The sequence below is a fragment of the Cajanus cajan genome, chromosome 1 (assembly GCF_000230855.2).
Source record: "Cajanus cajan strain Asha chromosome 1, NIPB_CcT2T_4, whole genome shotgun sequence".
In the NCBI taxonomy this organism is placed as follows: domain Eukaryota; kingdom Viridiplantae; phylum Streptophyta; class Magnoliopsida; order Fabales; family Fabaceae; genus Cajanus; species Cajanus cajan.
The window spans coordinates 10,288,120-10,359,263 of NC_138517.1; the positions used below are offsets into that span (position 1 = coordinate 10,288,120).

General features: G+C 36.7%; 6 protein-coding genes across 10 annotated transcripts in view; 2 read left to right on the plus strand and 4 right to left on the minus strand.

Annotated features, from left to right (window-relative positions):
• The window catches only part of LOC109812099 (uncharacterized), an 8,518-nt gene extending 2,317 nt beyond the window's left edge, over positions 1-6,201 (plus strand). For all 3 annotated transcript variants that reach the window (XM_020375970.3, XM_020375971.3, XM_020375972.3), the window contains 6 exons: positions 485-1,841; positions 3,140-3,419; positions 3,867-3,974; positions 4,071-4,349; positions 4,975-5,118; positions 5,469-6,201. In XM_020375970.3, coding sequence (XP_020231559.1) covers positions 485-1,841; positions 3,140-3,419; positions 3,867-3,974; positions 4,071-4,349; positions 4,975-5,118; positions 5,469-5,657 — 2,357 coding nt within the window. In that variant the 3' untranslated portion in view covers positions 5,658-6,201. The remainder of the gene's footprint in view (positions 1-484; positions 1,842-3,139; positions 3,420-3,866; positions 3,975-4,070; positions 4,350-4,974; positions 5,119-5,468) is intronic.
• A 4,007-nt stretch (positions 6,202-10,208) lies between these two features.
• Positions 10,209-19,907, plus strand: LOC109812101 (uncharacterized). 2 transcript variants are annotated; one of them, XM_020375975.3, is made up of 10 exons: positions 10,212-10,819; positions 11,590-12,367; positions 12,902-13,526; positions 13,685-13,856; positions 14,457-14,808; positions 15,851-15,961; positions 16,788-17,139; positions 18,029-18,254; positions 18,918-19,139; positions 19,433-19,907. In XM_020375975.3, the coding sequence occupies exons 1-10, from the start codon at positions 10,281-10,283 to the stop codon at positions 19,575-19,577; spliced, it is 3,522 nt and encodes a 1,173-aa protein (XP_020231564.1). In that variant the 5' UTR covers positions 10,212-10,280; the 3' UTR covers positions 19,578-19,907. The 2 variants fall into 2 exon arrangements, with proteins under 2 accessions (XP_029129968.1, XP_020231564.1); XM_029274135.2 differs by lacking the exons at positions 18,029-18,254; positions 18,918-19,139; positions 19,433-19,907 and adding an exon at positions 17,785-18,022 and having other exon boundaries at positions 10,209-10,819.
• A 459-nt stretch (positions 19,908-20,366) lies between these two features.
• Positions 20,367-25,579, minus strand: LOC114916732 (uncharacterized protein At1g24485). Of its 2 annotated transcripts, XM_029274149.2 has the most exons (8): positions 23,829-25,579; positions 22,388-22,860; positions 21,663-21,795; positions 21,506-21,574; positions 21,200-21,271; positions 21,033-21,101; positions 20,818-20,879; positions 20,367-20,706 (listed from the first exon to the last, which is right to left on the minus strand). In XM_029274149.2, exons 1-8 carry the CDS (start codon positions 24,416-24,418, stop codon positions 20,558-20,560), a joined length of 1,617 nt encoding a protein of 538 aa, XP_029129982.1. In that variant the 5' UTR covers positions 24,419-25,579; the 3' UTR covers positions 20,367-20,557. The 2 variants fall into 2 exon arrangements, with proteins under 2 accessions (XP_029129982.1, XP_029129981.1); XM_029274148.2 differs by having other exon boundaries at positions 20,367-20,879.
• A 12,138-nt stretch (positions 25,580-37,717) lies between these two features.
• Positions 37,718-46,571, minus strand: LOC145958230 (uncharacterized). Its single transcript, XM_083074947.1, has 5 exons — positions 45,752-46,571; positions 43,264-43,927; positions 42,435-42,540; positions 39,391-41,060; positions 37,718-37,989 (listed from the first exon to the last, which is right to left on the minus strand). Exons 2-4 carry the CDS (start codon positions 43,924-43,926, stop codon positions 40,258-40,260), a joined length of 1,572 nt encoding a protein of 523 aa, XP_082931073.1. The 5' UTR covers position 43,927; positions 45,752-46,571; the 3' UTR covers positions 37,718-37,989; positions 39,391-40,257.
• Positions 46,572-50,306: 3,735 nt separating this feature from the next.
• Positions 50,307-52,141, minus strand: LOC145958242 (uncharacterized). The gene is made up of 4 exons (XM_083074986.1): positions 51,921-52,141; positions 51,490-51,851; positions 50,915-51,415; positions 50,307-50,752 (listed from the first exon to the last, which is right to left on the minus strand). Exons 1-4 carry the CDS (start codon positions 52,139-52,141, stop codon positions 50,307-50,309), a joined length of 1,530 nt encoding a protein of 509 aa, XP_082931112.1.
• Positions 52,142-69,083: 16,942 nt separating this feature from the next.
• LOC109812121 (methylecgonone reductase) lies at positions 69,084-70,870 on the minus strand. The gene is made up of 4 exons (XM_020375999.3): positions 70,498-70,870; positions 70,170-70,419; positions 69,775-69,954; positions 69,084-69,492 (listed from the first exon to the last, which is right to left on the minus strand). Exons 1-4 carry the CDS (start codon positions 70,812-70,814, stop codon positions 69,268-69,270), a joined length of 972 nt encoding a protein of 323 aa, XP_020231588.2. The 5' UTR covers positions 70,815-70,870; the 3' UTR covers positions 69,084-69,267.
• Positions 70,871-71,144: the final 274 nt, after the last annotated feature.

Here is a 71,144-nt window from a genome sequence, read left to right on the forward strand (position 1 = left end):
TAGTCCATGCCAGTTTGCCTGAAGCTAAGAAGAATAAAGTTTTTGTTTGGGGTGGCTATGATCATTGTCTTGAATCTGTTGACTTGACTTCAATTGATGATTCATCCAATTCATGCAATAAATTCTTTCTCGTAAATTTTAGTTCTCTTGAATGTTAATGTAATTTGAACTCTAATTTCAATGATATTTTGTTTATGAAAAGAATTAGTTGCCGTAGTGTCAAGATTCTATTTTGTTCTTGTTAGTTAACACCCAAGATATTGGATCATATCTCAAAGTGATTTAAATATTTGATTCTAATATTCTAGCATATTTTATCTTCTGAATCTTTTTTTTATACCTTATCTGTTTCAGATAGGAAGAATTTCCCTCTTTGCTAGTTGACCATGATATTAATGCTTTTGCTTGGACCATTTTCCCACTAAAACTAACATCAGCAATTTGTGCATATTCAAAATCTCTGACCTTTTCATTTATGTTTCAGGTGCGAGGAAGGCTATGGGGGGCAGTTGGCTGTCTGTAAGTCAAGGGATTGCAGAGGATACATGCGATCTTGTATCAGGCTTTGCAACAGTTGGGGATGGGTTGAGTGAATCTGTTGATTATCCAAATGAATATTGGGACTCTGATGAATATGAGGACGATGAAGATGTTGGGTACATGAGACAACCTATTGAGGATGAGGCCTGGTTTTTGGCACATGAAATTGATTACCCTAGTGACAATGAAAAGGGAACAGCGCATGGAAGTGTTCCAGATCCTCAGGAAAGGGGTCCAGCCAAAGATGAGGAGGATGATCAATCTTTTGCTGAGGAGGATTCTTACTTCTCTGGTGAGCAATATATCATATCAAAAAATGTTGAGCCGGTCACTGCTTCTGGTGATCCTATCGGTCTAACGATTACTGAAATGTATGGAAGAACTAATGGTAATGATGGAATGGCCCAATATGATAGACAAATGATGGATGTCGAAGAACTGAATCTGATGCATATGGAACCTGTCAGGCAGGGCTTTGCCACTCACAAAAATGATCTCTCCATGCTGGGAGATGGGAAGGTTCTGAATCATGTTGCGAGGTCACGAATTGAGGACATGGAAGATGATCAACATGGTTCTGTTAGATCAATTGGGGTGGGGATCAACAGTGATGCTGCTGATATTGGTAGTGAAGTGCATGGAAGTTTGGTTGGTGGTAGTAGTGAGGGGGATTTAGATTATTTCCGTGATCATGATACTTTGCACAGTGGCTCCAAACACTCCTCTCATCATGATTTGGATAAGAGCTCTATTAACAAATCATTCAAAAATAATAAGAAAAATGACAAGACCGAATCAAATAAATATATCATTGACGGTGATAAAGATGGATGCTCACAGGTAAAATCACATACTGATGGGAACTTCTCATTTCCCCAATCTCTTAGAGATGGTCACATGATTCAGGCTGGCTCTAGTAAGGCCCTATGGTCAAGTAATTGTAATGTCGATGAAGCAGATGACTGTATTAATGCATTTGTGGAATCTGATGACATGCTTTCTTCTTGGAGGCGAAAGAGTAGTGATTCTTCGCCTGTTAAAAGTTCTAGGGATGAGAATAATGCTATTGTGTTAAGATCTAGAAACTCTTCTCCAACTACAGTCTCGAATTATGGGTATACTGATGGAGAGCATGTCAAGCTAGAAAAGGAGGAAAAAGTTAGCATTGTTAGGGAAGATGATCTAGGTGCATCACTAGATGATGAAGAGGCAGCTGCTGTGCAAGAGCAAGTAAGGCAGATAAAGGCTCAGGAGGAGGAATTTGAAACCTTCAATCTAAAGATTGTGCACAGGAAAAACAGGCATGTCTTAAATATATTGTGTTTTTTGTTTTTTGTTCATTTGCAAAATAGTTGAGGAAATTACTCAAATTAGTATTATAGGTTATAGAAGAAATTTAGAACTATTAAGAATGCAGTATCAGCTTTGTGCTTCCATTACATTTTTAATTTTATGTTGACAACTATTCACTCTATTTCTCATCATTTGTGATATTCCTAGTATATTACTTTATATTTTTTAACCTCTGCCCCTTTATAGAGGAACCTTTTGAGAAATTTGATTGGTTCTTTCTTCTTATAAGGCCCCTTCTTACTTGTATCTTACTCTCTTGCATTAATTATCTTTTCCTTACCAAAATACCCTTAATTACTTTACATTTTATTTAGTCAATAAACAATAAATGTCTTAAATTAACAAGGTAAACTTTTTCTGTCTTGTGAGGATTAGGGAAGATGACTGGGCAGATGAAATTGCTTTTATCTCTTTTGTGTGGATTGAGGAAGATGACTAGCCAGATGAAATTAATAAGATAAAATGTTTCTCTCTTCTGCTTGTGCTTGTCCAATAATTTTAAGGGTAAAATAAATTAACCAACCTCCTTAATTCTTGTGAATTAGTTAAAAGAGTCTTATATAGGGGACAAAGGTAGTAATTATTAATCTTTGGGTTGCATATCTGTCATTATTTTTAATCATTAGACACTTGGACATTCATAATAGCAAACATATACATCATTTTGTGAACCTTTTGGTCCTGTAAACAATGGAAAATAAGATGACATTACCATGATAACGGGTCTATTTCCTTTTTGAAATCTCCCATCATTTTGTGAAAATTTGAAACCGAGTATATTTATGATTTGTGATGAATAAAATGCATTATTAGAAATGATTTGAACATCTGCCTGTTCTTTTGTGTGTAGTCATGAAATTAGCACTGTCAAAATGTCTATGTATAATAATGCCTGCTTCTTAGTTGATAATAATATTGCTGATCATGTGATTCCATATTAGTTGATTATTGTGTTAATTCTTATATTCTTTCATTTAAAAAATGAAGCTACCATAATTTAGAAAGCTTAACATACATGTCTTTGTTGTAATGATTCTATCAAGGATATTGTTGAAATGGTGAGATTCTTTCCCTGCTTCACAGTTGAGTTATATGCTGATATGTACAGAGCTTTATAATATTTAAGTATTCCACAATGAGATTATCATTGTTGGTACTGTTATGATGCAAAGTTGTTATTCTTGTCATTGTTCCGTGTTCTCTTTTGGCCTTGACATACCATCTGAACTCATGTTTTCTTGCTCAGAACTGGTTTTGAGGAGGACAAGAATTTCCATGTTGTATTAAATTCTGTAATAGCTGGGCGCTATCATGTCACTGAGTATCTGGGATCTGCTGCATTTAGCAAAGCCATACAAGCTCATGACCTGCACACAGGCATGGATGTTTGTGTTAAAATTATAAAGAACAACAAGGACTTTTTTGACCAAAGCCTTGATGAGATCAAGCTTCTTAAGTATGTCAATAAGCATGATCCTGGAGACAAGTACCACCTTCTAAGGTTGTATGATTACTTCTACTACAGAGTAAGTGATTTTGGATGTGCTTATACTGTTCTATTTATTACTATCATATTTTTCTTTCAATCAATAGTTGATTTAAGCATATTTGTATACTTTTGGGTGCTTGCTTACTTATGTTATATTTTCCTCCTTTTACTACTATCAAGAGTCTGCATAATCTATTGTTAGATATAGTTTATTTTTGGATACTAATGGTATTCATTTATCAATTTTCCCATATTTTTTTGTGCTATACAATGATACCACATTTGTTGATTTGTGTTATTTTTAACTTGATGTTTGTAGCCCTGGCAGGTTTCATTGCATTCCAGGATACATTATAAAGTATACCTATTTGCACTGGCATCATATTTTAAAACTTGAGAGGCTAACCTTTTAAACTAGAGTCAAAGTGGTGTTGAGAAATATCTGTTAAATAGTGATCTGACTTTACTATCCCTTGTACTGCAGGAACATTTGTTAATAGTATGTGAACTACTTAAAGCCAACTTATATGAGTTTCATAAATTTAATCGAGAATCAGGGGGGGAAGTGTATTTCACAATGCCAAGATTGCAGGTTTGTGGTGTGCTCTTTATACTGCGATCTTTAGTTTTCATCCTTTCTGCTATTGTACTACTGTGATTATAAACTCTTCTTAATTTATGTGTGCAGTCAATCACCATTCAATGTTTGGAAGCACTTCAGTTTCTGCATAGCCTTGGACTGATACATTGTGACTTGAAGCCAGAGAATATATTGGTTAAAAGCTATAGCAGATGTGAGGTGAAGGTCATTGATCTTGGAAGTAGTTGTTTTGAGACGGATCACCTTTGCTCGTATGTTCAGTCCAGGTCTTATCGTGCTCCTGAGGTTATTTTGGGGCTTTCATATGACAAGAAGATTGATATCTGGTCACTTGGATGCATCTTGGCAGAACTTTGTACTGGCAATGTAAGATCAATAGATGGTTATATTAATTTCAAAATGGAATAAAGTTTTTCAAACTGTAGCATGTAAATATTTATACCAGATTTCCTTTGGGAAGAGCATAAATAAGGTCTAACATGTTTTGTACTAGATTTGTTTGAAGTTAGGTTTTGCCTGAAATCAACCACATAGTATGTGCTTGGTTCAGCTTTTGGAGAAATAATCGCCTTTTTTTTGTTAGCTTAAGAAAAAGTGTTTGTTTTCCCAAAAGAATACTTCCCACGCAAGTGCTTAAATCAATGACTATATCTCCCTGATGATGGATCTCTAGAACTTGATATCAACTTGGATTTTCTCTATAGTATTATTGTTAAATAAACTTGATGAAGAGTCTCTTTGGATACAAGTTAGAAGTATTTTTTAGAACTTTTCTACTGAAAATAAAAAAATATTTCCAGTAGTGAAACTCACAAAATCGCTTTTAATTCAAACAGGCTCAAAGTATCTTTTAGGTGTGAAAAATGATTTGATATATCGTGTACACAAGTACATTGACTTTCTCTTCTACTGAAACACTTTATTTTCTTCTTTGTTAAATACACGCACAATTCTCTCTTTCCTTTGTGACAGTTATCCATGCATGATACAGGTCCTCTTCCATAATGATTCACCTGCAACATTACTTGCTCGGGTGATTGGGATCATTGGCCCAGTTGATCAAAGTTTACTAGCTAAAGGACGAGATACATATAAGTACTTCACAAAAAATCATATGCTGTATGAACGGAATCAGGTGAGAATTTTGTTTCTATTTTTCTTGGTCTTTGAAACAGACTACTGACAAGTGACAAGCAATCTGAAGTCTTGAATTCTTGATGTTTAATGGGATGTACCTTCTCATTTTCTTGTCTTTAAAACTAGAGAGAGATTCCTATAGTCTCTAATATAGTATTTTCATTCTCTATATATACATATCATATATTTTAGAGAACTATAGTATATAGAGGTTGACAAATTGACTTGTTGAACTTAAACCACACAATATTTAAGTTCTTGCTTTTCTATAATGAAATTGCTGCTATTACCTCTGCATTTTGCCTTCTTGAAATAATTTGAAGGCACTATTTTATTAATAATATACAGGAAAGCAACCGGTTAGAATATCTGATTCCGAAAAAGACATCCTTGAGGCATAGGTTACCAATGGGGGACCAAGGTTTCATCGATTTTGTTGCTCATTTGCTTGAGGTTAACCCGAAGAAGCGGCCTTCTGCATCCGAGGCCCTGAAGCACCCATGGTTATCATACCCTTATGAACCAATATCATCTTGAAGTATTTGGAGGTTTTCTCTCTTGGCGATAGTGTCAAAATTACCCTAAGCCGGGTAAGGCTGAGTCGTTGAAAGGGAAAGGCAGCACCATACATACATGCTTGCCACTTTTCATTATCTGTTTTAGAGATGATATGGAAAGAGATGTGCACTTTCACATTCTTGCATGCTGATGATTGATTGATGCATTGAAATGGTTTTGTGGTGTAATACTTGTCTTTCCCATCGATGATGTAATTTAGCATGTAAGATGTAATGTTATGCTGTCGATTTCTTTGCTTTGTTTTGGTATGTTGAAAGGGAAATCCTTGAAATATTGGTTGTACATGATGTGGGATAATTCATTAGTCTTTAGTAGTATTTTTGTGTCATAGCAACTTATCAGCTTTTGCATGGGGTTTGATATGATACCAATGTTGTTGGAAGCACCAGTTAAAAAAGCAAAGCTTTTGTGGGAATTGAGATGCAAATTTTCATTTCCCTGGGGTTTGGGTGCCTTTGGGCAACAAGAATTTCTGAATTTGCTGTTTTTGTGCTTTGTTTCTTCTGTTATTTTCTATGTAAATATTCTTTTTTCTATTTAATGTTACATGTCTATTTAATTATAAAAAGTAAATATAAGTGGTGTCTAATTGTGGGATTGATTTAAGAACTCAATTAAAAAGTTGGGATGCTAGGATTTAAATGACCTTTCAATGTTTCACATTTAATGTGTTCGGTACTGCATTGATGAAGTCCCACGTGGGTCAAAGTAAATGCTTCCAATAGTAGCTTCAAGTCCTCTTTTAAAATTTGACGTGATTTCAATTGTGTACATGCGCTTTCAAAGCAAAACCATACACATTAATCGTTTGAGAATCATTTAATAAAAAAAGTAATTAGCACTCTTTCATACTGATTCTAATCTTGTGCATGCGAGAGTTTGTTATGGAATAAAAAATGAAGAAGGAAGAGGGCGAAGAAAATTAAAAGTGCAGCACTTTTTTATTTCTTTGCAAAAACAGCAAGCAAGTAATTAGTGATGAGCAATGGCATGAAAAACAGCACTCTTTCATAACTAATCAATTTTTTTTTGTTGTTCTTCACAAACGATTGTTTTTATTTGTTTATTTAATCGATTAAATCAATTTTTTTAATGTAAAAATACTTTTATTTTTCTTTTGTATTTTTTTTCTTCCTAATTTTTTCATAAATTAAACACTTATTATCATCCTCTTTCCTTCTTCTCTATTTCTTTCTTTATTATTTCTTATTTATTTATTTATTTTTACTCTACTAAACATGTCCTTGGGAAAATTTTTGATACACGACAAATTTTTTCATGTTTAGAATCATAATTCATGAAAATTATAAATCCTGAAAATCATGAATTCTAAGAATCATGAAAATGAAAATTTATTTGGTTAATTATAAATATTTTTAAATCTATTTTAAAATGTTATTTGGGAATTATGGATCTTTATTGCATTAAATAAGCAAATAAAAGTATCATAACATTTTTATTGAATTAAAGCTTTTTTTTTTCTTCTAGAAAAGTCAGTTTTCCACCTTTGCATGGAATCATTTCATGGAAAACCTATACAAAGTTTATTCCTTAGCAACAATATTTCTTAAGAATGTTAATTTTTAAATAATAAACTTAACATAGAAAATTAAGGTTTTCAACATTAAATTTTCTGAAAAGTAAAACTTTTTCATATAACAAACGGATTCTTAATTTCAAGTATTTTTTTTACGCTTGAACAAGTTAACAATAATGTGTTTTTCTTATAAAAGTTTTTCTATATAATTCAAAACATAAAAAAATTATTGGTGGCACCAGTTATTTTTCTTTAATTATGATCGTCGAATATTTTATAATTATATCTAATGGTTGAAAGTGGTGATTAATCAATATACTATTTATTCTAGTACTTCATGTTAGAATTTTCGAAAAGGTTAGAGGATAATTTAATCTTTTTAATTAGTAAAACAAGATGAATTCTTAGGTGGATCACCTTCACATATGGTCTACTATGTACCACAAATATTAACCTTTGAATTAAAATAAGATTTAAATCATTATAGTTCACCTTCTAAACTAAAATACTACCGTCACTTCCACTTTTAGCAATCTTTCGTTGTTATGGTTCCTTTTAACTCTACTCTATCACCTCCTCCGTTGAATAAGTCCATTTTTGATAGTGTGAAGAAGATGATGGTCATGGCCATGCCTTAGTCGAAGAAGATAACGAAGCAACACAAGTGGACATTACAATCATCGTCATGACTGGTCTTTTGACATGATTACTCCCACAAATGTGGAGGTTGCCACCATAATTGCGCGGTCAAAGAGCAAGGTGACTTTATTGGCAAGTCCTACTTCGATGGTTTGCAAAAAAAGGCATCCACTATGTCATAACTGGATCCAATTTTGGGTTCTAATTGTTACATAAGATAGCATTGACAACTGCAAAGTTCTGATGGAGGCATTTGTCTATGTTGCGGGTTAGATGCAAGGGAAACAAAGTAGAGTTCAAGGTGGTTTCCATAATAGTGAAGCATGGTGGACTTTTGGATTGTGGTGGGTTTGGCTTTGGAGCAAGGGCAACAATAAGATTTCAATCATTCAGTCAGTTGATTTGGGGATGGGCAAAAACAACTTAACTCAATTATGGTGAACTGCACTTAATTGAATTGTGGTGAATTCCACTAAATTGAATTATAAAAATTGAATAGCCCTCATAAAAATTTGAACTGAATTATTCTTATAAAAAACTAAACCTAAATTAAACTATTTAAAAATTTAACTGAATTGAACTATAAAAATGAATTGTTTTTTATAAAAGAATAAAAATCAGAGGTGCCAACAATGATTTAACTAGATGATCTCAATTAGATGACCTGATAGTTTGGACTTGAGAAAAAATGGTTGGAAAAAAGTTGGGCAAATTTGGTTAAGTCTAGTAGACCAATTGAATTAGATCAAACCACTAATTTCATGACAAAAAATTAATTGAGTCTTTTTAGTTCAATATTTTTTCTTATTTCCTCCTGTCAATATACATAAAAGATTAAACTATATTTTTAGTCTTCCTGTAATATGTAATTCGCAATTTTGATTTTCAATTTTTAATTTTGTATTTTATAATTTTAGTTTTTCATTCTTATAAAATTCATAATTTTGTTCCTTTCATTGAATTTTCATCTATTGATTGTTAAAATGTTAACATTTATCATGATGTGACATTAAATAAGTGAGATGTCAATTGATTTTTAAAAAACTTATGCTTAATTTCACTTTTAATTCCATTTTTATCTCATAAAAGTGATAAAATGAGATAAAGAAAAAAACTAAAATTGCAATTTAGCTTAAATATTACTATTAGATATTCATTGTCATATCATTTGTCTAACATTAGGTTATAATTTTAATGATCAACAAAGAAAAATTTAAGTGAGATATCAACATTATGAATTTTATAAAATTGAGAGACTAAAATTTTATAATTAAATATTGGGGACCAAAATTAGTATATAAATACACTTTAGTCTAAATGAAAATAATATAAAATAGACCAATTTGACTTGGCTTGACCAACCAATAATTTAAAATATTTCAAATCAACGCACCTATCACAATTTAGTTAAAAATATTAAAATAATCCCGTTCAATTTGAATTGTAGTTCAATTCAAACTTTTGAAGTGCAGTTTAATTCATCTCGTTACAAAATAATCTAGTTCAATTTGTCTAAACCAATTTCTAATTCAATTTATTAATTCAGACAAACTTTTCTTTTTCAAATTTAGTGTAATTTTTATATGTTCAATTCAATTCAATTTATTTTGTCCATTACTAATGTTGATGTGTATGTCTTGGTGGGAGAGATAGAGGTAGTATTTACAACAAATAACAAGGTACACCTTAAACCTAAGGATGACAACATGATGAGGCGTGGGCGGGTAAGAGTTTCTTTATATCCCTCCTAATTCTGTTTCTTATATCTTATACTTATTCTCGTTCCCATACTTTACAGGTATGAAATTTGTGTTTTCATCCTCGTAGTCGTTGAGTTCAGATATACTTCTAATTGTCTTATACTCATCCAAAAAATAATTAGATATTTTTTACCAAAAAATATAAAAATAAAAATTTTAATATAAAATAGTAATTACAAAATTATATTATTTAAAATTTATTTGACATAAATTAAAATTATAATAAAGAATTACATAAATTTTAAGTAATTTTTTTAAAAATTAAATATTTACAAATTTAAAATAGACATAAGTATAAATATGGATATAAGACAAATATGTATATATTTATCTTCGTTTCTATATCTAATTTAATAAATTAAATATTACTTATACTCGTATTCAATCAAATTAGATATTTTTTTTTTATCAAAGTGAAGACAAATTTCAATATTACTCATAATTATAAATTTACTTAACATCTCTCCTTAAAATCATCTAGGATTATAGTACATGGAAGGGTCCATCCTAAAACAAAGTTGAAATGTCTCATTTCAAGTCGGACCCGGCCCAATTATAGCCCATGCCAGTTCAACACTCCACTACTACGTACTTTCCCGTTTTCAGATAATTTCCTCGTATCTCTTGCCCTTTCAAATTTTCAAAATGGAGGAAAAACAGCCGTCGCCGACGGAAGACTCGGCGGCACCTCCGCCGTCGTCCGCCGAAGCAAAACCTTCTCTATTTCCTCTTTTCCCGCTCACAGCCTCCTCCGCTCTCCAAACCACCACCACTTCTTCGGCTCCTCCGTGGCTCTCTAACACTAGCTTCACCGCTGACATCTCCATCATAAACGACGCCGTCGCCTCCCAGCTCAGTCGCGAAGCGGAGCAGTTGCCGCCTCAAAGCGACGACGAAGGCGAGGACGAGAATCGCGCTCAGGAGAAGCCACTCCCTTCCTCGTACGAGATTCTGGAATCTTCCGAATCGGACGGAGGGGGAAGGGAGAGGAAGAAGGAGAGGCGGAGGAAGAAGAGGAAGAAGCGGAAGCGCGATTCGTCGGCGGAGAGAGGTGGACTCGACGGTTTCGGTTCGAGGAAGTCGCGTGTTCGAGCTTGGGCGGATTCGGAGGCCAACGTTTCCAAGGGTTATTACTTCGATTCGCACGGCGATCGCGATAATCTGGCGTTCGGATGCATCTACAGGTATTTTGGATGGAATACTTCGAAATTGCATTGAATTTAATGATTGTTCAGTTCAATTTGCGAGTGATTTCACGAGGATTGTGAACGACTAATGTTTGTGTCAGTGGGTGTGTTGATAATGGTGGAGCTTGTGTGGTGGAAACCTTGGTTCTGTTAGGACTATTGATGATTTTATTGGAATTTGGGATCCAAATGAAGTGTTATGTGCTTGAATGTATAAGGATTTACTGATTACAGGGACAGATGGTTTGGGGTTTAGGGTTTAGGACTTGGAACCATGATTCAATGAGTATTTGGTTTTGTTTACTGTAGAGATAGGCTGGTTTTATAATATGTTGCTGATGTATTGGTTATTGTTGGACACCATTGGCTTCTTAGTTCTTGCTTGATATGTATTCATTTATATGTTTTTGTGAAGAATTGATGTTTTCATTGTATTTAGGCAGTTAGGCACTATCTCAATGGGGTCTAACGAATGAGGGAGTTTGGGTAGAGGCTTTGAGTTAATGTATCCTGAAAATTAAATTAAATTACTTGTTGGAGTAGAGAAAAAATGAGGCAGGCAATCAATTTCATCGTTGTTCTCTTAGATTTCAGAAATTTAATGATTAAAGTGATGCGGTACAATGTGGAACTTTTAGTTTCTTCTTCATAGGCTGTTCCTTCTTGGCTCCCTTTACAAAATGATTATGGGTTTCCTTTTTGTTTTTGTTTTTGCTTTTTTTTTTTTCATTAGTAATGAATGGCAATTCTTTATAAATATTATGCAGAATGGATATTGCCCGTTACAAACCTTACAATCCCTTGAAACTGTCTGGGCTACATGTTCGAGGTTTGTATTGGTGGAATCGGAATGGTACGCTCTGGGAAAGAGATGGTGATGTTGATGCATTGGATGCTAAAATTAAGTCTGCTGGTCGTTACTGGTCTGGAAAGTATATGGCTTTGGAAAGACATAAGAGCTTTAAACGTATTCGACTTGTTGATTCAAAATTGCCTCCTGTCACTATGGAAGATGAGTTTATACCTTTATCTGAATCAGATGCTGGTGCATCTCATGGAGCTGTTGACAATGATTCTGGCCCTAAAACTTCAGGGTCACTTGAAGAATCTTGGGAAGATGAAATGTTAAATAAAACTAGGGAGTTCAACAAACTGACAAGGGAACACCCCCATGATGAAAAAGTTTGGTTAGCTTTTGCAGAGTTCCAAGATAAGGTTGCACGGATGCAACGACAGAAAGGTGCTCGCTTGCAGACTCTTGAAAAGAAGATTAGCATTCTGGAGAAGGCAGTTGAGCTTAATCCAGACAATGAAGAGATATTGCTTGGCCTTTTGAAAGCTTATCAAATGAGAGACAGCTCGGATGTGCTAATTGCAAGATGGGAGAAGATACTTTTGCAACACCCTGGAAGTTGTAAGTTATGGAGAGAGTTCTTGCTCATTGTTCAGAGAAATTTCTCCAGATTTAAGGTTTCAGAGGTTAGGAAGATGTATGCACATGCAATTGAAGCTCTCTCTGCTGCATGCAGCAAGCACTCTAGGCAGGTTCTCAAATTTTATGCTTTATCCTCTCTTTTATTCTGTCTGCAGAAGTGAATATTCTCCTTCTATCTTTAATGTATTGTCTGGTTTGCACATGTGATGTTATTTTCTATACAGGGAATATATGATCAGATCCCTTGTTTAGATGCATGATAATATAATTTGGAGAGAGAAAACTGAAGGAGAGATCCTGTTCATGGAGCAACCTCCTTTCTTTAACTTTTTTTCTTCTCTCTTAAAGAGGTTGGAAGGCAAGGGATTTAATTGGCTGATAATAAAATCTTATTTACCGTCATTTTTATCTATGCCTTGTATGAACAAACAGAGTTGAGCCATCCTTGTATTTTTGCTTGTATTTTGGAGGTGTATAAATAAGTTGCTTTATACACAGAGGTCATGAAGTTGATATTTGTTACAACTTAGCAACTTCACATTATTTGTGTGATTGTTTTCACTTATTAATTTCACCTTACATGTGAATACTTTGGAAGATCCCAAAATAGTTCTAAAGAAGGAATAAAAAAATGTTTTTAGCAGGTTCTTCAAGGTGCCGATCCTTCTTCGCCAGATCCTGTATTTGTTCAGCTAGAACTTGGTCTTGTGGATGTATTTCTTAGTCTTTGCAGATTTGAGTGGCAGGCTGGTTATAGAGAATTGGCCACCGCTTTATTTCAGGCTGAAATTGAGTTTAGTTTGTTTTGTCCTCCTTTGCTGCTCACCGAGCAAAGTAAGCACAGACTGTTTGAGCATTTTTGGAATAGTGATGGTGCTAGAGTTGGAGAAGAAGGTGCTCTTGGTTGGTCCACATGGTTGGAGAAAGAGGAGGAAACTAGGCAACAAGTTATGAATGAGGAGCTCTCATGTGAAAATGAAGGTGGTGGTTGGACTGGTTGGTCAGAACCATTGTCTAAAGATAATGAGGGTCTTGTCAATGTTGAAAATGAAGCCAACAATGATTTGCTTATGGGTGATGATCAAGATGAAGAGGAATATAAAGAAGTTGAGAAGGAAGTCAATACTGAAGATTTGCTGAAAATGATTGGACTTGATATCAATGCTGGGGATGGCGGTGAAGTTAATGACGTTTCAACTTGGATCAAATGGTCAGAAGAAGAGTCTTCTAGAGATTGTGATCAGTGGATGCCTGTTCGTAGGAAGTTAGGTAGGATTTTCTCTTCTTGCATTCATTTCTATACTTCTATCTTAATGTACGTGTGTGTGTAATAGGCTTCTCTTCTCTCTTGAATTTTGCTTTGAAATGCAATACAGTTTCATTGCAAACAAGCTGCTTATACTAGTGTGCTGATTAACAATGAACAGATACGGCCTCTCCAGCTAGTGAAGCAAACAAAACAGATGATGATGAGCAACTCTTGAGAGTTGTATTGTACGAAGATGTGAATGAATACCTGTTCTCCCTGAGCACATCAGAGGGTAGACTATCTTTGTTGTCCCAATTTGTTGACTTCTATGGTGGGAAGATGTCTCAATTGTGAGTTTTCTGATGTAGATACTCTTTTGTGCACTCTACTTGATCAGTACTAGTAGTTGCGAATTGGTTTTCAAAAGCTAGGAAGGATTAGTATGTACTCTAGTATTGTGACTAATTAGGAGTCTAATGTGCGATGCTGGTAAAGGTGTCTAAATAGTTGATTAAAGGCTTGTTTGGATAAGCTTTTCCATAGACACTCATAGGAGTAAAAAATACGAAGGAAAAAAATGAAATCATTTTCTCCATATGCTAAAATTTGCTATAAGTTAAAAATAAGCATTTCAAGAAGCTAATATGAGAGAGTTAGTATGCATCAGTTTATGCATAAGATAATTTAAACTTATAGAGAAACTTATTTCATTTTTCTTTTTATTTTCTTCTCCTATAATTTCTTATGGAGAAGTTTATCTAAATAAGTCCTAAAATGATTTCTTTACTTTTCATATCTGATGCATATGCACATAATGAATGATCATGTGTGTTGCTAGAGTCACAAAATGCTTTTAATGGCTGTATCCCTTGCTGGCTTATTGCTTATAATTTATACTTGTTCCTGTTATATGAATTGATGTCGTTTTTGTTTTCATCTTTCTATTGTAGATTTTGCTCGAACAGCCCAACTTGGGCAGACAATATTCTTAGTTTGGAGAGTATGCCAGATTTTATGTTAGAGAAGTTGAAATGCATTCATGAAGTTTTGACTAAAACACAGAATAATCCTACTGGTTTCAGTTTTCAATTCCTATCAGGAAGTTTCTCGAGGAATGCTGATATAATGAAATTTATACGGAATGCTGTCTTACTTTGTTTAACCATTTTTCCACGTAATTACATGTTGGAAGAAGCTGTTCTCATTTCTGAGGAGCTTTATGCTACAAAAATGAATTCTTCTAACTGTAAGGTTACACCATGTCGAGCTTTAGCAAAGTCTCTTCTAAAAAGTGATCGACAGGTATTCATTCTCCTTGCTCTTCTAGTTTTGATGACAATCGCACCATCACTATTAAAATACTGTATGATATGATATATCTAAATTGTTATTTTCATTTATTAGATTTATACCAGGGAACTGGAAGCACATAAAGTTTAGAAATGAAAACATAATGATTTGACCTTTCAATGTTTTGGTAACCCAAGATTTTTTTCTTGCAAGTGTTTAACTGAAATTTCTGAAATTTTAATCGGAGATAATCCTCCTCATAAAGCTTTCCAATATATGATTTACTTCTGAACTAATGATAAAATGTTATGAAGGTTCTCAAAGAGAGGGCCAAATGAAACAATTGTGGATTGTTGTAATGATGATTTTACTAGAGATAAGATGTTATAGTAGTTGCTGGATATAAATGAGAAATCCTTGTAGGACAAAAAGATAATTATAATCATATTGTAGACCATAGTTGTCAATCCCGGATAGCGGATTGGAGCGGCCGATTCCAAAAGTGGGATAGCAAGATTGCAGATAGTGCTGGGCTATTCACACTTGAAATGGCAAAAATACCTTTACTGAGGTATTTTTGAATTTTTTAAATTTGCAGATCCTCTCTGTTACACGAAATCTGCTGCCTACTCCGGCCACTCTTCAAAAACGCTCCGCTTTGAGGTCAACATAGCGGCACAAAGTCGCTTTGCTCCATCGTGCCGTGATAGTGACCGCTATGGCTGCTATTGACAACTATGTTGTAGACCACTCATAAGTATATGGAGAGCAAATATAGTGAAGTTATTGACAGGTTTTAAAAATTAGAAGTAAACAAGGTGCCAATGGGGACAACTTTTATGCATGAACATGAATGCAAAATATGTATCTAGAACTTGATGTAGCTTCATGCTATTCTTTTGCTTGTTAGGATATGATTGACCAATTTCCTTTGGAGTAATATTTACATATGATGCGATTATCTTATTGTTTATTTATTTATTTTTTTATGTCATGTGTACTTTATATTGGCTTCTCAGGTTATTTCTCACTTCTTGTTTTTTGGTTGTTGTAGGATGTATTGCTATGTGGTGTATATGCACGAAGAGAGGCTAATTATGGTAACATTGATCATGCAAGAAAAGTGTTTGACATGGCATTGTTATCTGTAGAAGGGCTTCCTGTGGTATGTACTGATTTACTGCTTCAATGTATCTTTATTTTCCAATTTAGTTTCTTTGCTACCACTCTTTTTGGCAAATTGAAACACATGCTACCCTGTGGTTGCGGAACACCTCGTATATTTAAGGAGGTTTCTTTGACACAACGCATGATTTGTGATATAATATTAGGCATTTTGCATGTATTTGGTTTTAGCTTTCAGAACATGATCTTTTTAATAGGATTTCTCTAACAAATTTGTTGAGGGATTGGGCAGCTTTGTTCCCCTTACCAACCAAACAAGCGGTCCCTTCCCCTCCTTTGAACAGTTTGAACTAAAAAATAAACAAGTGGGTACATTGACCAATTAAAGATATGGAGGATGCTAACCTCCACATAAAGGTGAGACAGTTAGCATGCTGTGCATATATGTTCAGGCACATTCATGTGTGCATAAAAGGTTGTAGCACTAGCATTCCTTTTATGTATTTAATGTGTTTCTGTAGTTGCCCCTAAGATTGTGTTAGTTTGTTTGATTTTAAACAAAAAAGTGATTGTATGATGTAGTTTTTTTAGAAGCAATTATTTTTAGCTTTTGAGAGAAGTAATATAACAACAATTTTTGTGATATATATATATATATATATATATATATATATTTGAAAAAATATTATACTTTTTTCAAATAAATGTTATAAATTATTATTTAACTTAAAAAAAAGCACAAGCACAAACTGATAGGCCCTTTGTTATTAAATTTGATAAATTTAATAGTTTTTTTTTGGTTGTCGGGATTCAGCCTGAGGTTTTATTCTTTTTCATAACTGTATGCTTTCACTTTAATGTAATAGGAACTACAGTCCAGTGCTCCTCTTCTATATTTCTGGTATGCTGAGGTGGAGATTGCAAATAACTCTTCTGATGATCGTGAATCTTCATCTCGTGCGATACATATATTATCATGCTTAGGAAGTGGTACAAAATACAACCCATTTAAAAGTCAAGCATCAAGTTTGCTACTGCTTAGAGCACATCAAGGATTTAAAGAAAAATTGAGAACAGTATGGTCATCTTGGGTCCGTGGTATAATAAATGACCAGTCTGTAGCTCTAATATGTTCTGCTGCATTGTTTGAGGAGCTAACCACCGGATGGGATGCAGGCATTGAAGTTTTGAATCAAGCTTTTACAATGGTGCTTCCAGGTAATGTCTCTTCGGTAATTGGTCTTTTAGAAAACATGAGACCTTTTAAGACAAGTGTGATTTTATAACCGGTGGAAACTGTAATTTTACTATTCAGACTTCCATAACTTCCAAGTCTTCATCATGGATATTCTATTATTTGCAAAGGTTAAGTAAGAATATTTCTCCCTTTTTATTTTTTATACCGGTAGGGTAGAACTTCATGGAACTTTTGAGTGAAGTAAAAGGCTAAATTCAGTATATTGAGTTTTATCACTTTATGAAGAGGTTAATAAATAGTATTCTATGTGTCGTTGATGAAATTTAATCTTTACTATTATGAATATGAAGTATAGATGGTTTGTAAACTTGTTTGATCTCATTAATTGTGATTTTGAATTGAAATTAAGTTAGCTTTCCCTCCATAGCAATGCTTGTTGTATGTTGTTGTACAGATGCATGCTTATTTCTCCTAAATGTCATATTATTTCAGTTTGACGTATAGACACATGGGATAGATATATAATATAAGCCTTTTGTATCTAAGATGGAAAGGAATTTAACGTGATTGCAATTGAAAGATGTTATATAAGAAATAAATTTCCACTGGCTTAGAAACATACTGGAACGAAGTACAATATCTTGTACTAAAATGCTCTGATTCAGGCATTTAGCGCATGTTTGAGAAAGCGGATGAAACAATGCAAACGGCATTTCCCACTTTCCAAAGAAAAAAATGTAGAAGCAAGGGGAGAGTTGCTTTAAGTTTAATGTGCATTTTTGGGGGTTCAACGCCAACCCAAACACACTGTTAGTGTCCTGTAGAAGCAGTTTGTCTTGCAACAAGTCTATGGCTGCATAACATTACTTTGGTACTTATGACGTCTATCTGAATGCTTGCAACCTGCAGAAAGGAGAAGTCAAGGTTATCAACTTGAGTTTTTGTTTAACTATTATATAAAGATGCTTCAAAGACATCAGAGACAATCAAGTCTGATGAAAGTTTGGGAATCCATCTTGCATGGCCTCCAGATATATCCCTTCAGTCCTGAACTTCTAAAAGATGTAGTGGAGGTCGGCTATTATTACACTACATCTAATAAGTTGAGGCGGATTCTAGATGACTGTTGTTACAAGTAAGTTCCTTATCCACATAGCTTCATGATTTTGTCAAAGGATGACATGGTTTTATAAGACTCAAATTTCAAGATAAAATAATCAAATAATGGAATTGTTTAAACATGAAAGGTTTTAAAATGGTTTCTGACCAGGGCCAACAACCACAAGGAAATTGTCATTTCTCTGGGAAGATGTAGACCATTAATAAAAATTTTGTAACTTTTATCTCTCAAGTGAATTTAAGTTTAAAGTCAATCTTGTGTTACTAGTGTAATGCATGTTTAAAAATTGTAAAAAATATTATATGGGAACTTGATGGGAAATATGAAGAGAAGCCGTATTTTTTTGTCATATTTGTTATGATCTCAAAGGAAGTTGAGCCCTTCTAAGGCATTATGCTTTCTCTTTCTACATAAAGTATTTCATGAAAATGAGAATTTTGGTTCGTTGATAATTTTTTCTTTTAGTTTTTTAACTTCAAAGCATTACCTTGATGTTACAAGTAAATGTTAAATTTTTTGAAGAGTGCAAGTGAAATGCTTAAAATTCTAAAAGGGTTTTTACATCAAGAAGAGGAATGAAATATCGTAGATTCATAAACAAAATTCTAAAATTGTTTTTGATCTACGCAAATTTTCTATAATTTATACTAAGCAATAATTTACCTCTTGTATTATCAGGAAACCATCTGTAGTTCTCTGGCTTTTTGTATTGTCATATGAAATGTTTAGAGGGGGTTCACACCACAGAATCCGTGGTTTGTTTGAAAAGGCATTGGGTAATGACAGGCTTTGCAGCTCAGTTGTACTGTGGCGATGCTACATCGAGTTTGAGATGGAAGTTGCACATGATCCTTCTGCAGCTCGACGTGTTTTCTTCAGGGCTATCCATGCCTGCCCCTGGTGAGAACTATGTTTTAGATGATTGAATGATATTTTCTCAGAGTTGAGGCTGAAAAAAATTACTTGGGTTTTTAGAGTAGTGTTGCGGACTTCAGGTTTATAGCCTAGAAGTCGCCAATAATCCCATGGATTTGGTGGGAGGGGCTTTCATTTATAGTTCTATTATCTGATGATAATTTGAATCTCTTTAAATTACTCATCTGATACTTTATTTTTTAATTTGCATATACATTTGTTCATATTGTTGTTATTAATAATAATAATAATAATAATAATTTTAATGTGCATACCAGGTCAAAAAGGCTATGGTTGGATGGCTTTCTCAAGCTGAATTCTGTCCTTACTGCAAAAGAACTATCTGATTTACAGGAAGTTATGCGTGATAAGGAGCTGAATCTGAGAACTGACATTTATGAGATCCTTTTGCAAGAATCATGACATTTGCTCTACCGGAGCTGCTGGAATCTGACTGTAGCAAGCTGTGTTTGTAGAGTGACTAATGCACTTCTCGTCTTTAATCTTATGAGATCTGGTGCAAGTTTTTGTGGGTCTCCAATATTATGTGAATTTGCTGTTTTTATTAGCGTTAAGTTTACATGCATGTTACAGGCTCATAGCTTGCGGAATTGATACAATTGTAGAAGTACTTGTAAATTTAGGGTGCCATCCTTGAGTATATCCGAACGTGCAATGTATATGTAATATATATTAGAATAAAAAGAAAAACGAAACAGCAGGAACCTCAAGTTGCTAACTGTGTTTGTTCAATTGATTGCCTGATTACTAAATCATTAACTTTTTTTTTGTTTGGGTGAAAACTACATCGTTGATATATGCTGTAGCAAACTCTAAAAAATTCAGTTTGCAGTTTGCTATTAAAAGCTTGATTGGTGCGCTATGTGATTGGTGCGCTATGTGATTGTTTAAATAATGATTTCCTTCTTGGAAATGTTAAATTTAATTATAAAAAATGACATAAAACTTAACAATAGTATGTAACTCGATCCTTGAATCTTCAAAGTTGATTAATTTGATTGGTCTCTATCATGGATAAAAAAAATGTAGTTAAAAGAAAATTTCATTAAAAGTGATCAGATAGGTTTTTTTAGATTATTTATTAGGAAAAATCCGTAGTATTAATAACATGATTATTTTAATAAAAATAATTGTATAACAAATGAAGTTATGTCAGATGCCCCTATTGTTCTATTAAGGTCGAATAGCAAGTAATGCAACTAAGCTTTCAAATTACACGTTAAGTTGTTGACACAGCGATAATTTGCGGCGCACTGATAAACTTGTAGCATTACATAGTGCTAATATAAAGAAGAAATCAGTCGGACACAAACATTTGGAAAAGACACGCAGTACAAGGCTTGCATGATATGTTTCATGCAGATTAAACAAAACTTTCCCATTCATACAAATTTAATGAAGAGCAGTGGGAGCAAAGTTTGCATAGCTACTATGAATGCTATATTTAGATCTTGAATCTTCAAACTTCCACCTAACGAAGGTTCATCCCCTGCATGAAGTTCTGAAGGTGATGGATTGTTTGGTTCATCGCCTGAAATAAGTTGAGGAGGTGGTGGTGGTGAAAGTAACTTAATTGGAGAATCTCTGTGACTGAGATCATCGCCTGAAATAAGTTGAGGTGGTGGTGGTGAAAGTAACTTACTTGGAGAATCATTGAGACTCTGAGGCTGACACTTCATTCCCGAGAGGCAATTATTTGTTGTACTAAAATTAGGAAATGAAAGTAAGAACATGTACACAAGTATGATAAGGAAGAAAAGTTGTTTGAAGACAATGGTTTTTGAAAAAAACAGAAAGAATTCACATTCTATTCTATTGTAGCAGCCATAAAAAAAAAGTAGAGAAAATTCCACTTACTCAAGTTCAATGTTTTTATTCTTTAGAGATGTGGGTATGGAACCATTGAACCTATTGTAAGACAAATTCCTGCAAAAAAAAAAAAAAAAGAGAAAAGTTTTCACTTTACAGTGTGTAGAGTTCAAAGCATGTGTTGAAACAACAATGTGTATGAGAATGAAACTTACAATGTCTTGAGATTAGGCAGGAGACCAAGGAAATCAGGAATGGGGCCTTCTATGGTATTGTTGTGCAAATCACTACAATTCATTAAAAAAAGTTTAATTTATCAAGTAATTAGAAAAATATGGACCTTGTTTAGATACAAGTTACAAGTATTTTGAGAATTTTTCTATTGAAAAAACCTTTTTATTTTCAACAGATAAACTCTTTTAAACTCTTCGTAACTTGTATTTAAACAAATTTGTTGTTTGATCATTTCAGAACAGAATAAGGAACAAATTAAGCATGTTTCTGAATTTCAAGTATCTCACATGGTTTCTAGTGCATTCATGGAACTGAAATCCGGAAGTGTGCCACGCAGTTCATAACCATTAAGATACCTATGTTTTTCAACCATATATATTAAAAAAAATTATCAGTCTGTGTATTATTTCCAAACATTATATGGAAGAAGTGATATCAACTTACAATGCAATTACTCGAGGTTTGACATCAGTGGTGCATTTTATCCAATCCCAGTTATACGGATATGGTAGGCAAGGGTCTCCACTCCACTCCACAAGCACTTCAAATGCCAACTTCAGTTGTAACAAACCTTCCACTAAATTGACAAAAGAAAACGCAAAGGCAAAATGTAAATTCTAAGCTAATAAAGTAAAAAATAGAACTCAAGGCATCTTTTAGAACTTCTATATACCTATCTATTACTTCATTAAAATAGTAAAACAATAATTTATTTATTTATTTATTTCAAAAGCTAGCTAATAACTTGTCATAAATGATGGTCTTGTGATTGAATAATGATATAATTAAAATTATTTTATTCTGTGAATGGATAACCTATTTTTTCTTTAAGAAAGAGTTTAATAGTCATGACAATCTAAGTTTTATATTGTCAGCTAGTCAAATATCATCTTTAGTATGAATTTTATTTATTAATTACAAAGGTCTACAACTTTTCATAAATAATGGTTTGTGATCGAATGAACATGTAAAATTATTTTACATTAGTGTATCACCTATTTCTCTTTAAAAAAGCTATGGACATTTTTTTAATCTCAACCATTTTGCTTTATATTTGTAGTTTTCATTTGTCACACTGGAAAAGCGTTAACATTTGATTTGCTTCCTACATGTATACATAACAAATATGTAGATACATCAAAATTTTGATAACAACATAACACACTTACCATCTCTGCTATCAGTTCCTGCAGTTAATGCATCACTCACTGTGTAAACTTCAAGAGCATTAAGTATAGGAGGAAGGGTGGAAGTGGCCGAAGCCTGCAGAATAAACGAAGTGTTTGCTGAAGCTGTCATGTTGGTGATGTACACTTCTTTGACACTTCCAAAAGGAGGAATTATGGGACTCAAGAAGGGCCTGTTGTCAATGTACATCTGAATGGATCTTTTGCCAACTGCACTTTCCATCACTTCTGAGAAGTATGCTGTGATGTAAATAGGAAGTTCCTTTGTGGAAAGCCTATTGATAAACTGCATGTATTCTCTAGTGCTTGAGGAAATAATCGCATTCTCAAGTGCAGCTTCTGGTGGATGATCTTCTGCTGTGCTTGTGGCAATGCCAGATGCCTCACTTTTCACTTTGGAAAGCCCTATACCATAAGCTGGAGTCCATATTCGATCAAAACGGTCATCTGGGTACCTAGCATATGTTATGGTTGAAGCAACAATGAAATTGTCAAGCACCATGTTATAGATGAATGGACATTCATGTATATCAACTAAGAGTGTTAGCAACACACACTTCTTAACATACTTATTTTTATTGTTTAAAATTTATTAAAATCTAAAAAATCAAGAGAGAAAGAGAGAGAACGTGTCATTAAATAGAACATGAAATCCATCAATTTTTATATTTTTTAATAAATTTTGATTTATTAAAGAGAATATTTAAAAGAGTATGTGTTACTAACATTTCTCATAATCTAATAATAAGCGTTTTTATTGCAAAAAACATAATATAAAAAACATAATATTGTATAATATACAATAGAATAAAGTGAAGTATGAAAATATTGATTAATTTTTAAATAATTTAATTTAAATGCAAATACAATGTAAATACTCTCATCTAATCATAATTACTTTATTAGATAAATTTGTTGCGTTTTATAATAATTATCTTCAAATTACAATTAAAATGATTTTTATCAATTGATAATGTAAAAATCTTAACGATGAAGTGCATAAAAATAAAATTTGTTTTAGAGTGTTGTATGAAAAGTTGATAACTTTTAGATTTAGTTTCTCTCGTAAGAAAAAACTTTTAATTCATTAATTAAGTAACTATATAGATAACATATGTATGTGATATTATGTTAAGAATTGACACCTCTATAATTTCTTACATATGCTCAAAACAAATGTTATTTATCAGATTTAAATGAATGTTAAATGACAAAAAAAAATAGTGACTTAATATTTTAAAGACATATAAATCAAAGAAAAATATTTTACAAAAATCAAAACTAAAATTTATTTATTTTACACAGATTAAAAATGATAATTTTAATTTTAAAGAGATAAAAAAAGAGTATTTGCAATGTCAAAATTAATATTTGCTCATTTTATTGGATATTGATCCAATTTTTTGAGTGAGGGTGTGTATACCTTATAGTTTGATTACCACCAAGAGCATATCTCCATTGCAAGATCAATGCATGATTGGGGTCAACATGAGCGTACATTGTGGGGTCCAAGCTACGCACTTCAAGGGATGATATGAAGGGAAACTGATTAGGCTTAGTTTGAGCAACACATATGCTGGTGAAGTTTCCCTTTGTCACATATATTGCTTCATGATCAACATAATAGTAACTTGAGGTGTTCACTGTGGCCCAGTAGTTTCCATCAAACTGAAGATCAAACAAGGGTGGGGAGAATTTGTCGTCATAATTGCCATAGTAAAAGCTTGCCCTAGTGAGAATTTTTTCTCCTTTTCCAACTCTGATGGAATAACAATTTTTGTTTCCACTTGGGAACACCCTGAGAGTGCTCAAAGGGTGAGAACCCAAATAGACTTGATGTGACTCTCCATGTTGAATGTAGTTATCGTCTCCAACCCATCTTATGTTGTTTACATCAGTGGAAGATTCAGAGGATCCACAATCAATGCTTACAAACACTGTGAGAGAAGGCTTTGAGAGTAATAGCACACAAAGTGCTACGGCTAAAAGGAAACTTATTGGAGGGTTTCTCATGGATGGTTGTGAAGAGGTTTGTGAAAAGGAGAAGTTGGTAACTAGCACCAAGCTAGCATGTTCTGATTATATATAATGATGCCATCATAGCTTCATTAGTGATGTATATGCATATAGTTGACCAGCCAGCAAAGTTTGTTAAGATAATTATTGGCTGTTCAAATGTTAATTGGGTTTGCATTTGAGTTGATGTATGCTGTGTCTTTGTATTTGACTTTGGATTTAGATATTATAGGTTGCCACTTAGCAGTGAACAATGTCTCTACGGACGCTTATTCTGATGATTTGATTTAATGGCCATAACACAAAGTATAAGACCGAAAGTAGTTTATCTTCAAAGAGAATATGTTCGTTGAAATCATGTTTATAAACACCTCAACAAGCAAACACTCCATTCACGCCCTCTATCTTCTTAAGGAAAGTTTCAGGTTCGAATTTCATGTATAAAAAAAAATTAAAAAGAGAATTTCACTAAAGATAATTAACAAAATTTCTCGATAGAAATTAATAACCAACAAAACTAGTATTACTTCGTATCAATAACATAGTTAAAATATATATCCTTGACAGAGATTAATTATCAACAAAATTAATAAATACTTCGTACTAGTAACATGAATTATTAAGTGAAATAAATTTATTTTAACTCTCTATGAAATAAATTTATTTTAACTCTCTGTGAAATAAATGACTTCCTCTTTATATATATATTGACTATGTTATTGATATAAAGTATTTATAATTTTATTGATAATTAATCTTTATCAAAGAATTTCATTAGCTATCTTTAATAAGGTTCTCTCTTTGTTTCCTTTTCTTATAAATTTCTCTTTTTTAGGATATTATCTATACCTAAAACTATTTGTCAATGTCATTTTCTTAAAAGTGAAGAGAAATGTTATTGTTATTCTCTTTATAATGATTTCTACTATTTTAAAAAATTATCGAATATATAATTTTTTTTTGACAACTCTTGCATCTCATTTAATAAGTCTTTTTAAATTTAGTGGTAGATTTTACCAAAATTTATAACTTCTAATATATTTTACTTAATAATAAAAAAGATATCAATAAAAGAGTGTTAGATAGTGTCCATCATATTCGAATTCCTTGAATTATTAGCATCAGCCATTGTCTTTCTCTCATTAAGTCACTCGCATTTTTTTTTCTACTTCTTTAAAGGAGTGAACTTTATTCTGAGATGAAATCCTCGTTGTTGTTGTCAATATCTTATGGGGGAAAACAAAAGTATTATTAAATGAACTAATGTTTCTCAGACTTGTGCAATTTATGCAATGCAGGGATATGCTACAAGCCTAAGCAAGGAAATAAATAATAATTTATTTTCATAATGCACGTCTTTCCCATAGGTTCAAACATATCCAGATGTCAGAGTTGCATCCATGTTATCAAACCTTAAAACACAAATGAATAAACTAAATACTCGATGCTTATGTTAGCACCATAGAGTTGACTTGAATCGGAATTATTTATGGCTCATCATTTGCTTACAAGCATTTACTTGCAAGAATCAAACACTTTTTTATTTTATTTTATTTGGATATATATGTATATATATTATTTAATCTTATCATCAAGCCAACCTATATATTAATTATTCATATATATACAAATTCTAAACCCATGACTTTGAGATACCATATGCCAGTTAAGAACAGAATCATAACCTGCCCCTTGCACAGTAGAGCTTAATTGAAGAATGATCTTCATAGAATAAAATATTTGTCATAACATGTAGAATACTAGAATGTGATGCTTCATGTTAAGATAATAAAACTTAGCATACCAAAATGATGAGTGGACTAAGTCAGAATTAATACATGGAAGGAATTTAAAAATATAGGTCAAATTATGTCACATCGTATTACGAGAATGTTAGCTGTTTTTGTAAGTCAACAACAGGATTACATTAAATTATTTAATTTAAAATATAGGTCAAATTATGTCACATCGTATTACGAGAATGTTAGCTGTTTTTGCAAACAGCAGGATTACATTAAATTATTTACTTCGCAACATTCTTATGTTTAGTCAATCATGGTATTGAAAACAGATGCTCATGTTCTCCCTCTATGAAAAATTCTTTTGTGGTCATGTATCTTATCGAGCTCTTTTTAAGTCATAAACTCATAATTGAAAAATTTGTTAAAACTTGTTTAGATATAAATTTAGAAATATTTTAAAGAATTTTTCTACTAAAAAAATATTATTTATTTTTAGTAGAGAAGATATAAAAAAATGCTTCTAATTTATATCAAAACGGGCTTTTTAATATATTTTTAAAAGAAAATTGTTGATGTGTACCCACTTTTTCTTGAAAAAATATGTTTTTTTAAAAAATACATTTGAGGGTATTTTAAGAAAATGGAAGTTATAATTTGCTAAAAACATTTTTTTTCTTCTAAAAACAAGTGGAAATAATTTGTTAATGTACATCTTAATGTTAGCAAGTTACATCTTGAGTAAATTTTAGGAAAAAAATAAGTTATAATTTGGTAAATTACTTCTTTTTTTTTTTATTTTAAAAAAAGGCAAGTATATATCAATACATTAAAAAAAAAAAGGCTCATACCAGTGTTAAGCTTAAGGTATGTTCTTCCTGTTTCTCTTTCTCATTCGATTGTATGATCCACATGTGTCAAACACCATTCATAGTTGAATTTAACATTTTACTATCCCTTGTGATTGCGAAGATAAAACACTACATTTCTAACAAATTAGAATTTAAGGCAACACAATAGAAAAAAATTTACTAAAAGAAAAAATTACAGCACTCTTTACTATAAAATTCACTTCTTAAAACAAGAATATTTCTATTGAGAGAATGCTATCAAAGTAGATAAAGAAAGGAGGAGAAAATGTGGGATGTGTTGGATATTCCACGTCGACTAAAAATAAAGTCATAATAATGTATATAAGTGAATAATAATTTTTACCTTACAAGCTAATTATATAAAGTTGTTTTAGACTCTTAAACCATTTTCTTAGGATGTTATTAGAACATATCGTATTGTTATCATACCATCTATAGATGTTCTGCTACTTTCAAGATGTCCCATCTTGGAGAGTGTGTTGGAGATCCCACATCGACTAAGAATAAGGACATTTGCTACTTTCAAGATGTTCAGTCCTCAACATGAGGAGGGTGTGTTGGATATCCCACATCGACTAAGAATAAGACCATAATAATATATATAAGTGGGGAGTAGTCCTCACCTTACTAACCTTAGTGGGGCAACTAGGCTTTATTTATAACTTTAGTGGGTCCAAGTGTGAAGTTCCCACCAATGTGAGACCTCTTTTTCTAACAATTCTCCCACTTGAAGATTATAATTAGGGATGACAAAAATACCCGCACCTGCTGGTATCTGCGGGTAAAATTCGCTACGGATAATAAATAGATAGGCTAATTGGGTACCCGTGGATAATGGGGATGAATAATTTTTTATCCGTTTATAAACGAGGCGGGGCGGGTATGATGATATCCATACCCGCGGGTACCCGTTTAATAATATTTTTTAAATATCTTAATTATCCTTGTACCACATAATCCTAAAACTACACTCTCATCTTATTTTCTTACAAAAGTGAGGTTGATGAAGTTACCAACATGTGTTAAGCATATTATAGAATTATGTTGGATGTAATTTGATTAATTTTCTAGCTTTGATTGGACCAATAAAATTTATGTATTTTAAGTTGTTTACTTTCGTTTGGAATTATGAGATTGAATTATTGTAACTTTGTGATGAAACTTTATCTTACTTGTGAGATTGATGTATTTTAAGTTATTAATTATCTTACATTTTTATTATTATTTTAACAAAATTAACGTTAAATACAAGTTTAAAATTAACATTAAATTTTCATTTTTAATATTTCAATGACATTAAATATAAACTTAAAATTATTTGTAATATAATTTTTTTATTTTTTTAAAAAATTTATAAATATCCATGGATATCCGTGGATATCCGTGAGTATTCAAGAAATTCATGAATACCCGCTTAATGGATACCCGCACGAATATGGGGTGGGTATGGGGCCAATTTTCATCTAGCGGGGCGGGAGCGTGTTTACTATTACTCGCTCCCATGGGGCCCCATTGCCATCTCTAATTATAATTATGCTAATCATATCTTCACACCACCCCTTCCTACATCATAGACCATATGAGGATTGACACCATGTAAACTTGTCAATCTTGACCGACTTTTTTTATTTATCAAATTTGCTTGGTTGTCTTTAGTATAAATTTTCTACACATCTACACTTCCTTCTTCTACTACTTCACAAATAAAATGGTATTGTATGCCTTTATGTTTTTTTTTTCTAGAATGAAAGATTGGATTCTTTACAATGTGCAAGGTACTCTGATTATCACAAAACACAATAGCTTTATGCTATTTGTGCCCAAGTTCCTCCATTAGCCTTTGAATACAAATTGCTTCCTTGTATTGAATTGCCATGTATTCAGCTTCTATAGTAGATAGAGCCATAGTAGTTTGTTACTTGGATAAATAGCTTATTTCCCCTATAGTAAGGGTAAACACATAACTAGTAGTACATTTCCTTAATTTTATCCAACTCACCCGCAAAATCTGAATCGACATAGACTTTGATAATAAGTTTTGATCCTTCAAAACATAATGCAACATATGGGATTCCTTTGATGTGTCCAAGGATCCTCTTAACAACATTCTAATGCTCTCTACCAAGATTTACCATAAACCTACTAAGTGCTTCCATTGCTTGTGCAATGTCTGGTATTGTACGAATAATGACATACATAAGGCTTCCACTATTAATGCATATAGCCTTTTGTTTTTTAGGATTCTTACAAGAAGTGAGGGTAGAAATTGGTTTACAATCTTACATGTTGAAGCACCACAAGACTTTTAATAAATAATTTAGTTTTCCCATCTTTTCTATCTCGCTGAATTCACATATCTAAAATCTTGTTTGTTGGTCCCAAGTCCCAAGTCCTTCATATCAAACTCGATCCCTAGCTAATTGTGTCTTAAATTCTTGGATCCGATCTTTATTGGGACCTACCACCAACATGTCATCCATTGTTAAGTTAAAAGATGATCTTAGATCCCTCATTTTTTTTGGTAAGTTTTAATGATAACAAATAATATGTCTTTCAACAATAAAATGTAATGTCTTAAATTTCAGATACAATATTCTCAATTTTATTAATATTATACTCTTCTTAAAATAGTAGTCTAAATTTTTAGTTATTATATATAAATATATATATATATATATATATATATATATATATATATATGCTGATCCGCCAGGTAAGATCGGTGAGCCTCCTTCACTGGTACGCTTGTGTTCCAAGATGGGGGTGGTACCTGCAAAAGAGACTCCGATGCTAAAGTTAGTGTTTGTGGGAATATGAATCTCGTATAATGCACGTACCTTAGTGTGAATTAGGGTTGCTTTGGGCCTTGGGCCTGAGATAAGATTAGATAGTGGATCTCGTCTGGAGCGAGATCCCTTGAGATCAGTTATGATCTGCTTAAATGCCGAGATGACGTCGCGTAGCGCGTGCCCGAGGTCATCTTGCGTGGTGCTGCCGACCTCAGAGCTCGGCTTCGCAGTACGGATAATACACTAGCCCCCCGAGCTCCGAAGACCGTAGGTCGAGGAGTTAAGACCGAGCTCGTTGGGGAGAGTGACCTTCCACATGCGCTGGCCTGTCAAGGTGTCGTGTATTGCAACTGTCACTTCCGAAAATGTGCTAGTGGCGCGTTAGCCGGGGTGACGGTTATGTACTGATAGTTTGCGCTTGGCATGATGGTTTTCCATTAATGCGTCGTCAAACGCGTCCCTTGGCTGACACGTGGCGTGACCGTTTTGAATTTGTGGGAAAACCTTTTCTCTCCCTCGCGCCTCTTCCCCTTTCCACTTTATTCTTTTTTTGCTTCTTGGCTTCTCGAGTACGATAACTTTTCTTGCCTTTTTACTTTCGTTTGTGTTTCGTCTCCGTTTTCAGAGTTCCTCTTCGAGTTCTATTACTCCTCTTGATGGCTGGTGGTCGTGGCGCCAGTTCTTCTGCACCTGCCAGGGGCAAGGCGCGCAGCAAGGCGGTGGCTACCGGGAGGGGCGTTGTCGAGAGGAAAGACCCGCCTCCGCCCAAGGACCTGGAGTCGGGCGTTCCTGGCTACGAATGTGTTAAGCGCGAAATGGGGGGGGTCCAAAGTGTGTTCATTTCGCTTCTGGAGGTCAATGCGATTTGGAAGACGCACCGGATTTGCGACCCTTCCATTTCCCAGATGATTCGACTCGAGCCCTGTCCGGCCGGTGAGGGTGTGTACATGGGGAGGTCTACCGACCCTCCTCATTTCTATGTCTATCAATGTTTCTTCAGGGACCTGGGCGTTTGTCTTCCTTTCACTCAGTTTGATTGTGATTTCTTGAGCTACATCAACGCAGCTCCTTGCTAGCTACACCCCAATAGCTGGGGTTTTTTGAGGGCGTTTCAAGTCCTGTGTGCGGTCCTAGGGATAGAGTTGTCCCTTCGCGTTTTCCTTCACTTTTATCAGTTGAAGCTGGGTGTTCCGCCTTATGGCGTTCTTTCTTTGAACGGGAGTAAAGAGGGGGGTTTATTCACTCTTTACTCCCAGTCTTATAAAAATTTCAAAATCGAGTTCTTCCGGGTTGCGCTCGTTGACGTTGACCCTTTAGAGGATGGGGGCTTCTACTTCGGTGGATTTCCGAAGTTCCCTTTCTACTGGTGCCCCAAACCGTCTAGGTTCCACGGGGTGGACCCTTCGCAATTGATGGCCTCGGAGGCTGCCGCCATTAGGAATCTTTCGACACTTCCTCGCCCGTTGGACTGCAAGTCGATCTTGTCGTTGGCGAACTCGGCGCATAGGGAGAGGGGCCTCGAGGGTGAGTATTGTAACAACCCACCCTAGGTCGTCACATCAAAACCAACTAAAATAAAATGATATATAATATAGAAAATAGAGCAAAAGCCAGCTACGCTAGAGTGTAAAAATTTGTCTTCATAATATCAAACATAATTATATCAGAGTCAGTCTTAGTAAAATTATACAGTAATCCCATAATAACATCATATAAGACACCCTAGATGCTGGTCAAGCTCTAAACCTAGCTACTTCTCAAAGCAGCTACCAAAGACTTCTTGCTATCCCAAAGCCTCACACCTGATCTGCTCCCCCACAAAGTGAGATCATCACAGTCCAAACCACATGGAAACATAAGGGTTAGCACGTATAAAAACCAACCATAGTACAATAAAATGAAATATCATTAAACTAGATATTCATCAACAATACATATCCATACCAAGGAAATGAACATTAAAATAGTTATTTCCATGCCAAATATAAACCAATCCAGAATCTAAGGTATACACATCCATACCAATGTATACATATTTAATAAAGAAATCCATAACCAATGTATACAATCCATACCATATGTATACATATTCCACATCCAAAAACAAAGTCACACCACTGTATAATCCATGATGTAACCAACACATCCAAACCAAATGTTGGCCTCAACACCATCCAAACCAAGTGTTGATACGGTGAAACATGTCAGCAACCCATGTCCCACGCCTAACCTCTCATGGAAAATATACAGTTGGATTTACGTCGTCACGTAACCCTGGTGATCATGGCCACTTCATCCATCGGTATGACTCGGCCTTGCCCCCATACCGGTAGCAAATAGAATACTTAGAGGAGTACTTCAGAATCCACCTAACATCTGAAGTGGTTTATCATATAATCCTTGGAAAAGTTCCTTATTGGAATCCTCACCATGGGATTCACAAATTTTATAGTTTTCCAAAGATTATATCCTGATCTCACCAAGAGATCTTCCATACCATAACCTTACTCCTCTGAGTTCTATTAGCTTTTCCAAACCACATGCACATAGCATATTTCATAATTACATACAACTTTTCCATAACCATGCCAAATCATTCACTAGAACAATCATATCTAGAGTTCTAGACCTCCTTTTTGGGTGATTCCAATGCCATTAGAAAGCTAACATCTAAGGCTACAACTTTCATGACAAAATCAAAATACTCATGAAAAGTACTATTCATGTGAATAGTAATAGTACTATGCACATGAACAGTAATTTCTGAAATCAATTCGTGACTGAATAGTAAACTCAAATTGAATGAATAGTAAATTCAAATTGAATGAATAGTAAATTCAAATTGAATGAATAGTAAATTGAATGAATAGTAAATTATGCAATCAGACGGAATTCATATGAATAGTACTATTCATGTGAATAGTAACTTTCACGACAGAAAAATCATCAAAATTCCTTCCAATTCATGAATCCAATCCAAATTTCACGAAATTGAACCATTATAAAGCATAAACAATATCCAGAAACAACATTTTAAGCAATAAAATCAAGTTTTAACCATTAATTCATGCAAATCATGAAGAAATCATGAAAACCCTATCAAACCCCTTTTTCCTCAATCCATCCTTAATCAAGCTTAAATCATGAAATTAATATGATATTTCAAACCCATACATACTAGATTAAGTCTTATAAGTACTACCCTTACCTCAGAAACTTCAGAAATGCAAGATTTGGACAAACCCCCAAATTCCCAATTCAAACTTCAATCTCAATTTTCAAGGCTTTAGAGGCCAAATCTCCTGAAACTCCAGTTGTGAAGATTGATCCTGGCTTGATAAGCTTCCCAAATATGTCCTCAGCTTCCCTCCGGACCAGAGCCTTTCTCTCTCTACTTTCTCTCTCTAAAAACTGTCTCTGTCTGACAAATGAAATCCTCCGGTCCTAAGTCCCTATATATAGCCATTTTTCAAAATTTCCAAATTTCACCCTTAGCACCTATTCACCTCAAATATCCTATTCCTTGAAGTATTTCAACTCCCTAAGCTCTGAAACAACCTCAAATTCACTCAGAAAGACCAGATTTATCTTATGTTCCTATCCTTCGATCTCCTACCCATCTTATTCCTTTCCATGCAATACTCACAACTCACCACCATATGAAATGCAACATGTGTCAACACACAAACAAATATCACTTTCAGATATAGATGCTTGGAATAATGAGTTGCATGCCATAATACTTCACTTAACCAAGATGAGGAGGAAGGTGATCAGTCTTCTTCCCTCTTAATACTGGTTCAGTATAATGGTGTACAATGCATCATTCACCAAATTCATGCACACACATGCCTATACAAACTATCAAAACATCAACCTCTCATCTCATACTATAAAATCACTATCATGCTTAAATAACTAATCAAAATCACATTAACATACAACATGCATAGAAGTAAGTACATTCCAAATCCACATAAATAACATATACATACATACATATATACTAAATAACTTAGTATTTTCCATGGTGTTACAACTCTCCCCAACAACAAAAATTTTCGTCCCCGAAAATTCACTTACTCATAAAGAGATATGGGTATTGATCCTTCATTCTATCTTCCAACTCCCAAGTGGCTTCATTAGTAACCTCATCCCAAATAACCTTTACCAAATTGATAGATTTACCCCGCAATTGCTTAACTTTCCTATCTGCCACTGAAACTGGCTGTTTCTCAAAAGTTAAATTCTCCTTAACTTGCACTGCCTCTGATTCCAAGACATGACTCGGATCGTGAATATACTTTCTCAACTGTGAAACATGGAACACATCATGCAGATTAGACAGAAATGGAGGTAATGAAATCTGATATGCCACTGGTCCAATCCTCTTGAGAATTTGATACGGCCCAATAAACTTAGGATTCAACTTCTTAGCTTTGATAGCTCTTCCCACACCTGTGGTAGGAGTTACTTTCAAAAACACATGTTCTCCTTCTGAAAACTCCAAAGGTTTCCTCCTTTTGTCTGCATAAGACTTTTGCCTACTCTGAGTAGCTCTCATTCTTTCCTGAATTTGCTTCACCTTTTCAGTAGTCTGTAAGATGATCTCTGGCCCTACCATCATTGATTCTCCCTCTTTGAACCAACATAAAGGTGTTCGACACTTCCTCCCATACAGAGCCTCAAATGGTGCCATTCCTATACTTGCATGAAAACTGTTATTATAAGTGAACTCGACCAAAGGCAACATCTCTTCCCAATTCCCTAGATGATCCAAAATACAAGCCCTCAACAAGTCCTCCAAAGATTGGATAGTCCTCTCAGACTGCCCATCAGTCTGTGGGTGATAAGCAGAACTGAGTCTCAATTTAGTCCCTAATGCTTGGTGCAAACTTTGCCAAAATCAGGAGGTAAAACGAGGATCCCTATCAGAGATGATACTGGTGGGCACACCATGTAATCTAACAATCTCCTTAATATACAACTGAGTTAACTTTTCCAAGGACCACTTTATATTCACTGGTAGAAAATGAGCAGACTTAGTTAATCTATCCACAATCACCCAAATAGAATCATAATTCTTAGCAGACCTTGGTAATCCAACAACAAAATCCATGGTTATACTATCCCATTTCCATTCTGGCACTTCCATCATCTGTAACAAACCTCCTGGTTTTTGATGTTCTACTTTAGCTTTTTGACACACAATGCAAGATGCAACATACTCAGCTATCTCCCTCTTCATACCATTCCACCAGAACATTTTCTTCAAATCTTGATACATTTTTGTCATACCCGAATGTACACTCAACTTACTTTTATGACCTTCCTCAAGTATCAATTTCTTCAACTCCTCATCTTGTGGGATACAAATTCTACCCTTGTACCTCAAGATTCCATCCATATCATATTCAAATCCTTCAGCTTTCTCAGAACCCAACAACTCTCTAACTTCAGTAACTGATTTCAGACGCTCCCACCTCAAAACCGCTTCCACCTTAGTAGGATCAACTGCAATTCCTTGTGCAGAAATCACATGACCCAAGAACTTAACTTCAGATAACCAAAACTCACATTTTGACAACTTTGCAAATAACTGTTTCTCCTTCAATACCTGCAAAACTATCCTCAGATGTTCTCTATGTTCCTCCATAGATCTAGAATAAACCAAAATGTCATCAATGAACACCACAACAAATTTATCCAGAAAGGGTCTGAAAATCCTGTTCATATAATCCATGAAAATAGCTGGAGCATTCGTTACTCCAAAAGGCATAACAACATACTCATAATGACCATACCGAGTCCTGAAAGCAGTCTTTGGTATGTCCTCCTCCTTTACCCGAATCTGGTGATACCCAGACCTCAAATCAATCTTGGAGAAAACAGAAGCTCCCCTCAATTGGTCCATCAAATCATCTATCCTTGGCAAAGGATACTTATTCTTGATTGTCAATTTATTTAACTGCCTATAATCCACACATAACCTCACACCACCATCTTTCTTCTTTACCAATAACACTGGTGCTCCCCACGGAGAGACACTAGGTCTGATCATCTGCTTCTCCAAAAGCTCCTCAACCTGCTTTTTCAATTCAAACAACTCCGCTGGTGCCATTCTATAAGGAGAAATAGATACTGGTCCTGCCCCTGGTACAAGATCAATACTAAACTCCAACTCTCGCTTTGGTGGTAACCGCGGAACATCATCCGGAAAAACCTCTGGAAAATCTCTAACAACATCAATACTATTCAACAACTTCTCATTCTCTACACTGATAAAAGAGAGGATCATAAACCCAAGAGCTCCATCCTTCAACAACCCATCCACCTGTCCATTAGAAATAAACCTCTCCTGTTCAACAGTAGGAAAGATTAATCTCTTTTCTGAACAATCTATCAAAATCCTATTGGCAGAAAGCCAATCCATCCCTAAAATCACATCCAAATCAGATAGAGGTAAACAAAACAAATTCACTTTATAACAACGCCCTTCTACCTCCACTGGACATCTCAAACAAACCTCAGAAGTCAAAACAGACCCTGAAGCTGGGGTAGAAACAACTAGATCCACACACAAGGAACTCACAACCAAATTTAACCTTCTCACACATTCATAAGAAATAAAAGAATGTGAAGCACCAGAATCAAATAGAATAAAAATATCATTACCATTAGCTTTGCCCTTTCCTTTTACTAGTTCCGATGATGTTTCAGCTTCAGCACCTGTTAAAGCAAAAACACGTCCTGCTGCAGTAGACCGATCCACTTTCTGGTTCTCTCTAGCTGAAGTATTTATGACATTGCAATCTTTAGCCATGTGACCCACCTTACCACATTTAAAACAAGCATAATTCTTTGTAGGACAATCCCTTATCATATGTGGGCCTCCACATCTGTAACATCTAATACTCTGTACAGCTTCAGTAGTAGCATTCCCCATTGGTTTCTTATTAGCATTTCCAATTTGAAACTGAGATAGTCTCTTTTGAGGATGTTTCCCCCTACCAAATTCAGATGATCCCTCTGGACCCTTTGCCATTTTATTTCCTCCTTCAAATCTTTCCACTGTTTTTGCCTTTTCAACTAGAACTGGGAATTCCACAATTCCCATAGGAACAATAGTCTTTTTCAGCTCAAATCTTAGACCCTCACTAAACTTCCTACACCTCCAGGCTTCAGTGATAGCTTGAGAATAATATCTAGCCAAGTGTTCAAACTTGACCACATACTCTTGTACTGACATATTTCCTTGCTGCAGTCTAAAAAATTCAGCTTCCTTAGCATATCTGGCGCTATCTGGAAAATATTTCTCTAGGAATACCTTTTTGAAATTTTCCCAATTTATCACCTCCCCTCTAGCTTCCATCATAGCTTGAGCACCTTTCCACCAAAAACTAGCCTCACCCACCAACATATAAACAACATAAACTAGCTTCCTCTCCTCGGGGCATTGCATCACCATGAAAATTTTCTCCATCTCCTCAATCCACTGGTCAGCAACTTCAGGTCCATCAACACCTGTAAATTGAGGAGGATTCCCTTTTCTGAACTCTGACAAGCCCCTATACTCATTAGGTACCTCAGCCCTAGCTGCTTCAGCTGCAGCCCGGTTGGTCTCCATCTGAGCCAACAAAGTATTCTGTTGTCCAATAGCAGCAGCAATTTGCTCCATAGCTTGAGCAATCTGTTGCGCATCCACGCCTGAAGAAGGATTAGAATTGTTTCCCCTACCAACCATCCTAATCAAGATGAAAGATCAAGGAACCCATGAGTTTACACCAAAACACATAAGAAATTCTTTTCAAAATCCATTTCCTCACAACAGAAACATAACAAGACCATTTCCCACAAATCCTAAAGAGACTCGACCAGCTCTGATACCAAAATTGTAACAACCCACCCTAGGTCGTCACATCAAAACCAACTAAAATAAAATGATATATAATATAGAAAATAGAGCAAAAGCCAGCTACGCTAGAGTGTAAAAATTTGTCTTCATAATATCAAACATAATTATATCAGAGTCAGTCTTAGTAAAATTATACAGTAATCCCATAATAACATCATATAAGACACCCTAGATGCTGGTCAAGCTCTAAACCTAGCTACTTCTCAAAGCAGCTACCAAAGACTTCTTGCTATCCCAAAGCCTCACACCTGATCTGCTCCCCCACAAAGTGAGATCATCACAGTCCAAACCACATGGAAACATAAGGGTTAGCACGTATAAAAACCAACCATAGTACAATAAAATGAAATATCATTAAACTAGATATTCATCAACAATACATATCCATACCAAGGAAATGAACATTAAAATAGTTATTTCCATGCCAAATATAAACCAATCCAGAATCTAAGGTATACACATCCATACCAATGTATACATATTTAATAAAGAAATCCATAACCAATGTATACAATCCATACCATATGTATACATATTCCACATCCAAAAACAAAGTCACACCACTGTATAATCCATGATGTAACCAACACATCCAAACCAAATGTTGGCCTCAACACCATCCAAACCAAGTGTTGATACGGTGAAACATGTCAGCAACCCATGTCCCACGCCTAACCTCTCATGGAAAATATACAGTTGGATTTACGTCGTCACGTAACCCTGGTGATCATGGCCACTTCATCCATCGGTATGACTCGGCCTTGCCCCCATACCGGTAGCAAATAGAATACTTAGAGGAGTACTTCAGAATCCACCTAACATCTGAAGTGGTTTATCATATAATCCTTGGAAAAGTTCCTTATTGGAATCCTCACCATGGGATTCACAAATTTTATAGTTTTCCAAAGATTATATCCTGATCTCACCAAGAGATCTTCCATACCATAACCTTACTCCTCTGAGTTCTATTAGCTTTTCCAAACCACATGCACATAGCATATTTCATAATTACATACAACTTTTCCATAACCATGCCAAATCATTCACTAGAACAATCATATCTAGAGTTCTAGACCTCCTTTTTGGGTGATTCCAATGCCATTAGAAAGCTAACATCTAAGGCTACAACTTTCATGACAAAATCAAAATACTCATGAAAAGTACTATTCATGTGAATAGTAATAGTACTATGCACATGAACAGTAATTTCTGAAATCAATTCGTGACTGAATAGTAAACTCAAATTGAATGAATAGTAAATTCAAATTGAATGAATAGTAAATTCAAATTGAATGAATAGTAAATTGAATGAATAGTAAATTATGCAATCAGACGGAATTCATATGAATAGTACTATTCATGTGAATAGTAACTTTCACGACAGAAAAATCATCAAAATTCCTTCCAATTCATGAATCCAATCCAAATTTCACGAAATTGAACCATTATAAAGCATAAACAATATCCAGAAACAACATTTTAAGCAATAAAATCAAGTTTTAACCATTAATTCATGCAAATCATGAAGAAATCATGAAAACCCTATCAAACCCCTTTTTCCTCAATCCATCCTTAATCAAGCTTAAATCATGAAATTAATATGATATTTCAAACCCATACATACTAGATTAAGTCTTATAAGTACTACCCTTACCTCAGAAACTTCAGAAATGCAAGATTTGGACAAACCCCCAAATTCCCAATTCAAACTTCAATCTCAATTTTCAAGGCTTTAGAGGCCAAATCTCCTGAAACTCCAGTTGTGAAGATTGATCCTGGCTTGATAAGCTTCCCAAATATGTCCTCAGCTTCCCTCCGGACCAGAGCCTTTCTCTCTCTACTTTCTCTCTCTAAAAACTGTCTCTGTCTGACAAATGAAATCCTCCGGTCCTAAGTCCCTATATATAGCCATTTTTCAAAATTTCCAAATTTCACCCTTAGCACCTATTCACCTCAAATATCCTATTCCTTGAAGTATTTCAACTCCCTAAGCTCTGAAACAACCTCAAATTCACTCAGAAAGACCAGATTTATCTTATGTTCCTATCCTTCGATCTCCTACCCATCTTATTCCTTTCCATGCAATACTCACAACTCACCACCATATGAAATGCAACATGTGTCAACACACAAACAAATATCACTTTCAGATATAGATGCTTGGAATAATGAGTTGCATGCCATAATACTTCACTTAACCAAGATGAGGAGGAAGGTGATCAGTCTTCTTCCCTCTTAATACTGGTTCAGTATAATGGTGTACAATGCATCATTCACCAAATTCATGCACACACATGCCTATACAAACTATCAAAACATCAACCTCTCATCTCATACTATAAAATCACTATCATGCTTAAATAACTAATCAAAATCACATTAACATACAACATGCATAGAAGTAAGTACATTCCAAATCCACATAAATAACATATACATACATACATATATACTAAATAACTTAGTATTTTCCATGGTGTTACAACTCTCCCCAACAACAAAAATTTTCGTCCCCGAAAATTCACTTACTCATAAAGAGATATGGGTATTGATCCTTCATTCTATCTTCCAACTCCCAAGTGGCTTCATTAGTAACCTCATCCCAAATAACCTTTACCAAATTGATAGATTTACCCCGCAATTGCTTAACTTTCCTATCTGCCACTGAAACTGGCTGTTTCTCAAAAGTTAAATTCTCCTTAACTTGCACTGCCTCTGATTCCAAGACATGACTCGGATCGTGAATATACTTTCTCAACTGTGAAACATGGAACACATCATGCAGATTAGACAGAAATGGAGGTAATGAAATCTGATATGCCACTGGTCCAATCCTCTTGAGAATTTGATACGGCCCAATAAACTTAGGATTCAACTTCTTAGCTTTGATAGCTCTTCCCACACCTGTGGTAGGAGTTACTTTCAAAAACACATGTTCTCCTTCTGAAAACTCCAAAGGTTTCCTCCTTTTGTCTGCATAAGACTTTTGCCTACTCTGAGTAGCTCTCATTCTTTCCTGAATTTGCTTCACCTTTTCAGTAGTCTGTAAGATGATCTCTGGCCCTACCATCATTGATTCTCCCTCTTTGAACCAACATAAAGGTGTTCGACACTTCCTCCCATACAGAGCCTCAAATGGTGCCATTCCTATACTTGCATGAAAACTGTTATTATAAGTGAACTCGACCAAAGGCAACATCTCTTCCCAATTCCCTAGATGATCCAAAATACAAGCCCTCAACAAGTCCTCCAAAGATTGGATAGTCCTCTCAGACTGCCCATCAGTCTGTGGGTGATAAGCAGAACTGAGTCTCAATTTAGTCCCTAATGCTTGGTGCAAACTTTGCCAAAATCAGGAGGTAAAACGAGGATCCCTATCAGAGATGATACTGGTGGGCACACCATGTAATCTAACAATCTCCTTAATATACAACTGAGTTAACTTTTCCAAGGACCACTTTATATTCACTGGTAGAAAATGAGCAGACTTAGTTAATCTATCCACAATCACCCAAATAGAATCATAATTCTTAGCAGACCTTGGTAATCCAACAACAAAATCCATGGTTATACTATCCCATTTCCATTCTGGCACTTCCATCATCTGTAACAAACCTCCTGGTTTTTGATGTTCTACTTTAGCTTTTTGACACACAATGCAAGATGCAACATACTCAGCTATCTCCCTCTTCATACCATTCCACCAGAACATTTTCTTCAAATCTTGATACATTTTTGTCATACCCGAATGTACACTCAACTTACTTTTATGACCTTCCTCAAGTATCAATTTCTTCAACTCCTCATCTTGTGGGATACAAATTCTACCCTTGTACCTCAAGATTCCATCCATATCATATTCAAATCCTTCAGCTTTCTCAGAACCCAACAACTCTCTAACTTCAGTAACTGATTTCAGACGCTCCCACCTCAAAACCGCTTCCACCTTAGTAGGATCAACTGCAATTCCTTGTGCAGAAATCACATGACCCAAGAACTTAACTTCAGATAACCAAAACTCACATTTTGACAACTTTGCAAATAACTGTTTCTCCTTCAATACCTGCAAAACTATCCTCAGATGTTCTCTATGTTCCTCCATAGATCTAGAATAAACCAAAATGTCATCAATGAACACCACAACAAATTTATCCAGAAAGGGTCTGAAAATCCTGTTCATATAATCCATGAAAATAGCTGGAGCATTCGTTACTCCAAAAGGCATAACAACATACTCATAATGACCATACCGAGTCCTGAAAGCAGTCTTTGGTATGTCCTCCTCCTTTACCCGAATCTGGTGATACCCAGACCTCAAATCAATCTTGGAGAAAACAGAAGCTCCCCTCAATTGGTCCATCAAATCATCTATCCTTGGCAAAGGATACTTATTCTTGATTGTCAATTTATTTAACTGCCTATAATCCACACATAACCTCACACCACCATCTTTCTTCTTTACCAATAACACTGGTGCTCCCCACGGAGAGACACTAGGTCTGATCATCTGCTTCTCCAAAAGCTCCTCAACCTGCTTTTTCAATTCAAACAACTCCGCTGGTGCCATTCTATAAGGAGAAATAGATACTGGTCCTGCCCCTGGTACAAGATCAATACTAAACTCCAACTCTCGCTTTGGTGGTAACCGCGGAACATCATCCGGAAAAACCTCTGGAAAATCTCTAACAACATCAATACTATTCAACAACTTCTCATTCTCTACACTGATAAAAGAGAGGATCATAAACCCAAGAGCTCCATCCTTCAACAACCCATCCACCTGTCCATTAGAAATAAACCTCTCCTGTTCAACAGTAGGAAAGATTAATCTCTTTTCTGAACAATCTATCAAAATCCTATTGGCAGAAAGCCAATCCATCCCTAAAATCACATCCAAATCAGATAGAGGTAAACAAAACAAATTCACTTTATAACAACGCCCTTCTACCTCCACTGGACATCTCAAACAAACCTCAGAAGTCAAAACAGACCCTGAAGCTGGGGTAGAAACAACTAGATCCACACACAAGGAACTCACAACCAAATTTAACCTTCTCACACATTCATAAGAAATAAAAGAATGTGAAGCACCAGAATCAAATAGAATAAAAATATCATTACCATTAGCTTTGCCCTTTCCTTTTACTAGTTCCGATGATGTTTCAGCTTCAGCACCTGTTAAAGCAAAAACACGTCCTGCTGCAGTAGACCGATCCACTTTCTGGTTCTCTCTAGCTGAAGTATTTATGACATTGCAATCTTTAGCCATGTGACCCACCTTACCACATTTAAAACAAGCATAATTCTTTGTAGGACAATCCCTTATCATATGTGGGCCTCCACATCTGTAACATCTAATACTCTGTACAGCTTCAGTAGTAGCATTCCCCATTGGTTTCTTATTAGCATTTCCAATTTGAAACTGAGATAGTCTCTTTTGAGGATGTTTCCCCCTACCAAATTCAGATGATCCCTCTGGACCCTTTGCCATTTTATTTCCTCCTTCAAATCTTTCCACTGTTTTTGCCTTTTCAACTAGAACTGGGAATTCCACAATTCCCATAGGAACAATAGTCTTTTTCAGCTCAAATCTTAGACCCTCACTAAACTTCCTACACCTCCAGGCTTCAGTGATAGCTTGAGAATAATATCTAGCCAAGTGTTCAAACTTGACCACATACTCTTGTACTGACATATTTCCTTGCTGCAGTCTAAAAAATTCAGCTTCCTTAGCATATCTGGCGCTATCTGGAAAATATTTCTCTAGGAATACCTTTTTGAAATTTTCCCAATTTATCACCTCCCCTCTAGCTTCCATCATAGCTTGAGCACCTTTCCACCAAAAACTAGCCTCACCCACCAACATATAAACAACATAAACTAGCTTCCTCTCCTCGGGGCATTGCATCACCATGAAAATTTTCTCCATCTCCTCAATCCACTGGTCAGCAACTTCAGGTCCATCAACACCTGTAAATTGAGGAGGATTCCCTTTTCTGAACTCTGACAAGCCCCTATACTCATTAGGTACCTCAGCCCTAGCTGCTTCAGCTGCAGCCCGGTTGGTCTCCATCTGAGCCAACAAAGTATTCTGTTGTCCAATAGCAGCAGCAATTTGCTCCATAGCTTGAGCAATCTGTTGCGCATCCACGCCTGAAGAAGGATTAGAATTGTTTCCCCTACCAACCATCCTAATCAAGATGAAAGATCAAGGAACCCATGAGTTTACACCAAAACACATAAGAAATTCTTTTCAAAATCCATTTCCTCACAACAGAAACATAACAAGACCATTTCCCACAAATCCTAAAGAGACTCGACCAGCTCTGATACCAAAATTGTAACAACCCACCCTAGGTCGTCACATCAAAACCAACTAAAATAAAATGATATATAATATAGAAAATAGAGCAAAAGCCAGCTACGCTAGAGTGTAAAAATTTGTCTTCATAATATCAAACATAATTATATCAGAGTCAGTCTTAGTAAAATTATACAGTAATCCCATAATAACATCATATAAGACACCCTAGATGCTGGTCAAGCTCTAAACCTAGCTACTTCTCAAAGCAGCTACCAAAGACTTCTTGCTATCCCAAAGCCTCACACCTGATCTGCTCCCCCACAAAGTGAGATCATCACAGTCCAAACCACATGGAAACATAAGGGTTAGCACGTATAAAAACCAACCATAGTACAATAAAATGAAATATCATTAAACTAGATATTCATCAACAATACATATCCATACCAAGGAAATGAACATTAAAATAGTTATTTCCATGCCAAATATAAACCAATCCAGAATCTAAGGTATACACATCCATACCAATGTATACATATTTAATAAAGAAATCCATAACCAATGTATACAATCCATACCATATGTATACATATTCCACATCCAAAAACAAAGTCACACCACTGTATAATCCATGATGTAACCAACACATCCAAACCAAATGTTGGCCTCAACACCATCCAAACCAAGTGTTGATACGGTGAAACATGTCAGCAACCCATGTCCCACGCCTAACCTCTCATGGAAAATATACAGTTGGATTTACGTCGTCACGTAACCCTGGTGATCATGGCCACTTCATCCATCGGTATGACTCGGCCTTGCCCCCATACCGGTAGCAAATAGAATACTTAGAGGAGTACTTCAGAATCCACCTAACATCTGAAGTGGTTTATCATATAATCCTTGGAAAAGTTCCTTATTGGAATCCTCACCATGGGATTCACAAATTTTATAGTTTTCCAAAGATTATATCCTGATCTCACCAAGAGATCTTCCATACCATAACCTTACTCCTCTGAGTTCTATTAGCTTTTCCAAACCACATGCACATAGCATATTTCATAATTACATACAACTTTTCCATAACCATGCCAAATCATTCACTAGAACAATCATATCTAGAGTTCTAGACCTCCTTTTTGGGTGATTCCAATGCCATTAGAAAGCTAACATCTAAGGCTACAACTTTCATGACAAAATCAAAATACTCATGAAAAGTACTATTCATGTGAATAGTAATAGTACTATGCACATGAACAGTAATTTCTGAAATCAATTCGTGACTGAATAGTAAACTCAAATTGAATGAATAGTAAATTCAAATTGAATGAATAGTAAATTCAAATTGAATGAATAGTAAATTGAATGAATAGTAAATTATGCAATCAGACGGAATTCATATGAATAGTACTATTCATGTGAATAGTAACTTTCACGACAGAAAAATCATCAAAATTCCTTCCAATTCATGAATCCAATCCAAATTTCACGAAATTGAACCATTATAAAGCATAAACAATATCCAGAAACAACATTTTAAGCAATAAAATCAAGTTTTAACCATTAATTCATGCAAATCATGAAGAAATCATGAAAACCCTATCAAACCCCTTTTTCCTCAATCCATCCTTAATCAAGCTTAAATCATGAAATTAATATGATATTTCAAACCCATACATACTAGATTAAGTCTTATAAGTACTACCCTTACCTCAGAAACTTCAGAAATGCAAGATTTGGACAAACCCCCAAATTCCCAATTCAAACTTCAATCTCAATTTTCAAGGCTTTAGAGGCCAAATCTCCTGAAACTCCAGTTGTGAAGATTGATCCTGGCTTGATAAGCTTCCCAAATATGTCCTCAGCTTCCCTCCGGACCAGAGCCTTTCTCTCTCTACTTTCTCTCTCTAAAAACTGTCTCTGTCTGACAAATGAAATCCTCCGGTCCTAAGTCCCTATATATAGCCATTTTTCAAAATTTCCAAATTTCACCCTTAGCACCTATTCACCTCAAATATCCTATTCCTTGAAGTATTTCAACTCCCTAAGCTCTGAAACAACCTCAAATTCACTCAGAAAGACCAGATTTATCTTATGTTCCTATCCTTCGATCTCCTACCCATCTTATTCCTTTCCATGCAATACTCACAACTCACCACCATATGAAATGCAACATGTGTCAACACACAAACAAATATCACTTTCAGATATAGATGCTTGGAATAATGAGTTGCATGCCATAATACTTCACTTAACCAAGATGAGGAGGAAGGTGATCAGTCTTCTTCCCTCTTAATACTGGTTCAGTATAATGGTGTACAATGCATCATTCACCAAATTCATGCACACACATGCCTATACAAACTATCAAAACATCAACCTCTCATCTCATACTATAAAATCACTATCATGCTTAAATAACTAATCAAAATCACATTAACATACAACATGCATAGAAGTAAGTACATTCCAAATCCACATAAATAACATATACATACATACATATATACTAAATAACTTAGTATTTTCCATGGTGTTACAAGTATCTTATGTTTTGGTAGCTTGTTGAGGTTTGTGTAATTCTTCTTTGATGATATGCCCTATTTTCTGTCTGCAGGCATTATAGGGGAGGATTTGTGGCTTGAACTGAAGCACTTCTTCAACGTGACTGAGCTCGAGGTCTCCGAGCCTCCAGAGGAGGAGGTTTCCCCCTGAAAGTGAACCGGAATAGAAAGAGGGGCGGGAGAGAGGTCGGGGGGACCTCTGCCCCTCGTGGAATAGGGGAGGTTGCCTCCGGGGCTGCTGAAGCTGGCGTGGTGGACCTTGCTGGAAGTCCGCCGTTGAAGGGGCCGTTCGTGTGGCCGCCGAAGAGGTGGCGTCGGCTATTGGGCCTGTCGCTCAGCTCGACGAAGTGCTGGCCCGAGCTGTTGGGCGAGTTGTCCAGGCCGCCGTGGTGAGTACTTTTCTTTTCTTAGTCTTGTTTCTATTTTCTTCATTTTATGTTGTTTTTCTTCGGTTTGACTTGAGGTTGTTTTCTATAGGCAGGGGATGCTGCCGAGGAAGTGGTCCTTGCTGCCGAGCGGGCCACCTCGGCTGCCGAGGAGGTGATCCGGGGTGCTGTACCTGCTGCTCCGGTTGGCAAGGTAAGCGGTTAGCCCTTCTGTGGCATTGAGGTTTTACCCTTCTGTTTACCTTTTGTTCTCAGAAGAGTATCCTCGTTTCTTGTAGGTGGGGAACGACACTGGGGTTTCGGGTCCCCCGAGTTCCGGGGCATCGGAAGGGAATCCTTCTGTGGTCGCGCAGGGGGTGCCTGCGTCTACTTTCGCCGAGGCTCGTAGGGAGGGGTCGAGCTCCGGGCTCCCAACCTCCGGTCCAGTGCCAAAGCTGAAGCGACCGTATCTTGCGTACCGCTATGCGCAAGAGGGCGCGCCCATGCGGTTAGAGCATTTGAGTGCGTTGGAGGAGGTCGACTCTCTTTGGAGCGCTGTAGTGACTCTGGAGAAGTTTTTCCCAAAGGGGTCGCTGAGCACGGCTGATCAGGCGATGATCTAGTCGACCGGGCCGATGGGGAGTTTTGATGCCGCCAGATCTTCCTGCAGAGAGGCACGACCATTGTGGATTACTGGAAACACAAGTGGTCGTGGCAGCAGGAGGACATGGCGAAGCTGAGGAGCCTTGTTCAGCCTCTGAAGGATGAGAATAGAGTCCTGAGGGAGGAGAACGGGGTTCTGACTGCCGCCCTTGGCGAAGCAAAGATGCAGGGAGCTGAGCTCCAAGCGGCGAGGGGGGGCCTTGCCAGGGCCCAGAAGTCATTGGAGATCGCCCTGCGCTTCCTCAAGGCTGCTCGCCAGGCTAGGCTCCTTGCACCAGGGTTTGACTTCTCCGGCATGCACGTGGAGAAAGTCGTTCGTTTTGGGAAGCTGGTCAAGGAGGATGATGTCGAGGACAACTCCAGCGAGAATGCCTCTTTATAGGCCATTTTTGTAATGGTTTAGTTTTCCTGTTTCTCTTTACTTTTCTTTGAATTAATGTATTGAACTCGGTAAACACAGCTCTGTATATACGTATTTTGCTTTGTTTATTTGCGCTTAGTTGTTGCTATTTTGTGTGTTTCAAGACACGTTTGGTGTCTGTTGTGTGTTTTTATGGATCCGAGTTGGTCATGCTAGGGTTAGACCTCGACCTTGGTTTTTTATAAATGAATCTTTTCAGGAGGGTTCGAATTCGACCTTATATTTTTGTTGAGTGACACATTGCGAAGGTTCGGGCGCGGCCGTAATCGTGTCGATGTTCGAACTTGGCTTCAGATTAGCGTATTAGGGTTCGTACTCGACCTCGAATTTGCATACAACGTTCGACCCTAAGTCAGAGTAAGATGGATCATGCCGAGGTTCGGACTCGACCTTGGACGCTCGTATCCGAGGTTCGTTCTCGACCTCGAATTTGAGTACAGCGTGTTAGGGTTCGTATTCGACCCTAAATCAAAGTAAAATGAATGATGCCAGGGTTCAGACTCGACCTCGGATTAGCGTATCCGAGGTTCGTTCTCGACCTCAAATTTGTGTACAGCGTGTTAGGGTTCGTATTCGACCCTAAATCAAAGTAAAATGAATGATGCCAGGGTTCGAACTCGACCTCGGATTGGCGTATCTAAGGTTCGTTCTCGACCTCGAATTTGTGTACAGCCTATTAGGGTTCGTTTTCGACCCTAAGTCGGAGTGACATGGATCATGCCGAGGTTCAGACTCGACCTCGGACGATCGTATCCGAGGTTCGTTCTCGACCTCGAATTTGTGAATAGTGTGTTAGGGTTCGTATTCGACCCTAAATCAAAGTAAAATGAATGATGCCAGGGTTCGAACTCGACCTCAGATTCTGCACAAAAAATAAAGTAATGCGAAAATAACATGAGTTGGATAGAATGAGTTGTTTTATTGATAATGTCATTGTGCCTCGTTAAAAACCCTCTCGGCCAAAACCCATTTTCTTGTTTTTTGGGATAAAAGACTGAGGTGGGAAAAGAGTGCACAGCTCATTCATACAAAATTCAGCTGAAGTAGAACTTGAGATGCGTAGCATTCCACGTCCGCGGTATGGGCTTCCCGCTGAGTTCTTCCAGCCTATACGCTCCATTTTCCAAGTCTTCTGTAACTCGGAATGGGCCACCCCAAGTAGGTGCAAGCTTTCCATCCAACGTGTCCTTTCGGGCTTCGCCTAGCAATCGCCACATCAAGTCACCAGTCCGGAAAGAATGAGGTCGTACTTGGGTGTTGTATCTTCGGGAAGCTCAGAGTTTGCATGCTTCTTCGTGGATTTGAACTTTGTCTCTAAGCTCGTCCACCAGGTCGAGGTCAGCTGCCAACTCTTGAGCGTTCTGCTCGGTATCGAAAACCTGCCGTCGGTGGGACGTCTCTCCGACTTCTACTGGGATCATTGCATCGACTCCATAAGTTAGCCTGTAGGGAGTTTCTTGCGTGGTTGATTGGGGGGTGCAATGATACGCCCAGAGGATGCTGGGAAGTTCGTCGGGCCACTGTCCATTGGCGTTTCCCAGCCGTTTCTTGAGTTCCCGGAGGATGACTTTGTTGGCTGCTTCGGCTTGGCCGTTGGTTTGGGGGTGTTCCACCAAGGTCGGGAGATGCTTGATACCGAGCTCTCGGAGGAAGTCCTCGAATCCCTACGCGATGAACTGTCGGCCGTTATCGGTTACGAGAGTGTGAGGGATTCCGAACCTGCAAATGATGTTCTTCCATGTGAATTTTTGCACGTTCTCAGTGGTAATTTTGGCGAGTGTACATGCTTCAATCCACTTGGTGAAATAATTGATTGCCACCAGGAGGAAATTCAGTTGACCTTTCGCAGGGGGGGAATGGTCCGAGAATGTCCATTCCCCACTGGGAAAAAGGCCATGCCGACATCATGTGGTGGAGAGCTTCGGGTGGTTGCCGGTGTGTGTCGCCGAATTGCTAGCACTCTTTACATTTTTGAATGTAGCTTTGGCAGTCTGACTTCAGAGTGGGCCAGTAGTACCCAGCTCGGAGTACCCTGGTTGCCATTGAGCGCGCCCCGAAGTGCATGCCGCATATCCCCCGGTGAATTTCCCTGATGACATAAGCTGCCTGAGACGCAGTCAAGCATTTGAGCAGTGGAGAAGAAACTCCACGTTTGAATAACTCATCTCCGATGATGATGAACTTAGCCGATCTCATCCTTATCTTCCGAGCTTCGTCTTTGTCCTCGGGCAGGGTTCCTTCTTTCGTATAGTTCTAGATGCCTGCCATCCATCCCAGGTCTTCATTGTCACTGACGTTGATGACTTTGTCGTCTAAGTTGGGTGAGTGCAAGGTTTCCTGGATGATGGTTCGGTACTGTCCAGGCCTTTTGGTGCTGGCGAGCTTTGATAGGAGGTCAGCTCGGGCGTTTTGTTCTCGCGACACATGCTTTATGGTGAATTCGTCGAAGGACGAGATCTGGTGGGACGCATTGTGAAAGTACCGCTGCAGCAAAGTGTCTTTTGCTTGGTACGTTCTGCTGAGCTGCTCCACCATGAGTTTTGAGTCGCTGTTGCAACTCACCTTTCGGGCTCCGAGGTTGCGGGCTAGCCTTAATCCCGCGAGAAGTGCCTCGTACTCCGCCTGGTTGTTGGTCACTTTGAAGCCAAACTTACGGGATTGTTCCAGAGTGACTTGGTTTGTTCCCTCCAATATGATGCCTGCACCACCACCCTTAGAGTTAGAGGATCCGTCCACATGTAAGGTCCACACCTGAGGTTCCTCGGCAGTGGTAGGCGTGAGCTCGGCTACGAAGTCGGCCAGGCACTAAGCTTTCAGGGGTCCGCAACTTCGTACTGGATGCCGAACTTAGACAATTCTACTGAACACGCAATCATCCGTCCGGCGAGCTCGAGCTTTTGCAGAATTTGCTTGATGGGGTAGTCGGTTTTGACTACCACCTGGTGACTCTGGAAGTAGGGTCGGAGACGCCGAGCTGCGGTGACGAGTGCTAGTGCCAGCTTCTCGATCATCTGGTATTGCTTCTCCGCATCTTGGAGGACTCGGCTGATGAAATAGATTGGTGTCTGCACTTTCTGGTGCTCTTGTACTATTACTGCGCTGATAGCGCCTTCTGCTACGGTCAAGTAATGGAGGAGGTCGGTTTTGTGATCCAGCCTCTATAGGATTGGCAGGGTTGTGAGGAAGGTTTTGAAGCTTCGGAAAGCTTCTTCGCACCGATCCGTCCATTGGACGTCTTTTGGTTTTCGCAGCAGGGTGAAAATGGGCCCTGCCTTTTCTGCGAGTTTGGGGATGAAAAGGGATAATGAGACCAACTGTCCAGCTAGGCATTGGACCTCTTTCACCGTTTGTGGGCTTTGCATCTGTATGATCGCTTTACACTTCTCGGGATTGGCCTCAATTCCTCTGCTAGTGATCATAAAGCCTAGGAACTTGCCTCCCTGAACGTCGAAGACACATTTCTCCGGGTTTAGGCGCATGTTGTGCTTCCTGACCTGGGCGAATACTTCGGCGAGGTCGGCAGCATGGTCTGCTGCCGAGGTGGTCTTGACTACCATGTCGTCGACGTAGACTTCCATGTTCCTCCCGATCTGTTGGTGGAAAACCTTATCCATCAGCCGCTGGTAGGTTGCACTTGCATTTTTGAGGCCGAAGGGCATCATCCGGTAGTAGTAGTTGGCGTGGTCGGTGATGAAGGATGTATGCACTTCGTCAGGTGGGTGCATCATTATCTGGTTGTACTCGGAGTAGGCATCGAGGAAGCTAAGGAGGGCGTGTCCGGAGGCTCTGTCGACCAACCTATCAATGCTCGGCAAGGGGTATGAGTCCTTGGGGCATGCTTTGTTCAGATCGGTGTAGTCGACGCACATCCGCCACTTCCCCGAGTTCTTCTTTACCAGGACCACGTTCGCCAGCCATGTGGTGTACCTGACCTCACGGATGAAGCCAGCATTCAGCAGTTTCTGCGTTTCGGCGACGATGGCCTCCCGCCTTTCGCCGCCTGCCTTCCTCTTTCGCTGGGCAACTGGTTTTGCCTCCTTGTGTATTGCTAGCTTGTGGCAGATGAAATCAGCATCTATGCCCAACATATCAGCGCTGGGCCAGGCGAAGAGGTCGGCATTTTTGAGGATTTCCGCTTCGAGTTGCTATCGCAACTCTGGGGTCAACTGTCTGTTGATCTTCGTGGATTGCCCGGGGAGTTTCCCGATCTGAAGGTCATCGAGCTCGTCAATGGGGCTAGGCCGTTCGTCGTGAGAGTCGGATCTTGGATCGAGATCGGTGATTTCTTCGTGGTTGGCGTGAGCCACGGAGGTGGGGTCGCTCTTGCATTGTTCACCGAGTGAGGCAATTTCCAGGCTTTCGGTGTAGCATTGCCGTGCCGTCTTCTGGTTCGCCTTGACGGAGATAATTTTCCCATCATGCCCTGGGAATTTCATGGTGAGGTGTGGGGTGGATACCACCGCTTCGAGCTGGTTCAAGGTTGGCCTCCCGATGATGATGTTATAGGAGGTGTCGGCTTCCACGAGGAGGTATCGAACCATGACCCGCCTTGTATCCGGAGGTGCTCCGAAAGTTGTCAGTAGGTCCACGTAACCTCGAGTGTGAACGCTTCTTCCTGCAAAATCGACTAGGGGCTCTGTGTGAGGTTGTATGAGAGAGTGGGGGACGTCTAACCTGAGGAACGTTGGCCAATACAGGATGTCGGCCGAGCTCCCTTGGTCGATCAGCGTTTTGTGAACCTCCCAATTGGCTAACGCTACGACTATAACCATGGGATTGTCCTGGTTGGGGTTGACCCCGGCATAGTCGTCATTTGTGAAAGTAATCGTCGGTGCACTCTGGTGCGAAGCTGAGGTTGTAAAGTGTATGTGGTTGACGTTGCGCAGGTGTCTTTTCCGGGCCGAGCTGCTGGCGCCCCCTCCTGCGAGCTCCTGAATCATGACCTCTGTCTCGTCCTTGTCCTTTTCCTCGACCTTGGTCGGGGAGAGTGGAGTGTTCCTCTTCCTCATTGCGGTTGTTTGTATGAGGGGGGTGATCAGAGTGTCGCCGCGGGAGTTGAGCGCAAATCTTTTTGTTTTCCGTGCGTAGAGTCGCTAGGTCAGCCTCATTGGCGGTCCGCATCGCGGCTAGGTCAGTTTCATGCTTGGCACGCATACTTTGTAGATCTGCGGCGTGTTGCTGTCGCATCTGCTCGACCTGCTCGATCAGTCGTCTTAATGCTGCTTCATTTTCCATGTTAGTGGTGTGATCTAGGTCGTCCGTTACGCGTCTGCTATGGCTTCTGGTGAAAATCACAAGCGTGGCCGATAAGAGCTGTCTTGATCGACCCCACGGTGGGCGCCAAATGTTCTTACCGGAAATCTGCTGTAGAGCTGATCCACCAGGTAAGATCGGTGAGCCTCCTTCACTGGTACGCTTGTGTTCCAAGATGGGGGTGGTACCTGCAAAAGAGACTCCGATGCTAAAGTTAGTGTTTGTGGGAATATGAATCTCGTATAAGTAATGCACGTACCTTAGTGTGAATTAGGGTTGCTTTGGGTTTTGGGCCTGAGATAAGATTAGATAGTGGATCTCGTCTGGAGCGAGATCCCTTGAGATCGGTTATGATCTGCTTAAATGCCGAGCTGACGTCGCGTAGCGCGTGCCCGAGGTCATCTTGCGTGGTGCTGCCGACCTCGGAGCTCGGCTTCGCAGTACGGATAATGCATATATATATATATATATATATAATAGAGAATAAGTACAATATTTTATATAATTACAATATATTAAATTTTTATTACAAAATTTTCAGTAAAATAAAATGAATTATATAATATTTATTCCTAATTTTATAATTATTATAATTTGATTAATAAAATAGAATCATATAATATTTGTTCATAATTTTATTATTATTATCTTATTTTTTTTAAGATTCTTAGATTTTAGTTATTATATTTAAAAATAAATAGATAAATACTAGTGTTTTATTTTTATAAAATTTTATATTTTCAAACTATATATATATATATATATATATATATATATGATATCCAATTATATTATAATATTTTATTATTATAGTTACATAACAACTTATTATAAAGTATATAATAACATATACATATAAAATAGAATGATTTAATGGTTTATTCTATAATGCATAGAGACCATAAAATATAGGTCACAGCTTCAAAGTCATGGCGTGTGCTAAATGCAAATTGATACCAACATTATCATTTATTTCTATCCACAGGTTTTTATTCAATTGTATCAAAACAATTATCTTTGCTCAACATTGCCCTTATCTTCGATTTTCACAAGGATAAATTACCTTGCTTTAAGCTTTTCTATCTCATAATTTGCTGTCATAATTTCTCTCTAATTTTTTCCCCAACTTGAGCAACTTTTGTCGTGAATAGTACTACCTTATGGAACAATGACGATAAACCAAAATACAAGTAAACAATTTGTCAGTTTATTCGAAAAAACCATTAATTTCTATGTGCTTTTCAAAAGTAACCTAATTGCAAGTATACATTACACTTAGGTTCCTTCAGATTTTTCAATATTATATTCACTTGACAAATCTAACAATATGTTGCAATTTACCAATATTTACTTTTTTGGTGAATATAAGGTAATGGTATTTTAGTAAAGGTTGGTAAATTGTATAGTTGTATTTTTTTTTTGCTCTGATGTCACTATTGGCTACTAGAATAATGTAAAGCCTATTTTATGATTCTAAATTTAATAATAAAATAATATTTTTCTTATAAACTATTAATGCAACTCTAAAATTGATAATATTTATCATAAGAACAAAAGAAAATTTCATGAACTATTGTTCATTTAATTAAACTATGTACATTACTTACTACTTTAAAGTATATATAATAGCATGATTACTTACAAACTTTTTTTTTACCTTTCTACTATAATAATTACATTAATTATGTTGAAATAAATTTACTATTAGGTTAACATGATTGGTTGGAGGTAGGTAGAAGGTAACTACTACAGGGCCATCAATAACGGTGAGAATGTCCTGATTTGGAGTAAATATAAAAGTTGATAATCCTACACCTTGAAAGGTAACTGAATTAATTGACAACTGCATCAACGCTCCAATTCGTGCCAAAGAATACTTCCGATATAACTGAAGTAAAAGGGTGGGGTATGTTGGGAAGATCCATATATTTTGCATTATAATTAATTTAATTTTATAACAAAGAAAAATAAGGAGTGAGAATAATTATCCAATAAATATAAATAAATAAATAAAATATAATTATTTGTAACCAATATTAAATATATATTTTAGATTTTTCTTGTTATAGTAAAATTTGAATTATTTTTGTAGTGACTTGTCAAGATAAATGAGCCTTATTATAATCTCAAATAACAAAATGATATTTTACCTTAAGTTTTTGCTCATTTAAATCTCCAAGGTCAAACCTCCAACTACAAATTAATTCAAAATTTCATTGTTATGACCATAGATTAACATTTATCTTTATAAGTAATGATGATATAATAATAAGTTGAGCTTAGAAGATTAAAAAAAACTAGATTATAGTTAGAAATAACATAAAAATGTTTAAACTAAACCATTTAAAATATTTTTAATTATTTAAAATTTAGTACAACATAATTTACAACAATGAAAAGTGTTTAAGAATATTAAACTAGTTATATAACCGTTGTAAATATCATAAAATAATAAAATAACATAAATTAATAACACCTTATTGATTATTTAGAATTAAAAGTATCATAGATTAATTAAGTAAATGAGATTGGGGAACCTCACTAAATAAATATACATAAATATAACATAAAATAAATAAATATAATAATTTAAAAAATTTAAAAGGGATAAAGCCTCCTTCCCCTTACCTTAATAAAAAAGTAGAATTGCTTTGATAATCTAAAGGCTAAATACCTATTTTGGTCCCTTATAATAATTGTTTGTTTCAATTTAGTCCCACTTTTATTTTGGGTTTCAATTTGGTCTCAAACTAATTAATTGGTTTCAATTTAGTCCCAAACTAACTAATTGGTTTCAATGTGGGACTTTCGTCCAAATTTCTTTAACGGGGTTAACTGTGTGGCCACGTGGATGCCACGTAGATGCATACGTGGATACCACGTGGATGCCAAATTTTGTGAAAATACCTGGAACCAGAACGGTCCGTTTTGAAACCAGAACGGGCCGTTCTGGATGCACTCTTGGTGTGTTAATTTTGCATCTGAAACGGGCCGTTCTAGATGCAAAATTAACACACCACCAGTACATCAGAACGGTCTGTTCTGAAACCAGAACGGGCCGTTCTAGTTTCAGAACGGGCCATTCTAGTTTCAGAACGGGCCGTTCTAGTTTCAGAACGGGCCGTTCTGATTTCAGAACAGCCCGTTCCAAGACTGAGAATAGAATATTCTTTATTAATTTTATTAAAAAATATAATATTTTTGAAAAATATTTTTTATGATAAAAATTTTAAAATTATTTATTTTTATAAAATATAATTGTCTTAAAATTAGAGGAATAAAATGATAAAAATTAATAGGATTGTTAAGTCTCAATTTTACCTCTTTTTGGATGAGACTTATACAAGATTTAATGATCAAATTCTTCCATTCTTTGTATCATTGCATATAATTGTTCTCATTTTGGTTTCTTTTGTATATGCAGGTATTCAAGTAGAGAATTGAGGAAAAAAAAGGGTTAAAGGAGTGGAAAACAAAAGAATTAAGGAGCAGAGCAGGCAACCGCGCCAGGCGCCGTATTAATCGCGCCGGGCGGGCATAAAATAGAGTACTCTCAGCCTTTGGGAACCTCGCGCCGGGCGCAATTTATAATTGCGCCGGGCTCAATTCAAGGCCGAGAGCACATTGAGCATCAGGGGAAGCCCGCGCCGGGCGCGAAGTGTAATGCGCCGGGCGCAATAACCCTAATTTGTCTCCTCGGGCTGCATAAAAGGAAAATGTCGAGGGTTTTCTCCCTCATTCGCCCAGGGGCGCCTCCAGGAGCTCTGCAGGAGGGATTCTCAGGCTTCGGGAGCCTCCCACGGTGGATCATTCCTTCGGTTCTTCCTTTCCTCTTCCATCTCTATTTTAGTTTTCCCCTCTTTGTTTTGAGAGGTTCTATCCATTGTATTGGGGTTTTGATGTAACCAACAAACTCTATTGTAATCCCTTTGTGTTTAATGTTATATATGTTTTGTTTCATTCCTTGTTGTGTATGATTCCATGCTTAATGCTTGCTTTGGCTTGATCACCCTTTGCATGATTTAAGGTTTCATTGAGTATTGGAAAATATCCTTGAAACTAGTTTTGAACATGTGCCTAGTGGGAATTGTACCTAGGGATAGGGCTTGACCCATTAGTAGTCTTAAAACCCTAACCGGTAATGCAGGTGGAGGTATTGAGTACTCAAGGGATTGATATTCAATATTTTGCACCTAGGCTCTTTCTCTAAGGAATTAGGTCTGAGTAAATTTATGGTTGACTGAACAATGAATGTAACAAGAGACATAGGGTTCACTAGTGTTTCTTTGGTGAAATCAAACCCCCACAACTTCAAGTGTCCATTTTGCCATTTCTCACCTCATTTCATTTCTAATCCATTTATTTGTGTTTTAACAATTCCAGTAGTTTTGTTCTTAAATTCACATTCATATTTATTGGGATTGTTCTCAAGTCACAAGTAGCCAATGAATGCTTAGTTTACCTTCTAATCCCTGTGGATACGATATTTTTACTACTTGTACGGCCGGTACACTTGCCGTGTTTGAGTCCGTTGAGGGAAGTAACCTAATCTATAATTATAAATAAAAGTACTTCAACGGAATTCTCAACAAGTTTTTGGCGCCGTTGCCGGGGATTAGAATGGCAAATTGAGTATTTATAGCTATTTGTGACTTGTTTGTTCATATGTAAATATGTTTTGTGTTATATGTTGTTTGTGTTATGTATTGTTTGTGTTATTTGTTAAGTGTGTGAATCATGTTTGAAATGAGTAAATATAGGTTATACTTTGTTTGGAGTGTGAGATATGAGGTAATTCTGGTTCTGGTTGGTTACAAGGTTCCCTTCAAAGCAAATTTAGGCAAAATGTAACCAGTTCAGAGTACCATGCCCGGCGCGAGTTTGTGCTGCGCCCGGCGCGGTATCAGAATTTGAACCTCGTTGGCCTTTTACTGATATGACGCCCGGCGCGAGTTTGTGCTGCGCCCGGCGCGAGCACTCTCCTGAACCTATATTTCTCTGTTTTCAAGCATGTTTCTTTGTGGTTAATTTTGGTCTAAGGTTGTTCTTCATTTTTGATATAATTGTATGGTCATCATTGTATACTATGCTCACCATGTTCTTCATGATTATACTCTTTCACAACTTCTGGTTACTAGGACTTGCAGGCATATACTGGTTGGCCTGGGGACCAGGCTTCTAAATGTGGGGGAGTGGAGCTGCTGATGCAGATGCGGTTGAGCACTTACTGAGGAAGATGACCAAATTTGATGGAAATAGATGAAGCTCACCTTAGTTCACCTCTGTTTGCAATTTATTTTTCTGTTGTTATTTTCAGTATTTTAATTGTTTTTGGATTACTCTGGTTGGTACATCTTTTTGAATATCCTGCTAGAGCATGGTTTTTAATCTTGTTGAATACTTGTTTTGTATGTGATCAATTTTGGATTGAGGTTTGCTTAATGTTTATGGTGTGTGTACTTTAGACATTTTCAAGTCATACTAGAGCTTTAGTTCATGATTAGTTGCATACGGGTTTCAATGTTGATCATAGACTGAGCTGAGTGTGATAATCTGTGGATGCCAACCGAGTGAGGTCTGAGCCTAAATACTGATGAGAGAAACTACACTTATGTTGCATGATAGACTTTGCTTGAGTTTCCCGGGTGGTTTGCTAGTGTAGTGTATTTACATGATCAAGGCATTTCTATATTTTGATAACCACCTAAGCCAAAAAGCCATATTTATTTTTCTTTTGACCCATATCTTCCTAAGCTTAAACACTCAACCTTCCACTTATCCCAACTTTGAAAAATTAACCATAAATCCTTGTTTTGGTTAAGAGAGTATATTGATGACATCAAATAAGTTTGGGGGAGTTGAAGAATGAAGAAATTTGAGAAAGAAGAAGTATGTGGTCAGTAAAAAAATAAAAAAAAAAAATAAAAAAAAAAATAAAAAAAAAATAAAAAAAAAAAAAATAATAAAAAAATAAAAAAAATGAAATAAGATGCAAAAGTGTACAGATGCATCATATAAAGGCTAATGGCTGGAATTGGTTGAGGGCATGTGCTAAAATGATACATTGGGGTATGGAGAAAGAAATTATTGAAGAAATTTCAAGTACTCTCTTAAGCTATAGCACCCTTATTCCTTGAAAAACCATGAAACCGCTATGCTTGACCCTAATTACCTTAAATTGCCCTAATAAAGCCCTTGTGATAAGTGCCTGCATGTGTATTACCATTGGTTTCATTTGGAAACGAAGAGCAAAGTTGAATCCTGTGGCGTGAGTAGTAGATATGAGAGAAACACTCACCCCTATACACTAGTGTGCATATGAGAGAAACACTTTCCTAGTGAGGATGCATTCATAGATAGTCATTAGCTTTTCTCAGTTCTTTGATCTCTTTTGAAACTTTTGTTTGCACATTGTCATGTTCCATTGCAATAATTGTGGCTGAAAATTCGTTTAAGGTTCATGCTTGTGAAATGAAATTGTAAGTGAACCAAGAATAAGGAATTTGACACACATGCATTGCTTGTTATCTGCTTGATTAATTACCTTTTGCTTGAGGACAAGCAAGGTTCTAAGTTTGGGGGAGTTGTTAAGTCTCAATTTTACCTCTTTTTGGATGAGACTTATACAAGATTTAATGATCAAATTCTTCCATTCTTTGTATCATTGCATATAATTGTTCTCATTTTGGTTTCTTTTGTATATGCAGGTATTCAAGTAGAGAATTGAGGAAAAAAAGGGTTAAAGGAGTGGAAAACAAAAGAATTAAGGAGCAGAGCAGGCAACCGCGCCAGGCGCCGTATTAATCGCGCCGGGCGGGCATAAAATAGAGTACTCTCAGCCTTTGGGAACCTCGCGCCGGGCGCAATTTATAATTGCGCCGGGCTCAATTCAAGGCCGAGAGCACATTGAGCATCAGGGGAAGCCCGCGCCGGGCGCGAAGTGTAATGCGCCGGGCGCAATAACCCTAATTTGTCTCCTCGGGCTGCATAAAAGGAAAATGTCGAGGGTTTTCTCCCTCATTCGCCCAGGGGCGCCTCCAGGAGCTCTGCAGGAGGGATTCTCAGGCTTCGGGAGCCTCCCACGGTGGATCATTCCTTCGGTTCTTCCTTTCCTCTTCCATCTCTATTTTAGTTTTCCCCTCTTTGTTTTGAGAGGTTCTATCCATTGTATTGGGGTTTTGATGTAACCAACAAACTCTATTGTAATCCCTTTGTGTTTAATGTTATATATGTTTTGTTTCATTCCTTGTTGTGTATGATTCCATGCTTAATGCTTGCTTTGGCTTGATCACCCTTTGCATGATTTAAGGTTTCATTGAGTATTGGAAAATATCCTTGAAACTAGTTTTGAACATGTGCCTAGTGGGAATTGTACCTAGGGATAGGGCTTGACCCATTAGTAGTCTTAAAACCCTAACCGGTAATGCAGGTGGAGGTATTGAGTACTCAAGGGATTGATATTCAATATTTTGCACCTAGGCTCTTTCTCTAAGGAATTAGGTCTGAGTAAATTTATGGTTGACTGAACAATGAATGTAACAAGAGACATAGGGTTCACTAGTGTTTCTTTGGTGAAATCAAACCCCCACAACTTCAAGTGTCCATTTTGCCATTTCTCACCTCATTTCATTTCTAATCCATTTATTTGTGTTTTAACAATTCCAGTAGTTTTGTTCTTAAATTCACATTCATATTTATTGGGATTGTTCTCAAGTCACAAGTAGCCAATGAATGCTTAGTTTACCTTCTAATCCCTGTGGATACGATATTTTTACTACTTGTACGGCCGGTACACTTGCCGTGTTTGAGTCCGTTGAGGGAAGTAACCTAATCTATAATTATAAATAAAAGTACTTCAACGGAATTCTCAACAAGGATAAATATAATAAAATTATTAATTTATTTTCTTTTAGTGTCCTCTAAATTTTGACATTCATTTAAAAAAAAATTTATATGTTAATTTGAATTAATTTAACGAAGTATCATATGATTTTTAATTTTTTAAAATTTTTTATAAATTTGATCTATACATGAAAAACTTTTTAATTTAACAATTAAATTCTTTAAAATTTGATATACAACAATAATTATTAAATAGAATAAATCTATCAAGACTTACTCTTGAAGTAAGTTAATTTTTTCTTCATTAAAAATGAAGATAATTTTACCACAAAATAAAAAACAATTAAACAATAAAATAAAATATTAAAAAAATATTAATATATTTATTATATTATATAACAACATAATTAACTTATAATTAATAATATATATTTTATAATAATTATTGTACTGGCCAGCCAAGTTGCCGATTTGTCCCTCACCAATCTATTGACTCGGTCAAGGGTTTACCAGCCTGACCAAGCAGTAAACGCATTATTGCCGAGTTCCTCAACTCGGCCATGAAACATGGACATCGGAATACCACATCGGCCCAAAGAGGCCACATCATCAAACAAATAAAAATACAATCTTGTCACTGCGCCGCAATCACAAGGTAAAACCCTAACAATGCTAATGTGCCGGTAGACAGTAAAAACCCTAATATTACCAAGGTACGTCTACATAACCGTCACCTCCCATTAACACGCCGCCCGCGCGTTTCGGGGAGCGAGGTGACACTTATGACACATGGCATCGCGAGAGAGAAGCGTACGCCAAGAGTCACGACCCTTTACCAAGCTCGGTATCAACTCCTCGACCCATGGTCTTCGGAGCTCGGGGGGCTAGTGTACTATCCGTACCATTATGCCGAGCTCGAGCTCGGCAGCTCAGCGCGACGTGACGTCGGACACGCGCTAGGCCACGTCAACTCAACATCTAAATAGGTCATAAACTGATCTCGGGCCCAAGGCCCATGAAAACCGTAATTCACCCTAAGGTACGTGCATTACTTATACGAGACTCGTACATCCACAAACACTAACTTTAGCATCGGAGTCTCTTTTGCAGGTACCACCCCCATCTTGGAACATCAAACGTACCAGCGAAGGAGGCTCGCCGATCTTACCCAGCGGATCATCTCTACGGTAGATCTCCGGTAAGAACATTTGGCGCCCCCCGTGGAGTCGATCAAGAAAGCTCTTATCGGCCACGCATATGGTTTTCACCCGAAGCCATAGTAGACGAGCAACAAACGACATAGATCGCACGACAAGCATGGACAATGAAGCAACATTGAGAAGACTGATCAAACAGGTCAAGTAGATGCGACAACAACACACCGCTAATCTGCAAAACATCCGTGCCAAGCACGAAACTGACCTAGCGGCGCTGCGTACTACGAATGAGGCTGACTTAGCGGCGCTGCGTGCCGAGAACGAGCGTATTCGTGCCCAGCTTCCTCGGTGCCCTTCTGATTAGCCCCCTCAACCGAGTAGTCAACACGAAGAGGAGGGGCACTCGGTCTCTCAACCCCCAACCGCGCCTAAGGCACCGACTCCCTGACCTGCCACACATCGGTCTCACGCACCGACGAACAGGTCGACCCTTGAAGTCAGCAATGCTCCTGCCCAGGCCCCTGGAAATCGGGCGAGCATTCGTCGCCACCCCCTTTGTGGATGGCATCATGGAGACACCTCTGCCCTTCGGCCGGAAGCCCCTCCACATCGACTGCTACGACGACACAACAGATCCATACGAGCACATCGACTTATACGTCACGCAGGTAAACCTATACACTAACGATGATGCTGTTCTGTGTAGGGTTTTTCCGACCTCGCTCAAGGGGGCAGCGCTCAACTGGTACACTCAACTGCCTGTGGAGTCGATAAAAAACTTAGACACTCTGGTAAGGGGATTCACGGCGTAGTATGCCACGAGTCGACCTCACAATGTCACATCAGCCACCTTGGCCAGTCTCAGACAGGGCGACGACGAATCACTGAGGGTGTTCATAGAACGCTTTGCCAGTATCTCGATCAAGATTCGAAACTTGAACCCCGAGGTCGTCCTACATGCCATGCTCATGGCACTCAAGCCTGGACCTTTCGTGGACAGCCTGTTTCGACGATCTCCTCTTGATATGGACGAACTTCGTGCCTGAGCTGCAGGGTACATTTAGATGGAAGAGCACTCTTCTTTTCGTGACCAGATTCGCGACAAACCACAAGGAAAGCAAGACCAAGGTCAGGCCACAAACATTTAAAGTTGGCGACCTTGTTTGGTGGGGTGAGAGAGGCAAGAATAGACCCCTCCGAAGGGAAATTCGGAACTTGGAATGTCACCCACCTCAAATTTTATTTCTCTTAACTTGTAAATTAAGGTGATGTACTCTTTTTCCTCCTCAGCCTTTTTTCCCACTAAAGAAAAGGGTTTTTGGCCAAGGAAGGTTTTAACGAGGCACACCTTAGAAATAATCAACAAAGCAACTCCATTCCCATACATTTTCGGTATTGGCACATTAACCGTGACGACTTGCCAAGGTCGAGTTCGAACCTTCAAGTACAAATTACGTTGCCAAGGTCGAATTCGAACCTTGATGCCAAGGTCAAGTTTGAACCTTGTTATGCCAAGGTCAAGTTCGAACCTTGTTATGCCAAGGTCGAGTCCGAACCTTGAGACTACATTTTCTTAACCAAGGTCGAGTTCGAACCTTGTTATGCCAAGGTCGAGTCCGAACCTTGAGACTACATTTTCTTAACCAAGGTCGAGTTTAAACCTTGTTATGCCAAGGTCGAGTTCGAACCTTGAGACTACATTTTCTTAACCAAGGTCGAGTTCGAACCTTGTTATGCCAAGGTCGAGTCCGAACCTTGAGATTACATTTTCTTAACCAAGGTCGAGTTCGAACCTTGTTATGCTAAGGTCGAGTCCGAACCTTGAGACTATATTTTCTTAACCAAGGTCGAGTTCGAACCTTGTTATGCCAAGATCGAGTCCGAAGCTTGAGACTACATTTTCTTAACCGAGGTCGAGTTTGAGCCTTGATATACCAAGGTCGAGCTCAACCCTTGAAGATCACATCTACTTAGCAAGGTCGAATTTGAACCTTCAAACAACAAATTTGGGAGCTCCTCAGAAGTCCCTTCGCTCTTACATCACTCGGTGCTTGGGGGGCTAGTGTACTGGCCAGTCGAGTTGCCGACTTGTCCCTCACCAATCTATTGACTCGGTCAAGGGTTTACCAGCCTGACCAAGCAGTAAATGCATTATTGCCGAGTTCCTCAACTCGGCCATGAAACATGGACATCGGAATACCACATCGGCCCAAAGAGGCCACGTCATCAAACAGATAAAAATACAATCTTATCACCGCGCCGCAATCACAAGGTAAAACCCTAACAATGCCAATGTGCCGGTAGACACTAAAAACCCTAATATTACCAAGGTACGTCTACATAACCGTCACCTCCCATTAACACGCCGCCCGCGCGTTTCGGGGAGCGAGGTGACACGTATGACACATGGCATCGCGAGAGAGAAGCGTACGCCAAGAGTCACGACCCTTTATCAAGCTTGGTATCAACTCCTCGACCCACAGCCTTCGGAGCTCGGGGGGCTAGTGTACTATCCGTACTGCTATGCCGAGCTCGAGCTCGACATCTCAGCGCAGCGTGACCTCGAACACGCGCTGGGCCACGTCAGCTCGACATCCAAATAGGTCATAAACTGATCTCGGGCCCAAGGCCCATGAAAACCGTAATTCACCATAAGGTACGTGCATTACTTATACGAGACTCGTACATCCACAAACACTAACTTTAGCATCGGAGTTTCTTTTGCAGGTACCACCCCCATCTTGGAGCATCAAACGTACCAGCGAAGGAGGTTCGCCGATCTTACCCAGTGGATCATCTCTACGGTAGATCTCCGGTAAGAACAATTATTAATATTTTATATATAAAAAAGAATGAAAAAAATTTTAGTGGGGACAAGTGCCCCCACTATGATTAACTTAGATCTGTCCCTGCATATGGTTGTGGTGAAATGTTAGTCTTGTGTATCCTCTTCCTTTACTTCAGGTTCTACCTCTTCAAGAACATGTTGTTGTTGTTGGGGTACATCGTTAATGACTTCAAGAAAAATACTATGTCATTTTATCCTTTACTGTATAGTGTCAATTTGGTAGTAAGTGCTTCACTCCAGTTTGAAATGAAATAAAATCTGCTATCATTGTCTTTAGTGATACATTGCATTGTCCTTAATAATAAACTGTATAGCCTAACTGTTTAGCAATTGAAGTTATCAATTTCCATTGACAATATTACCAAATTCAGTGTTTGAAATGCTTTGTACCTTGGGTCTTTTTCCTTCCATGATTCACAACCGTGAACTATAATCATTGATCGTTTATGCTTAGTAGTCTGGAACCAGAACGGCCCGTTCTAAAACCAGAACGGCCCATTCTGAAACCAGAACGGCCCATGCTAGTTGCACTTTTAGTGTGTAAATTTTGCACCTGGAACGGGCCGTTCCGGATGCAAAATTAACACACCAAAAGTGTAACCAGAACGGGCCGTTCTGGTTTCAGAACGGGCCATTCTGGTTCCAGGTGTTTTCAAAAAAAATGGCGTCCACGTGACATCTACTGATGCATCTACGTGGCATCCACGTGGCCACACAGTTAACTCTGTTAAAGAAATTTGGACGGAAGTCCTACATTGAAACCAATTAATTAGTTTGGGACCAAATTGAAACCAAAAATAAAAGTGGGACTAAATTGAAACAAACAATTATTATAAGGGATCAAAATAGGTATTTAGCCTAATCTAAAGTTGGGTAAAAAAAAAAATTTCTCTCTTCACATTCTCTCTCTCTGATGGTCCCCTCCCCGTTCCTATTTATAGGAAGTCTTGAATGATTGCTTTTTATTTTTATTTTTATTTTTTATAACTATTTAATTGGATTTGAATGGAAAATTTAAATTCTTATTTCCTCATAGAGGCCATTCTATTACTTATGAATAAGAGGTGAGGTTACGTGCTGTCTACAACAGGTTTTGTTTTGTTTTTTGTTTTTGTTTTCGTTGTAAAAAATTCTATTACTTATATTAAAAAATCAAAAATTTACTTATATTAAAAATTCTAAATTACTTCCCTCTTTCTATTTACATATATATTAAAAAAAATTAAAAAATTCTATTACTTATATTAAATATTTAAGGTTTAACATAATTAAAATATTTATACTTCATAATAATAATGTAATTAAAATATTATTATAAAAATATTATAAATAGGATTTTAAAATTTTATAATTAAATATTATATACTTCCATTTTAGTTTACTGAAAATATTGTAAATAAAAATTTTAAAGCATTAAAATTATATAAAAACATTGTACTTAATCTCTATTTATTTTAAAATATGGTAATTAGAAATTTAGACTATTATTTTAAGAATAAGATAATAGTAATAATAAAATTAAGAACATTATAATATCATGTCATAAATTTAGAATATCATAAATAATATAATAATAACTCTCAACTAAAATAAGAAATGAGAAAATAAGAACAAAAAAAAGAGATTGGGCACAATAGAAAAAGTTGTACAGAAGGACAAACTTACACCACTATACCACTCCTCACTATAAAATTCATTTATGAAAACTACTATCGAGAGAAAACTTTCAAAGTAGATAAAAAAAAAGGAAAAGAAAATTTGGGATGAGAAAGATAGGGACCATTAGGCTTTATTTATAGTAGGGTCCAAGTGTGAAGTTTCCACCAATGTGGGACTTCTAACAATTTGGGACTTCTAACAATTTCAACATCCTCATCAATTGTTTCTGCTACCCATGTCAAAGTTTGTACTCACTTATAGCATGTGTTTGATACCGTAACTTTCAATACACTCATCAAATGCTTGATTAATTTTTTACTTGCCATTATTGATCAAGCTCAAGATGAAGACATAGTGTATTTAGTTTTGATGATTTCAAATATAAGTCTCTTAAAAGATAAAAGTGTAAATTGTATCTTGTTGTTTGTGTGCTTTGTACTTTGTAGATAACTTAGCCTTATATCTTTATCTAGATGATGTTTGATAATTAAAAGAAGTTTTAAAAATGATTTGACAATGAAAAGAAGTTTTAAAAATGGTATGAAAATAAAAATATTAAGTTTTCACTTAAAATAATCAATTATCCTTGAGTAATAATCGATTATTTGCTCTATTTTTGAGTTACCTGAGAAACTTTGCTCTAATAATGGATTATTCAATAAAATAATTGATTATTTATGTTAAAAAACTTTATATATCATTTTTCATGTTCAGAACTCAAAAAACTTGAATCTTTGTGATATTATTTTTGAAAATACACTTGGAAAACGTTTCTCTTTGCAATAAGAGGTTTGATACCCTTATGGGAACCTCAATAAATTAAGGATTTAAGAATTGAAGTGATCATCATCTTCATGGAGTTATAGGCAAAGCTACATTGGTTTGATTCACTTGCTCTAAAATGGTTTGTACATCATGTGAATTCGTTCTTTAATCCCTATAACTTGTTTTCTTAAGTAAGTTTCTTATTAGGAAAAGGAAATTTTGTAGCGGGCTGCTACTAAGTGTTTCTTGGAGTATAAGAATTGATTTATTTATTGGTGTAGAAGTGTATTGCATGTGGTATTATAATTATAAAACTTCTAACATTAAAGATTAGTGAAAAATCTCAATCAAATTGATTGAGAATTGGATGCAAGTCACAAGTACATGTAGTTAAACTACTATAAATTTGCTATGCATTTTTCTCTATCTCTATACTTGTCTTTACATTCTTTTAAATTTGATTATATGCTTAATGTTGTATGACATGAAACATAAACATTGCATATAAGACTAATTGAATATGAAATTACTTGTATAAGATATTCTTAACATCATATCCTATATACAACTATATATATATCAATATATTTCTTTGGAAAGTTTTAAAAAAGTTTTTAAACCAAGGAGATCGATTCAAAAAGAAATTTTTTAATAACCAATCCTCTTGGTTAAACCATCTTTTCTAACATCAATAGGAAATGATTGATTAGTGTTTTACAATTTAAGATATATCAAATGGTTAATTTATCCACTAAATTATTTTGAATTTAAATTTATTTAAAATTATTATTTTATTAGTTACAAGTTTTAAAATATAATATATATTGATTTTAATGAAATATAATAACTTGATTGTTGAAATTTTAATTAATTTAAATTATCAAATATTTTAAAATTAATTATTTTTTAATTTTCATGATTAATTATAATCACAACTATCGATATTCCCCTTTTATAAATATTAAGAATTAGTAGAGTTTAAAGCAATAAACACCGCTCTGTTCTTTGTTTCTCTATGCTCTCTCTTTTATGGGTGAAAAACTTGCATAGAGTCTATAAATTATAGTTATAGGAGTTCAGATCAATATATGTTCTCAACATCCATTCTTAACAATTGATTATTTTGATTGAGGAAATGATTCAGTTATAAAAGAAATATATAGTCTCTAAATTTATCTACTCAACAATTAAGTACTCAGGTTGAGAAAATGATTCATCAATGAAAGAATTATAGTCTCTAGATTTATCTACTCAACAATTAATTACTCTGATTGAGGAAATGTTTCAGCTATGAAAGAATTATAGTCTCTAGTTTAACTGACAACTAATTATTAATACCGAACACTATTTTGTTGTCTTACTCTTATATTCTAAATAAGTTCTCATATAAAAATAATTATCTAAATATATCCTCCATATTTTGGACTAATTTTGTTGTTTGTGTTATCAAAATATATACCTATAAATAGTCTTGGACATTTTCAAGAACAAGGGAAGAATACATCAAGAATACAAAAAAGAAGTGAGTTTTTATTAAAACGACAGGGATTCCTTTTCTATGATCTCCTTCCGTTCAAATATTTTGATCTTGAGCAAGTTTATAACAGCACATGAACAATAACACCACCCCCATCATTGAATGGGAAAATATAGACATTTAGATGACATTTTGCTGCTACTGGGAATGATTTTAGGGGTCACCATCCCAAAGCTCTTCTAAGGTCTTGTAAGGTCCATTTTCTGATACAAAACACACTCCACGGTACGTCCTATGCTGTGGAATCTCGCTGAATTTCTGTGATTCCTCCTCACTCAGTTCCCAGTCAAATATGTCAAGGTTTTGTTTCATCCTCTCCTTGTTAAAGCTTCTCACAATGGCGATTGTCCCTTGCTCGTATATCCATCTTAGTGCAATCTGCATGACAATTGCATTGCTTATTGCGAATATACTTATACTTTGCTTTTCAACCATCAACTATAATATATTAGGTTTCATGTTGGTTTTCATTCCTAAATTTAAAAATGGTTTTGTTGGTCCTTTTATTTTCTAAACTGTGTTGGATTTGGGACAAAATCTCTCACAGTTTAGAGATACAAAAACAAGTATTTCTTGTGACAGGAAATGGAAGTCATGGTCTCAAAGTTAGAGTTGTAATGGGATTTCCTTAACTAAATATTTCTGAGATAGTAAGAGCACCTGAGCCGTGCTCTTCTGTCTTGCACAAGCGATTTCCTTAAGGATTGGGCTCTCCATAACTGTATTTGTACCATAAGAAGTTTTGTAAGCTCCTAGTGGTGACCATGCACTCACATGGATTCCTTTCTGCTTGCAGAATTCTCTGAGTTTACCCTGCTGCCATGCTGGGCTCATTTCCACCTAAAACCGATATGGAAAGGATTAAAGGAATCACCGGCACCACCAAGTGTTTCATCACAATGTAAGAGTCTGTTTGGATACAGTCTAGAAAAACTTTTAGAACTTCTTTATTAAAAATAAAAAGTATTTTTCGATAGAAATTTTTTTAGAAGTCCTTTAACACTTGTATCCAAACATGCACTAAATACCATTATGCAGTGGCTAAATCTTTATACCTGATTGACAGCAGGAGGGATGGTTGCATTTTCTAAGAGCTGGGTGAGCTTTTTGATGCCAAAGTTGCTGACACCAATAGATTTGGCTAAGCCCAACCTGAAACACTCTTCCATAGCTTCCCATGTTCCTTTCATGTCAAAGGATGGAATCACGTTCTCCTTTAATATATTATGGTACCCTTTGGCTTCAGGTTTCATTCTCAATGGCCAGTGAATCAAATAGAGATCTACATACTCCAACCCCAACTTCCTAATAAACAGTTTCAAGGAAACTTACATGACATGCAACCATTTAAACAAAGTGTGGAAGAGGATAATATGTACTTACTGCAATGAAGTCTTGAGTGATGGAACAACAAGGTCAGGGTGAGCATCAGTGGTCCATAGTTTTGAAGTGATGAATACTTCATCTCTGCTCTTTATGAGGCCTAGCTCTAGGGCCTTTGCCACAGCTTTGCCTAGAGGCTCCTCAGTTTCATATAATGAAGCAGTGTCAAAGTGTTTGTAGCCAACCTCAAAGGCATCAATAAGGATGGAGGTGAGAGCTTCATGTGGTGGAGGAGGAATTGCTGCGGTTCCTAGGCCTATCACTGGCATCTTTTGCCCCGAGCTTAGTATCACTTCTGGGATTTTCTTTGCTTCCATATTTTCTGTTGGATTTGATCTGTGTGGTGAAATGTTGTTAGAACATGTGAAAGTGTTATTTTTATTTATTTATTTATTTATTTTTTTATGATATAAAGGGGCTAAAAGCCCCATCTGAAAGTGTTATGTGGTGTGCAGGTAGCTTGGCCCCCACCTTACCCCAAGCCTTTGAAGAAACCTAGAAACTTCAAATTTCCATTTTATATATATTTTTTAATTATGTAATATAAGTTTATTATTGATTTTTTACAATAAATAAATTTATTATTATTTATAATAAAATTTTTAAAGAAAAAATATTATTATAAGTATTTTTTATATTTATATTTA

Excerpts from the sequence above, each read along its gene's own strand:
- LOC109812121 (XM_020375999.3), bottom strand. The coding sequence starts at position 70,814 with ATGGAAGCAAAGAAAATCCCAGAAGTGATACTAAGCTCGGGGCAAAAG. Across the intron at positions 69,955-70,169 it reads TCCCTCCTGCTGTCAATCAG|GTGGAAATGAGCCCAGCATG; the intron begins GTATAAAGATTT and ends TATCGGTTTTAG. Across the intron at positions 69,493-69,774 it reads GACAGAAGAGCACGGCTCAG|ATTGCACTAAGATGGATATA; the intron begins GTGCTCTTACTA and ends ATTGTCATGCAG.
- LOC145958230 (XM_083074947.1), bottom strand. The coding sequence starts at position 43,926 with ATGGTTGGTAGGGGAAACAATTCTAATCCTTCTTCAGGCGTGGATGCG. Across the intron at positions 42,541-43,263 it reads TCCCAGTTCTAGTTGAAAAG|GAGAGGTTTATTTCTAATGG; the intron begins GCAAAAACAGTG and ends ACTGTTGAACAG. Across the intron at positions 41,061-42,434 it reads GAATGAGAAGTTGTTGAATA|GGACTAAATTGAGACTCAGT; the intron begins GTATTGATGTTG and ends ACCAAGCATTAG.
- LOC114916732 (XM_029274148.2), bottom strand. The coding sequence starts at position 24,418 with ATGAGAAACCCTCCAATAAGTTTCCTTTTAGCCGTAGCACTTTGTGTG. Across the intron at positions 22,861-23,828 it reads GGTGGTAATCAAACTATAAG|GTACCCAGATGACCGTTTTG; the intron begins GTATACACACCC and ends AACATATGCTAG. Across the intron at positions 21,796-22,387 it reads AGGAACTGATAGCAGAGATG|TGGAAGGTTTGTTACAACTG; the intron begins GTAAGTGTGTTA and ends TTGTCAATTTAG.
- LOC145958242 (XM_083074986.1), bottom strand. The coding sequence starts at position 52,141 with ATGTTGGGCATAGATGCTGATTTCATCTGCCACAAGCTAGCAATACAC. Across the intron at positions 51,852-51,920 it reads AACTCGGGGAAGTGGCGGAT|GTTGGTCGACAGAGCCTCCG; the intron begins GTGCGTCGACTA and ends GAGCATTGATAG. Across the intron at positions 51,416-51,489 it reads TGTCTTCGACGTTCAGGGAG|ATGCAAAGCCCACAAACGGT; the intron begins GCAAGTTCCTAG and ends GCGATCATACAG.
- LOC109812101 (XM_020375975.3), top strand. The coding sequence starts at position 10,281 with ATGGAGGAAAAACAGCCGTCGCCGACGGAAGACTCGGCGGCACCTCCG. Across the intron at positions 14,809-15,850 it reads TTCTAAAAAGTGATCGACAG|GATGTATTGCTATGTGGTGT; the intron begins GTATTCATTCTC and ends TGGTTGTTGTAG. Across the intron at positions 18,255-18,917 it reads CTAGATGACTGTTGTTACAA|GAAACCATCTGTAGTTCTCT; the intron begins GTAAGTTCCTTA and ends TTGTATTATCAG.